Consider the following 72,089-nt stretch of genomic DNA (forward strand, 5'->3'; position numbering starts at 1 on the left):
CAGAACTTCTGTTTAAGGAGGGTATCCAAGCCAGCTGTCTCTTCATTTCCCATCAGGCTTCATTCCTCTGAACTTCTCAATCACACCCCTGCACTGGGTATCTTCTCTTACCCCTTTTCAGTTTCTTTTTTATGCATAATCTTCTCCATTAGAATGGAAGCCCCTTGAGGGCAGGGACTTTGCTTGGATTTGTATTCCCAGTGCTTAGAGCAGTGCTCTGCACATACTTATTATTTAATTAATAATATTTAATTAATGCTTGTTAACCGAATGACTTAATGTTAGAAGCAGCAGGGTAGAGTGGGGAGAAAAAGGGCTGGCCCTGGAGTCAGAGGACCTGAGTTCAAATCCTGCCTTTGCCTCATATTACTCGCTATCACTTTGAACATTTCATTTATCTCTCTGGATCTCACTTTTCTCATCTGTAAATTAAACGGGATTGATTAGATGCCCTTAAACATCCATTCCAACTCTAAATCTCTGATCTTCTTAGGGCATAATAATTAGTCCCTTAGTGGTTTAAATAATAAAAACAAAACTCTTATCTGGGGAAGGGGGAATGAATGAATAAAAAAAGAATGAAAAAGCATTAATTATGCACTTACTTTGTCCCAGGCATTGTGCTGTGAGCTGGGAATATAAATAGAAAGTTCAAGATTGATCCTTCTCTCAAGAAGCTTACATTCTAATAGGGAAAATGATGCATATACTGGAGTGATAGCTGAGGAGGGGTGTTTTGGTTAGGCAATTCCCAGGGATGGTGAGTAAAATTACAGAACAATTGATTGTTATGTCCTTCTGAGGAACTCTGGTGTTGATTTAAGCTACAGGTGGAAAGCAGGGGAGGCACCATATACACCACTTTAGCATGGCACATAGACAGGAACCATAGCGTAGGGGCCTGATAAAGAAATGATGAAGGCTCAGGGTGGTTCTGGGGAGGTGGCTTCAGGAGAACAGGAGCATGGTCTGAAAATGGCCAGGAGACAGTCACTTCCTTAGTCTTCCATACACCCATGTAACCAATTTGGGGGTTGCAGCCTAGGCAAACAGTTTTCTTTAGTAGCCCTCATTGATTTTTTATGGCAAGTCACTATTCTAAGCAGGAAGTGTATGTTTTCTAGGTACCTTAATCTCTGGTGAACTTTGGAATCAACTGTGTGACATGGGGGATACTAGCAAAGTACTGCCCAACATGGCTTGCCCCATCAAAGAAGGTGCTGTACTCTATGAGCAAAGCAAAATTATAGTAGCGCAAAAGAAGCATGAGATGAGCAAATTTCAAGACATCTCCAGTCCAAATCATCATGTGACCTATATGTGCCCAACCTGTTGTAGGCACTTCCGGGGCCATATTGATCTAATCTGCCACAGGTGGACACTCTGACTCCAACATGGTGATGCCATTTGGGTTCTTTTCGAGAATGAAAGACAGCAACCAACCAACTTTCTGGCCCTATTTATACTCTTCCTTAAGGTTTGTTTTCAGTGAATCTATATTAGAAATCATCTAATTCAAGGACTCTGAACCTTTTCTATCAACTAAAAACACAGCTCAGGGTGTGTTAGAACCAATAGACCACATCATTGTTAAATTTTCAGTGTGAGCATTTATACCTCAAAAATAAGCAAAGACTTAAAAGTCAGGGCTTTATTTATTATTTTGTTGATTGTCTAGACTTAGGAAAGTAATGGAGAAAATGTTAATAATGCAATTGAAACATTTACCAGCATATCACTATATGGACTCCTTTGGCAATCTGTGACTGGGGATCCTTTCTTAGAAGAATGTTTATAAATGCATAAAATTAAATCATGAGATTACAAAGGAAGCCAAGTACATTGAATGCAGTTATCTATATCTAGCAAAAGAAACACAAGTCCACAACTCTTGGTTAAGAACTCCCAATCTAGTCTAACCCCTTTGTTTTCTAGATGAGGAAACGTAGACTTGGAGAGATCACATGACTTACTTAAATCACACCATTAATTAATAGTTAAAAACAAGACTTAGATCTATAAAATCACAGAATATCACAGTTGAAGGGACTGTCAAAAGACATCCAGCCCAATGGCTGTACAATACTATCTCACCACCCTCCCCCCTCCCACACACACTTAATTAGGCAGTCCTAGGTCCCTTGACTCCCATTCAGTGCCCTTTCCATTGTAGAGGTCTAAGATAGGTGAAGAGTTCCTTGAAAATTGATTCCCACTCCCCACTCCCAGGCCAGCTTATAAATCTTAGAAGGGGAAAAGAAACAGAGATGAGCCTATAGCCTTCTATCCCTTTATAAAATGAGGAAGTTGTCCTGATGGATTTAGATATTGTCTAGCATAAGATTAGCTACACCCCTGGTGACCTTTGAAAAACTAAACCAGCCAGCCCTGGGTGGGGGCACTTTATCTCTTAATAATCCAGGAGAGCTATTTACCCAGAAGGAGGAGAGAGGGGGAGAGAGAGAGAGAGAGACAGAGAGAGACAGAGAGAAGGCAGAAATAGCTTTATAGAGTATGGCTTATGGCAGCAGAGCAGAGAGTCAACTCTGGATTTAAGAGAGAACTAGCTCTGGTAGTTGAGAGTTGAGATTTAGGAAGTAGTCCACCCAATAGAGGCATTTCACCTAAGGGAGAATAGAATGAGGACACCAAGAGAAGAGAAAGGACTTGAGGTGTTATTCTGGAAGCATGAATTTCTTTGGCCACATGTGTACCCTTTGTATATGTCTCACTACTAGTATACTCTAAATTGATGCCCATTTTCCCTACTGTATCTCTGCTCCTCTCCTTTCCCCTCCCTTGAAGGTGTTCTGCCCAAAGGAAGGTAAATTTTGATGGCTGAAAGCTGCCTAGTTAACTTGGGGTTCACTGGCTAGATTTCTTTCTGAAAGACCAAGACTTAAACCCAATTCACTTTGGAGTTCATAGACTGGACAACAATAGGTCCCTGCCCAAGCATCACTTAATGGATGGGTTTTTTTGTCCCTTCTGGCTCAGAGTGAGTGTAAATAGTAGCTGTTTCTCTTTTGGCCAGCAACCCTAAGGGTCTTCCTTTCCCAGTTTCATTTTTTTTTCTTTTTTGTTAAAGGGACCATCCCTTGACTCACTTCTTAAAGAGAACTATTCACTGAATGGGCATTGCCTCACTCAAAATGAGAACCTGAAAAGTCCTTAGCTTAAAAGGGTCTCCCACTGCATCCTGGGCCATCTCCAGTTGTCCTGATGAATATCTGACCACTGGACCCAGATGGCTCTGGAGGGGAGAGTGAGGTTGGTGACCTTGCACAGCCCTCCCTCACTTAAAACAAAGTCAATTGCAGGTCATGACATCAACTCCGTGATGTCACGGTCCTCTTGGAAAACGAAGGACAAACACAACAACAATGTGGGGAAGTATGAACGTCAGATTTATGGTGAAGGGGATATAGTATAGCTGTTGTTACTATTGCCATTTTAGTAAGCGCCTCTGCTTTGGGCTAATTGTGTCTACTTATTAATTATTAAAGTAAGCATACTGGTTGGAGCCAGTGAGCTACAGTTTTAGGAGTGCAGACCCAGAGTATCTTAGAATTTATGAGAGTAGTATCCCTAACAGGACAGAATCTGTAAACTTTTTGTGGCTGAGTAAGGAAAATAGCCAAGAGAGGGAGCCTTTCTTCTATTGGAAATGGTCTTGGCCAATCAGGGCTAGCTTCTAAAACTGATTGATATCCCTTGTAATCTACCAAATTTATTATTTTCGGGAAGTGGAATGAAGAAGATCATATATCCTAGATGTTAGAGCAGGAAGGGCGTCATCAAGTCCAATCATCTCATTTAATAGATGAGAATTACTGGGGCATTGAAAAATTAAATAATTTTCCCAAGGTCATATAGTTAGCATATGTTGGAGGCAGGATTCAGACCCAGATCTTCTTTACTCAAGTCTAGCACTCTGTCTTGAAAGAAGTATGCTTTGGGCATTGATCTTGAACCTAAAAGGAATTAGGGAAAAGCCTGATTTGTGTTAATACCCTACCTTTGTAACCCCATCTTCTCTTTGTTCCCTCTCAGATGCAACATTTTGGGTGTATTTTATTTTGCTTTTTAATCATTTATTAAACTAATCTCATAAATGAGTGCTGGGCAGGAAAAGCTAGGGAGATTATAAACAACTTGTTGGTTAACAAGTCCAGAGCTCTCATGCAGAGTAATAGCTAAGCATAATAACTTTAAAGTTGCTCAATCCCAGTTTGGAAAGACTGGCTTGTGCTTCTGATGAGAAAGAAGAACTTCTGAGGTCAGTTCCTCTTGTGTTTCAGCTTTTAGAGCTTTTGAGGTTTTTTCTTTACTTAGAGCAATATGGTCCGGAGGCCCTCTGGAACATGTTTAAAGTTTGGAGCTGAGGACTTGCGGAGAGACCATTGTGAGCTGTTTTAATGAACTCATCGGTAGCATGTAACACTCCCAAGTAGGCTAGAAACAGATTAAAATGTAATTGGGAAATATTTAGCAAAATAAATAAAAATGCACTGAAACATAGATAATGTTACAGTTTAAAACTAACTCAATATGCAATTTGCAGAGATCCTTATTAGGGATTAGTGGCCCTGTTTTTGTTTTGAGTTTGATACAAGGGCCTAGACCACTAAGGATTCCAGCAACTCACCCAGTCACACAGCTGGTATATGACAGATACAGGACTTGCACCCACATCTTGCCTAGCTCCTGGCCTAGCTCTTTATCTTCTAGGCCCTGCTGCCTCCTCTCCATGATAAAGATTGTATCAACGATCATCCCCTCTCACACCCAAGTTGCAGGTTTCTGTTGTATTTGTTTTCATTTAGTTCTACCAAACTCCCCCTCCCCCCACCCAGTTCCCTTTAAAGCAGGTACAGGGAATGTTTTTCCTGTTGATTTTCAGGTTCTGGTGTTTGACCTCATTCCATTTCTGCTATCATCTTTCTTTCAAAAAGTGAAAAGAGATTAAAGGAACGAGTAATAATATGATAAAAAAAAATCACATATGTTAAAATATATACATAACTGACATTTATAGAATGCTTTAAAATTTACAAAGTACTGTACTATGTATCATATCCTATATATTATTTAGGCATATAGAGTACATATGTGTGTGTATACACACACACAGACACACACATACACCCTATATGTATATAAATTTTGATTCTTACAACAACTCTGTGAAAAAAGTGATATAGCTTTTATCAGTCCCAGGTTACAAATGAGGAAACTGAGTGATATGCCCAAGGCCATATAGCTAACTAGTAGATATTCTGGGATCAACTCAAAGTCTTGGGTCTTCCTAACTACATAATATCCTTAATAGCTGGCATTTATGTAATGCTTTAAGGTTTGCTGAGCATTTTACAAGTATAAACTCATTTTTATCCTTACAACAAACCTGGGAGGTAGGTGCTATTATTATTATTCTCTCTTTACAGATAAAGAAACTGAGACAGAGGTTAAGTGGCTTGCCTGGGATCATACAGCTAGTAAGAGTCTGGATTTTAACTCAGGTCCTCCTGACTCCATGTCCAGCACTCTATCTTCTAACTGTATCTTTCAATACTATTTTTTTTTTGTTAAATTCAAAAAGAAAATAAGATGACACCAATGCCTACAGGTATACAGGAAAAATAATTATGCAAGTCACGATGTCTTCCCCCCACCCCCTTTCAATTCTAGTCACTTATATAGAGAAGGAAGGGGAATGTATAATCCATTAAACTGGACTGTTTAATCTGTAGATAACTGAAACTTTACTTGTTTGGTTAAGCCCTTCCCTAGGGTATAGTTCACTTGGCTATTAAGATATAGCCATCATGACAACAAAGCAGGGGTTGGGGCATAATTACACTGACACGTATCATGCCAAGGCAAACATTTTTCTAGCTCAAACCCTCCTGCCTCACAGCACGTCTTCAAATAATGGGCAATCAATAAATATTTGCTGATTAATTCATTATTGAAGAGACTGAGGAGTTTTCTTTCCCTTTTTTTCTTTCTCTCCTTTGCCTTTCTTGCTTTATTTTTAGAATTTTATTTTTTAAGTTATCTAGCATTTATTTTGTCTCCTTTCCACCACCCTCGACCAATGAAAGAAAAAAAAAGTAAATCCCAGTAACAAGTAAAACAGAAACCCTAGCTGGATGCCCCAAAATACATATGTCTCAATCTGCACCCTGAGTACAACACCTCTGTCAGGAGCCAGGTAACTTGCTGGGGAATATTGGTTGTTCAATGAATCCATGTTTTCTAATAGAAGATATGATTTAATAATAGCACACATTTATACAGTGCTTTAAGGTTTGCAAAGCACCTGGCAAATATTATCTCATTTGATCCTTACAACAGCCCTGGGAGGTGGATGCTATTATTGTCCCCAACTGTACAGATAAGGAAACTGAGGATAGTTTAAGTGACTTGCCCAGGGCTACTAAGTGTTTAAGGCTGTTTTGAGAACAGGTTAAGCTCCTCAGTCTACTGGGGAACCTACTTGATTAGTTTTTTAAAATCCCGGAAGGTATTACGCTGGGATTTAATACAGTTGCAGAACTTGGCATAAGAACAGTTTGGATTAAAATGTTGAAGCTTATGAAAAATTTATGGAAAAACAAACAAAAAAACCGAATCAGTAGCATCCTGAAACTTGACTTCCCCCTGCCAAATAGCACAGACATGCAATCGGTAAGCCCTACTCCTAAACCTAAAAGAGAGAGAGAGAGAGACACAGAGAGAGAGAGAGAGAGAGAGAGAGAGAGAGAGAGAGAGAGAGAGAGAGAGAGAGAGACAGAGACAGAGACAGACAGAGACAGAGACAGAGACAGAGAGAAGAAAAAACGAAAACACCACCAAGAAGAAACTTGAGCTCTGCCTAAGAGAATGCATCCGTCCCGCTCTTTTATGAAGGGGCCAGGGAGACTGCGTCCTCTACCACGCTGCCCTCTCGCCGTTCTTCAGCCAGGGGCGGGGTCTCCTGAGTCCGGGGGAGTGACTGTTGCCCAGTTTGGGGCGGGACCTGGTGACGTCCGGCGGAGTTTGGGTGGCCCAGTAAGAGGCGGGGCGGGGCGAGAGCGGATACTCCTTCCCGGAGTCCCAGTCTCGTCCACAGTCACTTATGCTCGCGCTCCAAAAAGTGGGTCCCTTCTACTCTCTACGCTGCACCCGTCCAGTGCTGGGTCGATGATCCCTGCGCAAACTCGTCTGGAGCGCGGACGGCGCTTAGTTAAGTGGACTCCACCCAAAGAGTTGTGAGCTGCTTACCCTGGGTCCCTCTCGCAGCTACTGGTGCGGCGTCGCCCCCCAGCCCCCGACCTCTAGGGGCTGGAACCCTGGCACCCCGGGGGCCTCACGCAGGGTGTCTGTCTGCAAAAGTCGCTCACACGCCGCCTCCAGTCACGCACGCTGGGGCCCCCGCGGCTCCTCTTTGCTCGGGAGTCGCGATGCCCCTGGGACACATCATGCACCTGGATCTGGAGAAGATCGCTGTGGAGTATATAGTGCCCTGCCTGCATGACATCGGCTTCTGCTACCTGGACAATTTCCTGGGCGAGGTGCTAGGCGACTGCGTCCTGGAGCGCGTAAAGCAAATGCACTGTAACGGGGACCTGCAGGACGGGCAATTGGCTGGACCCCGCTCCGGGATCTCCAAGAGGCACTTGCGGGGAGACCAGATAACCTGGATCGGGGGCAACGAAGAAGGCTGCGAAGCCATCAACTTCCTCCTGTCCCTGATCGACCGTCTGGTTTTGTACTGTGGAAGCCGCCTGGGCAAATACTATGTCAAAGAAAGGTCCAAGGTAAGGGCGCTGTTAATTTTAAGCACACCACTCACTGTTTGCAAGAAACTTTCCTCCCCCCAAAATTATAATACAAAGAAGACTAGTTTGGGTTAAAACAAAAAATAATACAAAAATACTGGTTTGGGTTAAAACCTTGGACCATGGCTACTTTATTTTAAATGAATTAAGCCCACGGATAGTGCGGTGCGGTGAAATGAACGCTGGGCTTGGGAACCTAATCCTGGCTTCTGCGATTTAGCACTTGTGTGATCTTGGGCGAGTCATTTCCCTTCCTCCTAGCCTCAATTTCTTTACACATAAAATGAAGGCATATTTCTAGGTATTCTCTGAGGTCCCTTCCTGTTGTAAACCTGTGATCAGCAGCACTGCCTTTAAATGAACGTCTTTGGTTGCTGGTAAAAGACTAAACAACTTTTGTTTCTGTGTATTTTGTTGATAATTTGATAATGAGAACCAGTGGATTGGATAGGAGAAGAGGTTAGCATTAGGGACGTTTTAATGATTTCGGAATAGGCGTAACTTCTGTTGTTGTTGGTTAGTAATCCCACAGCCCCATACCTGTTGCTCAGGTGTCCCTCCAAATATACTGTCCTTGAGGACCCGCAACTGTGATTTTTTTTTTAAGATGGCACTTTGCTGACTTTGTTTTGGACTCATTTCTAATGCAAGGTGTAAGCTCTTTCTCTCCCTCTGTTTCAGCCTGTGCGTTTTGGCCCTTTGACCCCAAGACCCAGTTGAGCTAATTTGTTGGTTGTCAAAATCCTTTCTTGCTATTTTCATCCGGGCTCTTCCCTAGCAGTAAGTAGATGGTGAAATCCACCCAAACAACTAATTAATTGTTCATGAGAGAGTAGTCAAGGACTTTTGGAAGGAAAAGAGGTTTCGGTTCACTTATCCCTCAAGAGACTCCCTTGACGGTAATTTCTTAGATATGATTTCAGTGTGTATTGGCAGGCTCTCTGCAAAGGTGGGAAGTTACCTTAACTCTAGTACCTACACTATTCATTTACAGATTCAGAGGGACTTGCATGCAATCTGTCTTCAGGTGTTTATTGGTCCAGCCCATGTTGTTTCTGGTAGCAGCTCCCAACGACTCTATTTTCTTTTGTCGTAAGTGAGGCTGAGGGATAGATGAGCTTAAGTAACATTTAAAAGCTTGAGGTGCACAGAGGAAAGCAAACTGGCCATCAGGTACAAGAACAGTCATCTATGTTTCATTTAGGGGGAAAAATAGAGTATTTCACAATTCAAGATTGGTTCTGTGATAAAAAACAAGCCACCGCCGTCCCATTTGGCCCATGAACCGAGATAAGTGCTGTTAAGACAAAAAATAAAAGGACAAGTGGCTTAGATGTGGAATTGAGTCCTTGGAGAAGTGAAGGACGGAGGAAGAAAGGGACAAGTATTAATTAATTAAATGCCTACCCTTCTTTTTGGTGAGGCAATCGGGTTAAGTGACTTGCCCAGGGTCACACAGCAAGCAAGTGTTGATCTGAGGCTAGATTTGAATTCAGAGTCTACTGAATCCAAGGCCAGAGCTCTATCCACTGCACCACCCAATGGCCCCGAGTATATACTTACAGGAGGAGTTCAAATTGTTTAAAGGTAAAAACAACCCCTAAACATCTGCTTTTAATGTAGAATTCTTCACAGAATTTTTGAAGTCTGTCAGCAGGCATTTATTTATTAAGCACTTGGTGAGTCATTTTAGTTAATTAAGATACTAGACTTTCTGGTGCTATTTTGAAGGATACTAAAGATGCTAAAGTTCTTTCAAACCAAGGTTGTACAAAGTTTGAAATACCTTGTTGCCCTTGCCCCTTTCCCTTGAGGTGGTGAAGAGTAAGTAACCACTAAGGAGACCCATCATCACATATAAACCTCTCCAGGTTCTAGCTTCTTACGAGTAGCAGCCTGGCCCACCAATAAACTTAGAGCTAGAAAGGATTGTAGATCATCCCTGACCAGCCCTTGCTTTTACAGAGAAGCTGAAGTGACTTGCCTGAGTTCTCATAGTTGCTACTTAAGTCAAGAAGCAATTATTAAGTGTGTGCTATGTACCAAGCACTATGCTAAGCACTGGGGGTATACCAAAACCAACCCACACCCCCAGCCCCCAAAAAAAGTAGCAAAACCCAGGTCCTGATTAAAATCAAGTGCCCTTTCCAGTGGACCACTCAGTTTTGCAAGGCCTGTCTTTCAACCCTAAAAGTTTAAGGGTAAGATTGTATTAGAAATTGGATTTGATGGTTTTTATCCTATATTGGTGTGATATCCTCCCACGATTAGAATAACTTTATTAAGTGTAACTCATCCAAAATATAAGTGTATTGTAAAGTCTTTACCAGGTGGCTCAAATACTTGTCTTATCTGACTTTTCACTCTCCCCTAGGTGGGGGTGGGGGGTGGGAGAGGCCAGAGGATAGCCCCCGCCCCATGCTTTCGTACTCACCCACCCTACCCCCACCAAGTGCTTCACTACTAGTAAAAGTAGGTGTTCCTTGAATGAATGCTTTTTGAAACTGAAGTAAGGAAATTTGGTACTGGTGTCCATTCTAAGAAGTGGGATTTAGCAGGTCTCTCACAAGGAAGCCTACATTTATCTAGAATCTAGATTCTCATCTGCTAACCTCATATATAGTTCTTCATTCTCTAAATGTACAATTAATAGAAAAAAGTAAGGCAAAATATTCCCAGACCAATTAAAATGTGTATATATGTATATTCACGCTTCCAATGAAAAGCTATATCAGAAGAAGAGGAAGTCTGACAGAGGGTCGTAAAAAGAAGCCTCTTTAGTTTTTTGGGGGTAGAAGAGTGGAGGTGGCTGTCCAGCTCCTTATTTAGTAAATTTTGGTAGAAAGAAATCCATTTTATTTCTAAGAATTTTCTTAACTTTGCCTATTTGTCTTCCTTTCCTGTCCTTTACTTATTTCCCTCAGTCTCCAGTATAGAGAGTACTCTACCCTAGGCATGTGTCTTGTGAAGGAGCAAAAGCCGTCAGATTGTAAGTTTGTCTCAGAAAACAAGTAAGTCACCAGGCTGCAAAGCAGAAATATCGGTCAGACTTAAGTTGCTGAAGAAATAAGGGGCCGTTGAGATTTTAAACCCTTCGTTAAGTTACTTGGGCAGAATTGACCTTGGCAGTTGAACTTGTTAGAAATGTATCTTTAGGGTCTTAATTAAGAAATCTTTGGGGAAACCTCTTTGCATTTTCTTTGCAATGTGCAGCAGCATGGCGCCCCCTAACTTCGAGTGTGGTCCCTGCTGAAGAGACCCTCCCTGTATTCATTTACACCACTGCTCCCTCCTTTTTCAGGAATGTAGGAAATCTCCAAGACAAATATTGGTCACCACTTTCTCCTTTTACTTTACTGCATAAATCTCAGGGAACAAGGATTTATTTTCCACCGGGATTGTAATTTATAGAACCAGGAGTTCTCTTGTTCCCCAACAGTCAAGAGCTAGTTAGATTTCTCACAATACCTCACCAGGTAAAAATGTCACTAACTCACAAGAATGGATGTATACATATATGTTCATATGTATATGTGTGCATATTTATATATAATATATATTTTTGAACTGTAGGCCCAATTCTAATCACATTTCACCGATTGCCAAACCTTTCCCTTAAACAACTGTAGAAGCTGATTCTAAGTTCTTGGAAAACTCAAAGGTAAGAGCTTTACTAGTGTTTCCCAATACTATTTTTAGAAAATCTACTTATTAACTGAGTTGATCACAAACAGTTTTAACTGGACTAGCTCCAGACCATCTTGTGTTTGAGGACACCGAGGAAGTAGCTTCCCTACCCCAAAGGGATTCTTGTATGACCCAGCCAAACCATCTTTCGCCTTGAATTACTCTTGTAGAACAATTAAATTAAAAAGGAGCATACATAAAGCTAAAAAGCCACAACCACGCCCACCAACCCAGGTGTAGATTTTTGTGGGTTTTGCTTCTGTGCTAATGAGCGACCTTTCCTATCTAGCCTTGACCAGCTTCTTGGTTGGCCTTGGAGAAAGACTGAAGCCAGATGTAATGGGGGAAGGGCAGGGAGAGAGCTGTTTGCTTTTATTCTTGGGATCTGTGAATGTAGGCTCTCCTAGGTGTGTTGATAAGACAATCTAGTGGTCCAAAACTCTTGTTTCTTAACTTGGATAAACAATCCAATTCACAAGCCGGGAATAGAGGCTTTAAAGAAAAAACTTTTGGTTAAAAACTTTTGTACTTTCTACAGATAGTATGTGTCACATCCTTATGCAAATACAGCCTTGGGGCTTCCAGTCTATGTTAAGTTTTTCTCAAGAAAGTGCTTTGATCTATATGAAGTCTGAAAAAGTCATGGCTTTAGTGTTTGGGAAGGCAACTTTTGGCATGGGGAGGCACTTGGGGAGAAAAGACACTTCATATTTGAGAACTCTCAGTTCCAGTTCTATTATAAGTTACAATGGACAAAGATTAGCAGAGATAGAAGTAATTTTGCATAAGCACTTCCTTTAGAGAAAACATGGCTTTTTTTTAATTTCTACAAACTTGATCAAATCTCTATTTGTTATCTTTGAAATTGGATTGAGCTCTACTGGATAAATAAATCTTAGATTACTTTAAAAGCCTTAGATAAAGGTTTTTAAGGTAATGCTCTGATATTAATGGCAATGTCTTGTGGTTAAATGTTGAGATCTTTTAATTAATAGGTATAAACCTTCCTCAAAAACCTTCAGTGGTTAACACCTTGGTAGTTTAAAACAAAACAAAACAAATTCTTGGCTTTTGGGTGGAACACGCCCAATTTGGAAGTTTCTGTCTAGGGAAGCAAAGCATCTCTAGAAACTGATTTCACAGCCCTCTTTGTTTTATCCATTGGAGGTGCTGAATTACCTTCCTAGGCTAGAAGTGTGTATATATTATTTATTTCACTCACTTGCCTAGCCATTTCTCTACATTCTGTGTTCAGTGAAGCTAGACCAGATGGCAGCAGTTTATAGCTGCCAACCCTTGTCTTTTCCCTAGACTTAAAGAAATCTAATTTTATTAATTTCTCATATATTCCTTAATCTTCTTTCCCCTCTGTACCTGAGTAAGTTTTAGGAAGAGAAAATCTGTAGGCTTAGAAAAATGATCTTAGAAATCCTGTGTTCTACCCATCTAGACTTAACTAAGCTTCTTTTGTTTAGAGAAAAATAAGTTTTAAGCAGGGCATTTAAGTAGCTGAAGGACATGAGGTTGATAAGAGGTCATTCCTTTCGGAAGGAAGCTGTACTGAGAAATCTTAGAAATGGGGAGGAACCCAAAATTGTCCAAATTGGTCATAAAGGATATAGAAAATGATTAGGCTAGGGTGGAGTAGTATGCTTGGAATATTTAAGTGCTATTTTAAAATTGTATTTATTTTTTAAAATTCATTTATAAATTCATTATTTTGGGTGAATGAAGCTTTTATTAAGCACTTCACTTTTTATTAAGCACATTGTTGAATATCACAAATAGAAAAATAAGATGGCTCTTGATTTAAGGAATTTATACTCTGATGGAGGAGACAATATAAAGGGAAGGTTTTAGCTACAACTCCCTTGGGAAAGTCCCATAGTCCTTATGGCATAGTGTCAAAACAGATGGCTAATGCCTCCTCTTTAATATCATTTTTGTTTGACATATTCGAAATAAAATTCTTATCCCTTTGTTCATACACATCCTAAAAATGGTAACAGCTCATGGATCATAGATTTAGAGCTTAGAGGGATCTTAAAGGCTATTAAGTCCAACTCCCTCATTTTGCAGATGAGGAAACTGAGGCAGAGAGGTTGTGACTCGCCCAGATCCAAACAGAGCTAGTAAAGTGGCAAAGACAGATTTGAACCTAACTCTTTGTGACTCCAAGGCCAGCCTTTAACCTTTTAATCACCTAGGTACTTCCAGCCATCTGGTCCCTTTAATCACCTGTACCCTGAACACCCTGTTTCTTATCTTATTTTTCACTCCTCCCATATTCTTCGCCTTTCCTCTGGTGAAGCAAAGCTTTTCAACTCTAACCCCTTTTTTTTGAATCAACAGTGGCCATTTCAAATCTGCTCTGCACTCTCCTTTATTTTCCCCATTTAAAGACCTTATCTTACACTGTTGACATAGAATGGCATTTGTATAATATGAATCCTTAAGCATTTTTAATCAGTCAACAAGCCTTTATTTAGGACACCATCTACGGGGAACCCTTTAGTCTTTTAACTTTTAAAAGCTTACTCAAGTCTGTCCTTTTGGAGGATTGGGGTAGATGGTGCTGTGTGAATAATCTTAAATTTTTACTTAAATTACACTGTTAAAGTGGTGTGGGTGGGGAGGGGAGTAAGGCATGATGCTGACTACTAGGAATACAAATAAGAAACCATTGCTGAATTCAAGAAGCATACTTTTTCATAATGGGGGGAGATTACATGCATATGACTTAAAATTTTAGGGACATCCTGGACTTTGAAAACTGTATTTTAGTGTATTTGGTTTCCTTTGTATTCTGTATTTTGTTTTATGTGTTGAAAAACATTCAGAGAGAAGAGATCCCAATCGATGGTCCAAAGGATCCATGACAAAAAAAAAAAAACAAAAAAATCCCTGATGTTGTTAGAAGGTGGTACTTGAGATGCCTGGAAAGAAATCTGGAATTCCAAGGGATACCAGACCCTGGAGGATTTCACCTTTTTCCTTCAGGGACCCCTGCTCTGGGGCCTCATAGTTCTGATCATGGAATTGGCTCCTTCTTTTGGCAGCTACACCTAGGCTGGTCCCAAGTACTTCATTCCCTGAGCATCTCCTCACCATTGACCTTGTACTTGTACCCCTGTCCGAGTTCTGGAACCATAATCAAATCAATACGGTCTTCTCTCCTAGAGAGGGTTTGTCAATCTCCTCTACAGGCCACCATCTCCATAACTTTCCAACAAAAGTCTTCTCCCTGCCACCTATTCCACCTTAAATGAAATATGTGTCATCGTCCCCTATTGGTACCTTAGCTCTTTGAGGAAAAAGGATTGTTTTTTTTTTCTTTTTGTTTTTGTTTCTCCAGTACTTAGCTTCTGTGCTTGGCTCCCTTCTTACTCCTGTTCAGTTGTGTCCGACTCTTCGTTGACCACCAGACCATAGCAGGCCAGGCCCTTCCACTATCTCTTAAGTCTGTCCAAGTTTACGTTCTATTTCATTATCTCTTTCATCCAAGTACTAAATAAATGCTTTTTCATTCATTCAAGGTAAGAGTGAATGGGGGGGGCGGGGGAAGGAAATCACCTGTAAATAGGCAAATGACTGGGGAGAGAGCTGGAGTGTCTCCTTAGTATCCATCTATGAGTTAGGCTGTATAAATAGATCTCATAGTCAATGGAAGGGAATACTTTGTAGGAAGAGGATAGGTTGTGAGGAGATTTAAATGCCAGAGCAGTTTATATTTGATTTCAGTGGTAGTAGAGAGCCGCTGAAGTTTATTGGGGTAGGGGGGAGGTGATATCATTAGAAGCTTGTAGTGCAAACAGTATGGCAATATATTTTACCAGTGATGGGTTGGTTTGGAGACCACCAGCTATTCAGCTCAATACCAGCTCTGACACTGACTCACCTTTGTGGTTCTAGATAAATCAATTAACTTTCTGATCTCAGCTACTGAAGATTAAAAAGGACCTTGTGTGGTAATTGTCTGCAAAGGCGGCTTTTGTTTCTATAGTCTTATGCATTCTTCCAAGGCCGCCAGCATTGCAATTAGCTGACAATGAGCTGTTACATATTCCTTCAGTAGGTACAGTAGCTATCGTTTTTCCTTCTCTAGCTCTAATCACATGGTGTATTTTGGCATAATAGTGGATTCAGATCTGTTTCCCTGGGCAACTGCCAGGGTGCCCAGTGTGGAGTTGAGTCTACAGCCCCTGGAATTGTAAATACCAAAGACAAGTCATTTTTATGATATCCAGCTAAGGAATTGAACTTTGGCACAGATCCAAAGAGCCAGCGATTTGGCGTAGATTCAGAGTTGATGTTTTTTATATGTGTGTTAGTCAAGCAAGATTAATTAACTTGGTTAATTTTACATAGAATTTGTTGGATTTTTTTTTACCTTGTCTTATCTTGTTATTTACATGGTTGAGAGTTTTTGGTGGTTCTTTCTGTAAATGTGTGATCTCATATAAATGTGTACTCACATCCTTCTCTTCCTGTTCCCCTCCCCAACTTTTTTTTGCAAGGTGTAGACTATAGTAAACTGTGGCTTTCTTGAATTCAGCAAACATTTATTGAACATACTTTTCATGTGAAGCAATGTGAATACAACTTTAATATCTTGTCTTAAAATGGAACCATTTAAAAGCTGTGATGTTTTGTTATTATTTTGGTCATGACTTATGATTTTATCTGTGTGGAGACCTCCCAGTGTGGAACTTATAGTCACAGTGATTTTCCTGGGTTATTGAGAACTTAAGTGACTTGGTCACAGCTGGTATGTGTCAGAGACTGAACTAGAAACCCAGTGTTTCTAGCCCGCTTTCTAAGGTGCTTTTTGGAATGTTTTATAGAGATATATATTTTAAATTTACAGTATAACTTTATTCTGTTTAAGAGGAATAGCGAGTTGTACATAATAAATTTGCAGTTTCATACACAATCATGTTTTTTACTATACTATGTTATGGAAATGCTTGTTTTATTTCATAAATCAAAAGTAAAATAAAAAAAAGCCTTCCCAGGAAGTAAGGATCTTCTTTGAATGCAGAGTGCTCAGTCGATTCTATAGCCCTATCTTGCTAGGAAAGGACCTAAATGCTCCCCTGAGCTCTGTTCCTTGAGCACAAAAGAGATTGGCTATTTTGTTGGGGGGGGAAGTGATTCGTATTTTGGGAATTCCTTCACTTTTACCCCATGCACCAATTGTACTCCATCTCTACATATCTTCCCATAAAAATTCCAGCCATAGCCGTCAGAGCCAGTGGAATGTTATATATTAAGGAAAATTCAAATTTAGTGATTAATATTTTTTAAGGTGTAGATAGGTGTTTCATTTGCAAAACCTTTCACATTTAATCAGAATGAGACTAAATAGAATACTGAACATGACTATAATACAATAAATATTTCTGTTTGCTATGAAAAAAATTATGCATAAAAATCCCTAGAATTAAAAAGGCCCATTTTTTACTTCTCACGGAGCATTCATATACGTGTATGTATATATACATACATGCACACACATTTTCTATATATATATATGTGTGTTAGAATGTAAGCTTCTTGAGGGAAAGAACTGTTTTTACTGCTTTTCAAATGAAGTAATATTTGTAAAGTGCTTAGCAACTATGTCTGGCAAATAGTAGGTACTTATTAAATGCTTGTTCCCCTCCCTTTGTATACCCAGCACTTGGGTGAAACGTCCATTCTAATAGTGACCCTGTTTGCCTCAGTTTCCTCATCTGTAAAATGGCAAACCACTCCAGTATCTTTTGCCAGAAAACCCCAGATGGGGTCATAAAGAGTCAGATCTGACTGAACGACAACAAATTACAAAAGAAGGGAAGAGAACAAACATTTATTGTGTGTGGGCCAGACACATTCCAGGTACTTCTGTGTGGTAGGCACAGTAGTAATCTTTGGCATATAAATACAAATAGAACCTTCCCCTCCAGGAGTTTACATTCTAAAGGGAAGAGACATCATGCAAAGAGGAGCTGAAAAGACAGAGAGGGATGCTTGTGAAAGAGGAAGTAAGTGGGGGTGTGTGTGTCTAGGATGGAGACTGACCATGATGAGAGGACAGCCGGTGAAGAGTTGGAGAAGAAATCTGCAGTGGAGAATTCTGGGTAATACGTTGATGCTAGGTGCTATTTTGAACGAACCCTTTTCTGAATTACTGTGCAGAGAATTGCTATGCAGGAAATTTTGCACGTCCTGATGAGAAGTAGAATCTGGTGTTTTAACTGAATAAACAAAGGTTATGCTGCTGGAACTCTCAATTTCCTCTTCCCATGACAAACATGATATACCTAATCATACCTGGTGTGATCAATATCCAGAAAATTGAATATGCATATGATTAAATTCCAGTTCATCTGTATTTTGATAGCTGCCTTTCCATAGCTTTCTTTTTTCTTTTAACGACTGTACTAAAACGCTTCCTTTGCAATTCCTTGGGAAATGGGGATTCATTGCCGGAAAGAGGGTGGGGAAAGACTAAATTTTATCTGCTCATCAGATTGTCAATGAAAAGCATTTCTTGAGTAATAACAACTAGTATTTGTATAATAGTGCTTTAAGCTTTGCAAAGTGCTTTGCAAATACCTCATTTTGTCATTATAACCACCCTGAGAGGTAGGTGCTGTTATTATCCCCATTTTGCACATAAGAAAACTGAGGCAGAGTTAACTCCTTCCCCCGTGTCACACTGCTAGTAAGTGTCTAAGGCAGAATTTGAACTCAAGTCTTCCAGATCCGAGATCTAGTAGTTCAGTCTACTTTACCCCCTAGCTCTCGACACCATTTACTTCTGTCTGGGGAATGTCTGGAAAGGGTGTACAGAAAAATAGCTAAAGGCTTGAGGCATTCAGGAAACTTAGAATTTTGGCAATATTTGTCTCCATGGCAGATAAAACTAGCACTTGGTGATGGCCCAACAGTTAACTCAGTCCAGAAAATCAAATTAGCAACTTTTCGTAGCAGCTCATTTTTGATCATAAAATGATTCTTGGTGTGTGTTGAATAAAAGAGATCTTTTCACAAGCCTCTTCCATGGCAAATAATCCCAAATAAATTTTTTATGTGTAATGGTATCGAAAACCCCACTATTTGGGATGGCAGTTGTCATCATTGTTTCAGTATATAATTGACAATTCTCTAAGTTTGATGGAATTTTACAGGATCTAATTGGAGCCTCCCAACAACCTTGTGGGTCTAAGCAATGTAGGTATTATCCCCATTTTATAGATAAAGAAACTGAAACTCAGAGTTCGTGAAGTGACTTGCTTATGGTCTCAGAGATGCAAACTCAAGTCTCTCTTGTCTCCAAATCCAGAGATCTTTCTGCTACCTATATCCAAACAGAAGACTAGCAGAGAACTGGTATTAGAGGGTCTTAGAGACCCTTGGAGGGCCAGCAAGGGTAGTATGGTGGAGATAGGATATAGAATTAATAAATTTTACATCTGCTTCAGGTTCTGGAAGAGCTGGGTTCAGGCCCTGCCTGTGAAGCATACTGGCTGTATGACCCTGGGCACAACACTTGGCCACTCTGTAAAGACTCAAAATTGCAGAGCAGTTTCTAGTCTGCGCTGGTGGAGGGAGTGTCCTCATAGGAAGTTCCTCACATCTGTAGAATCACAGATCTGGTTTGAAAAACAAAGCAATATTTGCTAGCTGTGTGTCCCTGGGTAAGTCACTTAACCTCAATGCCTAGCCAAAAAAAAAAAGAAAAAAAGGCAAAAGAAAACTCAAGTTTCTTTGGATTTTATTTTTTTTAATTAAATATGAGCTGCCTAAAAAAAGAAAAGGCAAATTAAGTGTCTAAAATGTCCATGCCCTTTGAACTAGAGACTTCATTACTTGGCTCATACCCTAAGGGAAGCCATTGATAAGAACAAAGTCCCAATAAAATGCCACAGTTTTGTAGTAGCATTTTTTGTGATGGCAAAGAATTGGAAGCAAAGTAGATTCCCATTCATTGGGGAATGGCTAAACAAATTGTGGTACATGAATGGAAGGGAATATATCACTGTGCTGTAAGAAATGTGTGATGAATACAGAGAATCATGGAAAGATCCATTTGAACTGATGCAGTGTAGCAGAGCCAAGAAAACAATATTCACAATAACCAGAACAATGTAAATGGGAAGAGCAATCACACACCAAAAAAAATCAGAAGTGAATAATAAAATTATAAAGGTCAAGCAGGATTTAAGTGAAGATAGATGAGAAGATATTCCCAATCTACCCTTTCATGGAGATGGGCGGTCCACAGGTGTTATACATTGCATACGTTTTCAGACTTTTTCAGTATATCATCATGAACATCCATTTTTTTCCTCTCCAAAAAAAATATTCTGTTTGTTCTGTGGGATGGCTCTCTGGAAGGGGTAGAAGGAGGGAAACTTGGGATAATATGATGATATAAGAAAAAAAGATCAATAAAATCTTATTTAAAAAAACTAAAGCAAAAAATTATATCTTGAAAAATGAAGTTGGTAAATTTTAGATGCATTCCTTCATCTGTTAAATGAGGTGGTTAGACTACATTGTCTTCTAAATCAAAGATTATAGAATTCTCTCCTGTGTTATGTTTATAAATCAAGCCTTTTGGATCCAGCTCCTGCAGGTCTGTTAAGGATAATCAATAGGACTGGAGTGCTAACTTCAGTTAGATTCCTGGAACAAATGTACATAGCAATCTTCCGGAGTTTCAGACTATATTAGCGTTGACATACATGACAGTAATCCTCAGCGGTAAAACTCAAGACTTAAAACAACAGTACTAGAAAAGTTACACTTGGAAAGTTCCTGCCAGGTTTATAGTATAGAGATGTGAGGAGAGCCAAAAAAGCTCCTTTTTTATAGCAATTCTCTAACTTTTTTATACTTTTAAAAGTAATTGAGGATCCCAAAGAGCTTTTGTTGTCTGTCTGTATTTACCATATCTGGAATTAAAAGTCTCAATATTATTATGAAAATAATATTGACTTCACAGAGCCCCCTTTGAGAACCTCATTCTTTAGATGATTTAGAACCCTCTTTAACAACCCCCCCAATATTTAACTGAGTTAGATAATTGTCCTTTCTCCTCCCTGTTGTGAGATGAGATATTTAGACGAATGAATGCTTCAATTAAAATGGATGCATTTGTTTAATGGTGAAAAAGATGCTGAGAAATAAGAGGCTGAAGAACAATTTTGTGGTCAGTTCTTAGAGTCCACTAGCTAGCAGGACAAACAATTCAAACCTCTTTAATCTCCTTGATCATATCCTGTTTAACAATCTGTCATGATTAAAGTACTAATATTCTTTTGAGTGGAAATTGTCAGCATTAAACACACAACTGGTCCTTGATCTCAGTATTAGCTGTACCGATAAAACTGAATTAACCAGAGGAATGGTGTTACCAAGGCCAAGAGTCCAGGATTGATTTCTCCCTGTGTTATTCCATAGAGAAAACCAGTTTTACTCGACAGCCTTAGCCAACCCTGACCAGCAACTTTGATCATAGCCCCAGTCCTGGTCATTTTTATTGTTGCTCTTCAGGCTTTTCAATCACGTCCAACCCTTTGTGACCCCATTTTGGAGTTTTCTTGGCAAAGATACTGGAGTGGTTTACCATGTTCTTCTCCAGCTCATTTTTACAGGTAAGAGGAACTGAGGCAAACAGGGTTAAGTGGCTTGCCCAGGGTTTGAGGTCAGATTTAAACTCAGGAAGACGAGTCTCCCTGATTCCAAGCCCAGTGAGCTGTCAACTGTGCCACTTAGCTGCCCTATAATTGTGGCTAACAACCTGGCAATTATGTGTTGATAGTCACGAAGGAGAGTGGTTGAAAGTGGAGACTTAGCTCAGTTCAGGTCAGCAGACGTTTATTTTGTGCCAGTGTGTTCAGAGCATTGTGCTATGCACTGGAGATATAAATGGGGGAACAAAAACAACGTTGCCGCTGCCCTACCGAACACTTATAGCCTACGAAAGTGGTACCCTTGGTACACAGGTCAGTATAATCCCAGGCTAAACTATGATAGGACTAAAGAGGGATACCGATGTAAATGTTCTTGGAAAATTTCAAGCATGACAGAACCTTATATTAGAGCAGAGATGTCAGGTGGAAAAGAGACCATGGAGCAGGTGGTACTTGGACCGGCCAGAGGGAAGTCAAATAGTTTATTGGGTGAAGAGAAACGACTGTATTCCAGGCATAGGGTTGGTGGTCAAGAACAAACCCGAAACCTGAAAAAAGGTTTTCAGAAAGACTTTCATTAAGTTGGTTTGGGAGATGAAAGAGCTGGAAAAAATTATGGCTGGCCTTTCTGCTCCTCCCCCCTCTCCAAGTCTCTGTAAGTTTTACATTATATGGAGCTCAAACCAAGGGTACAAGGAATGACCTATATGTGGGTAGTATCTGAAAGGAATAAGAACACATAATTGCTGCACAAGGTAGGCAGTTTCCAGATAATGCACTATTTGAGATGTATACCAACAGGTAAGTATTAACCTAAAATTTGGCTTACCTCAAAACATAAACTTTGGGAGAGGTCCTAACCATTCCCTGAAGCAATCCCTGGCTTCCCCTGGAGCATCTCAGGGATGAGCATGACCTTCATGTACTCTGTTAAATAATTTCTAGCTACATTAGGCCAGGTCCAAAGGATATAATAAATACTGTTTCTGAAACAATATTATATTGTAAAGGTTTTATAATATTATGAAGTCTTAATAAATACTTAATAAAGTTTTATTATATTATAATTATTATAATAAAGACTTAATGTAACACATTAACAATTGATAAAGTAATGTTTATGTATAATACTATGTTAATAATATACTTTTATAATGAAGACTTAATAAGGTTTTATCATAATTATTATAGTAAGGTTTTATTTATTATAAATATTATTATGAAGATTTTCACACGGGGTATAGTCGGTGCAAATGTGGAGAAGTGGGAGATGGCATTTTGAGTTCAAGGAACAGTTAGACTACATTTGGCTGCAATATAGAGTAGAGGGAGGGAAGTGATATAAAATAAAGCTAATAAGGCAGATTGGAACCAGCTTAAGGAAGATGCTGAATGCCAGCCTAAGGAGTTTGCATCTTTTTAGGCTTTAGGATAAAATATACGGAAAGTTCTTAAGCAGAGGAATATCATGGCTAGATTTTTGTATTAGGATTATTCTTGACAGTTATGTGAAAGCTGGACTGGAGACAGAAGGGATTGGGGGTTGAGAGATCACTTAATATTCTTACTTAACAATATTCTTACTCACAATTATTCTTAAAATATTCTAGGGGAAAAAAAAGGTGTTTGAGGACCTGTACAGGGGTGTTGGCATTATAAAAAAAAAAGGTTATGGAAGTGGAATGCATAGGATTTGTTCTTGGAATATATGTGTAATGAGGAGAGGGACAGGGAGGAAAGATATCTCTAAGTAGATAATTCATTTAACAAACATTTGAGTAGCTAATATTATATATGTACTAAGGTCTGAAGAGTCTGTCTGGTATAGAGAAAACTTAATTTTGCTTTTATTTGCTAGCTGTATGACTTTAGGAACCTTTCTGAGCCTCAGTCTCTTCATCTTTCAAATGGGGACACTCAGTTATCGCCCACTTTCTTTGGCATCAATTGAGACTTGAATACCTATGTTGATAGCTTTTTTTTAAAAAACACCTTTATCATTCCCTAAGTTCTTTAAAAGTCCTTCACTCATGGTGCAGTTGGATATACCTGTTAGAAGGAAGCCACCTCAAGTTCGGATTCTGCCTTATGTATTTAATTGCTGTGAAACCCTAGACAAGCCACTTAACCTGTCAGAGCCTCATCCACAAAATGATGACTTGATAAGGTTCTTTCCAGCTTTATATCTGTGATACTATGATCTCCTGTTTCTTCTCCCATCTCCACTCTTGTGGGCAGCCAGGTGCCCATCTTGGTGGTTTAGATCGGACAACAAAAGGTCCCTGCCCAAGCACCACTTAATGGCTATTTTGGGTGCTGGATGCATGTAAATAGTAGCTTGTTTGTCTTTTGGCCAGCAACCCTGAGGGTCTTCCCCTCCCAGTTTTTGTGTTTTTTTTTTTTTAATGAAAGGGGCCATCCCTTGACTCACTTCTTAAAGAGGCTTATTCACTGAATGGGTGTTGCCTCACTCAAAATGAGAACCTGAAAAGTCCTTAGCTTAAAAGGGTCTCCCACTGCATCCTGGGCCATCTCCAGTTGTCCTGATGAATATCTGGCCACTGGACCCAGATGGCTCTGGAGGAGAAAGTGAGGTTGGTGACCTTGCACAGCCCTCCCTCACTCAAACCAAAGTCAATTGCAAGTCATGTCATCAACTCCTTGATGTCATGGTCCTCTTGGAGAATGAAGGACAAATACACCAACCTTGGCTCTCAACATTGTCATCATCAAAGAAAAGTGTCCTACCTTAAAGACTCTAAACTCTGGTCCTACTGGTTCTCCCTTTCCCAATCCCTTAGTTCTCCCACATGCCTGTCTTTTACTATCAAGCTGTTTGTCGACCCTCCTTTGGCTTTATTTCCTTCTCAATTCTAAGTAAAGTCAGTAATTTCTTATAATCTCTACCCTTGAAAACTTAGATGCCCTAGTCCTTCTTCTACCCTCTCTGATCCTTCTTCTGAGCGGCAGGACACTACTAAAGGCAGTGTAGATACTAGATGTCTAATCTCAACGGGACTTTCATGAAAGCCTTTTTGTGCAGCTCCTTTGAACTCTTATCACTTTCCTTGTTCCAAGAGTTCTTTTCTGTAATCCTAAATCTCTTCCTTTTTGCATTCTGGCGTATAACCTCTTCTGCTGCATTATTGAGGGGGCATTTGGATGGCTTAGTGGATAGAACTCTGGGCTTGGAATAAGGAAGTCTCATATTCATGAGTTCGAAGACAACCTCAGGCACTTACTAGCTGTGTGACCCTGGTAAATCACTTTACCCTGTTTGCCTCAGTTTCCTCATCTGTAAAATGAGCTGGAGAAAGAAATGGCAAATCACTCCAGTATCTTTGCCAAGAAAACCCCGAGTGGGATCACAGTCAGACACAACTGAAATATGACTAAACACTAAACATTATTGAGGTCATCTGATATGAACTTCTTCAACTTTTCTTTGGCTTCTTTGAAGAGGCAGTTATTAAGTCAGTAAGTATTTGTTAAGTGTCTACTACATGATTGATAGACTTCAAACCTTAGAATGGTTTCACCTCCCCATTCCTATTCCTCTTTGCTTTTTATGAAGGCTAGCGTTTCTGACAAATCCTACATCATCTCCTAAGATGATGTTGCTGCATCCATGATAGCCCCCCACTGTGTGTTTGAATCTTTCTCTCTCTATTCGCTCACTTCTCTTCTGTCTGCAATCATGCTGCTCTTTTACTGCCCTTTAAAAAGAAATAAATCAAAAAAAGGGGCAAACTCTTACCTTGCCTATTAAGTCTCCAAGCTATCATACTGACCTTCTCTGTTTTCACCGCCAAGTTGCTAGAAACAGTAATCTGTCACTGCTTTCACTTCTTAACCACCTATTTCTAACTTTACTGAAATACTTTCTTCGAGGTTAACTAGGGACCTTATCAATAAAACACAAGAACCTTTTTTGGAGGGGATCATCATCCATCATATTTGTGTTGCTTTTGACATTGTTGTCTATTTTCCTTCTTGATACACTCTCCTGTCCTTGATTTCTGTGACACTTTATTCCTATAGTTCTTTTACCTGTTTGACCAGTCTTTGGAACATAGATGCTAGAGTTGGAAGAGGCCGTGGGCAGCTAGGGGACACAGTGCCATGCCTGGAGTTAGGAAAGGCTTCAGACACTTACTAGCTGTGTGACTCTGGGCAAGTCACTAAGCCCTTTTTGCCTCAGTTTCCCCATCTGTAAAATGAGCTGGAGAAGGACATGGCAAACCACTCCAGTATCTCTGCCAAGAAAACCTCAAATGGGGTCATGAAGAGTCAGACATGACTGAAAAATCAACTAAACAACAAAAGAGGCCTTGGAGGTCATCTAAGACAATCCGAGAATTTTATACATAAGAAAAACTGAGGCCTAGGTAGAAGTAGTTTGCTCCAGGTCATATAGCAGCAAGGAGTTGAACCCAGTTTCTCTAAATATAAGGCTTTTTCTAAACCCATGAGGTTTTCTCATTCTCTTCCTGCTCCTTGAGCAGTTCCTGTCCTCCCACAATTCTGTCTTTGGGCCTTTTCTCTCCCCCTCTTTTTTTTTTTTTTTGGTCTCCAATTCTCTTGGCTTTAGGTGTCATTTCTATGCAGATTGATGACTCCTAAATCAATAGTTCTACTCTGAATCTTTCCCCCTGGGCTTCCAGTATCTTACTTCCAACCGCCTTCTTTTCCACATTTGCAAACCAAAGCCCTTATTGCCTCCCCAAACTGGCTCATCACCACCACCCCCTTCTCTATTTATGTTGGTGGCATCACTTTCCCTGTTCATAAACTCTTCGTTTCAACTTTGTGACTCATTGGTTGACAATTTTCCCCCCAAGCAAAAGTATTTAATGAAATAGAATATTGAGGAAAATAGATCATTGGCTTTGAAGTCTGAGTACCTGGATTCAAATCCTTCCTTTGATGCTCTTTACTACCTCTGTGACCTTGGACAAATAACGTCTCTGTGCCTCAGTTTCCTTATCTTAAATGAAGGGGTTGGACTAGATGATCTCTGAGGACCCTTCCTGCTCTGCATCAGTAATCCTGTCGTTCAGATACTCTGTGCACACTCTGTCATAAACACGTGATGCCCAAATGGAGCGAACCAGGACACATATAGAAAGGCAGCTCATAACATCGATGCAGTGCTGCTGCCGGTCTCATCTGGCTATTCTTTGACTTCCTGTCTAATTGAGTTTTCTCTCTCTTCTCTCAAATCCAACGAATTGCCAAGATGTTCCGATTCTAATGTAATATTTCACCCACTGAGTCCCTTCTACTTAAAAATACCCTCTATTTGTTTTTTCTGTTTGGTTTCACTTAGGTTTTCACTTCAACTATTGTAATAAATAGCTGCCTAATCTTCCTATCTTTGGCCTGATCTTTGTTTCCCTTTTTGCATACTACTTTCCAGCCCAAGTCAGACTATATCCCTCCTCCCTTTCCCTCTTTTCTCTCCTATTCATTCTCTTGCTATTCCCTATGCTTAGAATGTCTCCCTTCCTGCCTCCTCCACCTCCCTGACATCTTTTATCTGTTGAAATCCCTCATTGTAAGACCATTTCAGCTTGAATCCTCTGACTTTAATGTTTCAGTTTAAATTTTAGTCTTTTATTTCAGGCAATTCAGGTACGTGTCCTTCCCCCCTTGCCTCTCCACATAACGCCTCATTTTGTTACATGTCCAACAGGTAGAGTTTGAACTCTCTTTATATAAGTCACAAGTGTCTTTTCCTTGAAGTACTTCATTAGCCCAGGAAAAACTGAAATTATAAGTAAGATTTTTTTTTCCAAGCTGTTTTTGTTGTTTCATCCTTAGAATGTGTTACATATGTTCTGTGTCAAATTAGACATGCACCATATACTACGCGTCTAGTTTCTCACCCTTAATGCTCTAAAGGAAAGAAAATTAGCTTTTCTTTTTGAATGAATGAATGGGACTAGTTTATTAGACGTTTCTGTAAGTAGCCCCTTATTTTAAATTCCCAGAGTTTTGTTCCTTATTTGTTTGGTAGCTCAAATCAACAATAACATACATTCCTTTATTATTTTTAAAGGTATTTTTGCTCTTTCTTTCAGTAATAAGTTTGGTATTGGTTCAAATTTCACTTATGAAATTGTTTTTAATAAGTTGACCTGAAGAAAGATGTGGCATAAAGAAAGCGGTCCTCAGAGTTCCAAAGACTGTAGGTTCAAGTTGAATCTGTGACAGCTTGGTGGCTTAACTTCTCAGTGCCCTGACACAGTTCTCTAGAATTGCAAGATTCTGAACAGTTTCTCATCTGCATCAGCAAAGTTTCCTCAGAGGGAGCTAAGTCCAGACCAGAAAAAATGGTAATTTGAAGGACCCTCTAGGCAACCTGAGAGGGACATCAGAAAATAGTCTTGTGCTGGGTAAATTTCTTGGGTTTTCTGATTTCTCTATAACTAGGGGAGGAACCCAGAAGGATATGGTGAAATCCCTAATCTCAATGTTAACTCCAAGCTGGGTAAACCCAGAGGTGACTGGTTTTAGAATATAAAGAATCCTGGATGAAGTCAATGACGCGTTAATGGATTGTTGACTGTGAGGGGCAGGTGAAAACTGAACCGAGGAGTATGTGGGGACTGCCTCAGTCCTCCCCATCCCCCAACAGTTTCTGCTGTGTTCTCTGGAACGAAGTTGGGTGTTTGATTGCCGATACCCTCACGCACTGCACGTTAGCCCTGTCATTAAGCCGTCATCCAGCTGGCGGGGAGCCAGGCCTCCGTGGTGAAGGGGCTGACTTCCTAAACCAAAACAGCTTTTATTGATAAATCGATATTGCAGTGGCTGTTTACAGTTGCTAATTGGCGGGCTGTAGCTGAAACTCCTCCTAGGAAAGTAATTAACCGGAATCTGAAACTAATGACAATGGCCTCTTAAATTCCTGGTCTCCCGTGGTTTCTTTGGAGGGGTTGGGGGGTGGGGTAGAGTGAGGAAGAGTTAAGGAGGGGGGAGGGCTTTGGGGGCCTAATGGAAGGGAATCCCCCTGAGCCTCCTCTTAAACTTGGAAAAACTGAATGCTAAGTCCTGTCGCCCTCAGGCTTAGGATGCTACTGAACCCCAGACCAAAAAGTTCACGGTAGAGTCAAGGTCCTGAACAATGTCAACTCCCAGAGACAAGTGTTAGAATAAATTGGGAGGAGGTCATGGGAGCAGTGGTGGCTTAGCCAAGACATTCCTCTGTCTTCCCAACACATCCAGCTCTGATGCCAAGAAAAGGCAGGCATTTCCAATACTTTCAGAGCATTTGGGAGTCCCATTTGTCTAGTGTCTTGCTGATTTTCATTTTGATTTTTCTCACTTGCCTTTATACTTTATACCGAAACCTAATTATTGTTGTTGTTGATGATGATGATGATGTTGCTGTTTTTAAGGAGGATGTTGTTGATCTGGTTTCTGGAGGGAAAAGCCCTGACCCCTCCCTCATTTTGCCCTCTGGATATACTGGAAGAAAATGAACTTTTGGGGGGGGGAGTGTCTGGATTAGGGTAAAAGAGTGAGGTGGAAATAGAACTGGGTTTGGTTCAATGTCTATGTATCAGGAATCGCTCCTAGAAAGTCTTTCCTTAAAGATTTGAAAGAAAAAAAAAGGTGGTTTTAATGCTCAGTTTAGGAGTGGAGGAAGGATGATGTAGGAGTATCACTGGGTGATTCTAGTGAATGTGACTCACCTGAAAGACATTTGGACCAAATGGGGGTGGATCTGCCCATGTACTGGACTTGAATAATAATATTAGGGTAACTTTTTTCTTTCAGTGTTCACTAGAAGAGTAAGTAATTTACTTAAAAAACACACACAAATTAAAAGAGGGTGGTGGTGGGATTTAAATATTTTATATCCCAATCAAAAAAGACTTTCTGTTTTGAGGGTAGGTTTTTTTTCCCTCATTTGATTTGTTATATCACTCTTCAATAGGAGCTATAATGAAAGTTTAAGCATCGTATATGCTTTTCTTCTGAGCCTATATACTTTCTAAGAAACATCGGTTTTTGGTTTTCCTAACCTAGATGGGGTCAGGCGTGTAGTGGGAAGAAAAATATTGGATTTATGCAAGGTTTAGATGGAGTTAATATTTACCACCCTCTTAACTGAGGAGTACCTAAACACCCCTGGAGTAGTAATAAAAACCACATATCTAAAAGCATTTTAAAGGCTTACAAAGTACTTTTTAAAACCACCATTTGGAGTGTTACAGTAAGGCAGTTAAGTTGCTCCCCAGAGGGGGTGAAGAGATACCAAGGTGACATTGCTAACTGTTGATGTTCAGTCACTTCAGTTAGCATTCAACTCTTTGTAACCCCTTTTGGGGTTTTCTTGGCAAAGATACTGGAGTGATATGCCATTTCCTTCTCCAGCTCATTTTATAGTTGAGGAAACTGAGGCCAACAGAGTTAAGTGACTTGCCTAGGGTCACACAGCTAGGACGTGTCTGAGGCCAGATTTGAACTCAGGAAAATGAGTCTTCCTGAGTCCAAGCACAGCACTCAATCCCTTGTACCACCAAGCTGCCCTGACATTGCTAACTAGTGGTGCTCTTTTGTATTTGTCTTCTGGGTACTTCTATCCTTATTTAAACAATCAGAATTGACTAACAGAGCAGTGGGTTTTTATAAGCCCATACTCAGTGATTCTTCACTTTTCCTCCGTTGCATCCCATCTAGCTTGTAATAACAATAATAGAGCTACATAATCACCACCTGGTTCAACTCAGTAAACGTTTATCAAGTTGTCTACCACACCCAGTGCTAGGCACTAGTGATATAAAGGCTATAACAATCTCTAATCTTTAGGATCTTTAGGAATTTTGTTCTTGGGGGAAAGGAGTGGAAGAAAGGAGGGTAGAGATATAGTGGGGGAGGGTGGATGAAGCTGGTATTCACAAAAAAGTAAATACTAAATAATTAGTAAATGCTGAGAGACAGGACTAACAAAGGTGGTTTGCAGGAGAGGAAGGGCAAAGAGAATGAGAGTCAGACACTCAGTCACGAAACAGAGAAGAGATGCAGAAAGAAAGAAACAAGACACACAGAGATGTATGAGCCTCCGAACTGAGCCTTGAAGGGAAATTCAATGGCAGAGATGAGGAGGGAGATATACTCTTAGTTAAGCCTCACTCTTTTCAAAAGTAAGCATTAAAATGTCTGACCTAAAGCAGCTGTTTAGAGTTATGAGTAATCTTCATTAATTATCATGTTTATATTTTGGTTTTTCTATTTCACTATGCATTGATTATGTATGGGAAGGAATGATCAGATGCCAGACAGTTTTTGTGGCAATTGCCTGCTATGTGAAACCTAAGAAACAATAATACCTTCCCCACTATCCCCCCCTCCACCAAATACTTGTATGAGTTACTAGCCTCTCTTAGCGTCTGTTTTGAAGGTGCTGAAGAGAAGATATTGAATTCATAAAAGGATGGTGATGGAACCCGGACCCCTAAAAGGAAAAAGACTATGTCTTCGAAAGCTACCCCAAGCCTAATCAGTACCACCCTTTTCAACGGGAGCCTAAGGCCAAGAAGAAACGTATACATCTTATTTCCTTTCATTTTCCCTCTTAGATCTAAGTTGCTTGTCCTTGCAAAGGATTTCCAGAGGTTACTTTTCATCCTTTTCCTCCTTCCCTTGACATTAGTCAAATAGAAAATAACTGACATGAATATTTTGGTTTTATTTGCCATTAAAAGACCTTGCCTCTTTCAGGCTTTCTCATATTACACAGGGCAGTTTGGTTACTTAATTAAGTTTTTCTTTTAAAAGAGCCTCAGCACCTGGGCTAGTTAAAAGCCAAATTATATGGGAAAAGAGGCATTGTAAACATCTTAAGCATGGTGATGGAAGAGAGGCTTAATTTGCTTTTCTTCCAAAATTGTTGTGCCCCAATCTCTCCCTTTTTATTCCAGAGTCATTCCGGATGTTCCCAAACACCTTGGAATCAGTACATTTCAAAGACAATAGTTTTGTCTCCATTTGTATGTCCTTGACATTGCACACGGTGCCCTCCGTGCCTGAAATGCTTCTGCTCCTTACTTCACCTTAGAAATCCCTGGTTTCCTTCAAGATTTAGCCTCAAGAGCCACCTTCTTCTGAGTCCTTTCCTGACCATCCCCAGCAACTAATACACTTTCTCAGTAAGGTTATCTTGTATCTCTTTCGCGTGACCCTTACAGCTGGGACTGGGGGAAGGCCCTCCCACTTGTTCCACAAACAACACGTCCATCCCTCAGCTCCAGGCATTCTCCCTGGTTGTCCCACGTGCCTGGAATACTCTTCCTCCTCCACTCAGAATACTGACCAGGACTGACCTCCCTGGCTTCCTTTAAGTCCCGGCTAAAATCCCAACTTCCACAGGAAGTCTTCCCCAACCCTTCTTAATTCCAGTGCCTTCTCTCTGTTAATTATTTTCTATTTATCTCGTATATACTTTGTCTGTGCTGGTTTGCATGTTGTCTCTCTCCCCCGCTCAGTTGTATGCCCCTTGAAGGCTCCTTCTTTTGCCTCTGATTCCCCATCTCTTAGCACAGTACCTGGCACGTAGTAGGCATTTAATAAATGTTTATTGATTGATGAATTGCTTGATTGACGATGAGGCACCTCGAGGGATCTAGTATCCTTGTGTAAAAGGTCAAAACCAGGGGGTAGAACAAATGTTGGCTGACAAGTTTGAGGGGAGTCCAATAAAAGAGCAGACCTTCCAAAAGGGCCCGGTTAAATGGGCTACGTGTTGGGTGAATTGGTTTGAACTTGGGGCTAGGAGGAGTAGGATTCAGGAGATAATATGGGCTTGTGGTTTATACGTATAGCTTTGAGACTTGATGAGTAAGCGTTTGGGATACAGTGCATTAAGAAATAGATTGAGGTGGTGTGTTCCTCCAGTGGAGAGCTTAACAAAATTAATGTTTGTGTTTTGGTGGTGTGCCTCACCTCTGGTTACTTCCTTTCAATTATCCTTTGTTCTTTGATTGAAGGAACTTGGTTTCTGGGTTGGGAATGCAGAGGGTGACCTCCAAGACATTTCTTCTTCAGCCATTCGAGAAAATGTTCTCTCCATTCTGTCACGTCAGTTTGGGAATGGTTGCCTTTTCTGATGTTTGACTTCCTGAACTGGGGACCTTAAGAGAAGGCTTTGGTGCAGCCCTGACCCTGACTCTGAATTGGACAGCCTCTTGTTTCCTCATCTAGCAAATGAAGCTGTTGGACCAGACGGTTTCTGAAGCCCCTTTCAACTGTACACCTATATGGTCCTGTGGTATTTTGCTCTCTTTAGGGTTCTTGGGGCTTATCGTTGGTGTGTTGGTTTGGCAGGACCCGGTGGCAATGGAATGCAGCCTTGGAGCTGCATTCCAAGAGGCTTGGTCAAACGTCTGTAGCAGTTATAGGCAGGAAGCATATTGTGTCACAGAGAAGTAGTCCCACAACTTATACTCGTGATTGTGGTCACCGTCTCCTAATTAAATGATTTATTAGAAAGGCCATCTGGCATAGTCGTAGAAAGCTAGTCTGGGAGTAAGGAAGACCTTACCTCTGAGTAAGGAAGTCTCACCTCTGGCACATAAACGGACACATAAAGCATTTATTAAGTACCTACTGAAGATACAAATTTAAAAGCAAACATAACAATCCCTACATTAAAGAGATAAACTTCTAATGGGGGAAGAAAACACATAAAGGTGAGCTGGGGGAAAAAAAGGGAGGTGGAGTACTGTATAGTGCGGAAATGACTAGGAACAGACTAGGAGACTTGGTTCTGGGCAAGATAAGGCAAAAGCTTACTTATCAGAGCCAACTTTTTCCTGGCTGGTATTTGGGGTCCCAGTAGGAGGGAGATGAGGATGGTGGGAATAGTGTAGATGACGTGATGTAGCGATGTCTAGGAAGTATAGGGGAAGTCTATTTGGAACAAGATGGAAATGAAAACGTCACACCCCGGTGTCATAGGGTGAGAGTCCAGGGTTCCAGTTGAGGAAGCAGATGGTGATGATGCTCAAAGTTGAGAAAATATGGTAGGGAGACACATTAACTGAACTCTGGGCAAATCATTTACCTCTCAGTACCCCAGGAAACTTGTTAAAACTATATGTTTCAGGGAGGAGTTTCATATTGAAAGTGCTTTTGCCAATAAAATTAAAGATATGGTTAAAATAGTGTGAAAATTTTATAACCTAAGTCCATTTCAAGAGATGTAACCTAGGATTCGGGGAAATTAAAAAGTCAGTAGCATCCTTTCAAGTATTGCTTTGCGTGTTTGTCTCACTGTAATCCAGACACTTTGGAAAGACTCATTGTCTTGAAGCTGTCTTCTTCCCTCCTTCCTGTGACCCAGTATCCCCACACCCAGCTCAGGGAGGCGGAGGTAGCAACTCAGTTGACCTACTCAGCTTCCGGTGTTTGTAGTGGCCCCGTGCAGCATATTGGCACCCACCATGGCCGGTTATAAAAATAACATTCAGGCTGCTTGTTTAGATTTCTCAGGTTACTTTGGAACATGTTGGGAATTCCAGGCAAATAGCTGGGAATCCAGACCTATGTCTTCTGTGGCACTGGGCCAGGCAACACTGATAAAATTGGATATAGTTTCAACAGGCTCTAGGAGGCTCACAATGATTTCCTTTCATTGTTTCAGGCTTTAGTCAAATGACATCAGGTGCAAGCCAGAAAGGATGAATATTTTACCTTTGCAATTACTGGTCCCAGGAACTTCCTCTCTCTTCCCATAATGCCCATGGAAATTTAGCCAAAATTTTAAGTTCTGTAGCATGCCAGTTCTTTGTAGTCTGAAAACTATGAGCTTCCCATTTGGACTGCACATGTATAACCTGTATCAGATTGGCCAGCCGGCTTGGGGAAGGGGGAAGGGAGAGGACCAGGGGGAAGAAAAATGTGCAACTCAATATCTTATAAAAAATGAATGTTGAAAACTATCTTTATATGTAATTGGAAAAAATAAAATACTATTTATGAGAAAAAGAAGAAAAGACAAAGAAATCTTATACTTCTGCTTCCTCACACATTGGCATTGGGCAATTGCAAAGTCTTGGGTGGTGGTAGGGATGTTCTGACCATACAAATTTCTCCAAAAGATTTGTAAACAAGGCAAAACTTCATTAAAACTAGAGTTTTCAGCTCAATTCTAATTAACCATAGCAAATAAAAAATTTGAAATAAAAAAAGGAGCTTCCCATTTGATGGTAGGGTTTCTAGATGTTCTGTTCTGTTTCTCAGCCTAGATTAGGTCTTACAGCATAGTAAAAGATATATATAATGATGTCCTGAAAATGTTGGCTCACATACAAAAAAGCAGAATGTTATAACTGGAAGGGACCTCAGGTCCTGCCATCTAACCCTGTTATTTTTCTAGAGGGAAAACTAGTGCAGGTTCCTGCAGCTGGTGGTAGAGTTAAGGCTAGACACAGAGGTGGACAACCTGCAGCCTGGAGGCCACATGTGGCCCTCTAGGTCCTCAAGTGCAGCCCTTTGACTGAATCCAAACTTTTTATCTTTTGTCCTGTCCCAGCTACATATAATTATGATTATGATTTGTGAAGTTTGCATTCAAAGGGCCACACTTGAGGACCTAGAGGGCCACATGTGGCCTCCAGGCCGAAGGTTCCGCACCCCTGGCTCAGAGCCTGTGTTTCCTGACTCTTTCATTGAGTGTTTGCCTCTCTACATTTTGTTTTTTTATTTTTTTTCCCCTTTCTTTTATCCTGTCCCAATTACATATAATTATGATGGGTAATTATGATTTGTGGTCATTATTTGGCTAAAGCAACTCCTGAAATGATTTATTAAGATAGGTTTTTTTTTAAAACCTTTTTTTGTGTTATGATTTGTTTGGCAGAAGCCTATGGGTGCTTTCTCAGGATAATGTTTTTAATTACATAAAATAAGATGCATAGGATTACATGGGGAACTAATGATCCAATCATATTAAATTATAGTTACTAAAAAAAAAAAGGTCACAGACCCTAGCTTAAGAATTTCTACAATTAAGGGGTGAAGGGGTTGAAGAGGTAGTGTCTACATCAGTGAAATGTAAGAGCTCTTAAAATAGTGAAATCTATCACCAACATTGTTGAAAGTTTTTAAAATAATGGCTGTCTTCCAGAGGTAATTAGGAGCTGTTCAGTATTCTCTCTTTCCCTTATTAGACATATTCAATAGGGTTGCCCCTCCTTCTCCTCTCCTCCTCCTCACCCCAAAACACAAAAGAGCAGGTCGTTGAGGCATTTAAAAAAAATGAGAACAGTAAGACAGAGAGACAATACTCTGTGGCCTTTTACAAACCTCAAACTGTCTTGCAAAGCGTTCATTTGAATAGATTGTAAATTGTTATCTATTGAAAGAGGTACCAAATTTCCATGATGCCTACTACTCTACAGGTAACTCCACGCGTTTCATTTCTTTTTTGTGTTCAAAGATACTGACAGAACTCCAAGGTACAATCTTCCCTCTTCTCTTATTTGATCATAGGGTGACCCTAAGACTTAGAGCTGATCTGTGGTCCTCAGGAATCATCTGGTCCAGTCGTTTCACTAAACACTAAAGCCCAGAGGTCACACTGCTAGTAATTAGAGCCTGGGAGCTCTCCCTCAGCAGAGCTTGACAAGCAACTATTGAACACACGAATTGCAATTGCTAGCTGTGTGCATGTAGAGTGAATGAGAGAGATCAAAGGGTTCTCTAAGTTGTGGGCCATTCCTGTAATTTGCAAGGAATTGCTTTTGGACAGTAGTTTATTCTTATACTACTATCTAAATATACTACTAACTAAGGCTGGGAGTCTTCATGGGAGATAATGACTTTATTCTTCATTGAGGCAAGGAGGGGGCTCCTGTTTTGAAACCTGCACAAGGATTTTCTGAAAGGGCTGGAAGTTTAAACCTCTTCTGTTAACTGGGGGTTTTGTTTTTGCTTTGCAAAAGCTAACTCCTCCCACACAGTGCAAAGAGCTTTGAATTTGGTGTCAGAGGGCCTGGGTTCAGATTCTGCCTATGTTACATCACTTTTGGTTGTAGAGTTGTTTTTCAGTCATGTCTGACTCTTTGTGATCCCATTTGGGGTTTTCTCACCGCAGATACTGGAGTGATTTACTGTTTCCTATGAGGAACTGAAGCAAAAAAGGCTGAGTAATTTACCTGGGGTCACATGGATAGGAAGTGTCTGCAGCTGGATTTGAACCCAGGAAGAAGAATCTTCCTGACTCTAGGCATGGTATTCTATCCACCACGCAACCTAGCTGTGTCTTGTATAGGGACAAGGGAGGTGGGACCAGAAACCAGGGTCTCAGAGGTCCCATACTAGCCCCAAGTCTGATTCTAGGACCTTTTTTTACGGCTTCTAGCATCCTTCACGGCTTATTAGCTCAAGCAAGTACTACTACCACCTACTTAAAAGTCTTTCTTATCCTTTCTTGCTTCCAAATATCTTGTATTTCTCTAAGTGTGTATCTCTCCTCTCCCTGTGCCCCCTCCCACCCCCAGTAGAATGTAAGCTCTCTGAACGTGTGGTTTGACTCATTTTTAACTTTGTATGTCTATTGCCTAAGCACTGTTCCTTGTACACATTTTGTCAGAGAACAGAAGGAAAAAAATCCTACTCAAGCCGTATCTGTTCTTCATAATAAATACTTTAAAATTAATTTTTAAATGCTAAATATAACAAACAGCAACCAGATGTTTGCTGGACTGACCGAATTAAAAGGGCACTAAAAAATTAAAAAATAAAAATAAAAGGGCATTAAAGCCTGATGATGCAGTAGGTAGAGTGCCTGTTCTGGAATCTAACCTCAGACTCTTGCTAACTCTGTGAACCTGGGCAAGTCACTTCACCTCTATTTGCCTCAGTTTCCAAATCTGTAAAATGCAGATAATAATTATCACTTACCTCCTAGAGTTGTTATGAGGATCAAACTAAATAATAATTGTAAGGATCTTAGTAAAAGTTATATAAATGTTAGCTATTATTAGATCCCTTTACCCTTTTTAAAATGAGGTGATACTGTGAAATAATGCATTTAATTCTTTGTATTAATTATAGTTTACATCCAAGCCAAAATTACCATTACTTCCTTTTACCCTAGGAGAAATAGAGTAGCAGGAAGTTGAGAGCATTCTAAAGGGCCAGCCCAAGCTTTCCAAGTACTCTTAGTAGAAATGATTGGGCAGACTCTGCTGGTGTCCCTTCTGTGCCGTGAGCATAATGTTGGCTGTTGTCCCAGTGATGGTGAGATTTTGTCAGGAAATGTGACCTGAAGATCCTGCTAGATGTGTGTGCGCAATGTTTTAAAATGGTTGAAAGCACTACTGATCCCGCTGTATATGAACTGAATTAGGAGAAAAAGAACTCCAGTCTGTGTTGCTGATCTATTTCCCTAACTCAGGATGTACAACTTCTTAATGAGATATGCTTTAGGAAAAAGGAAAAAAAAGTACCCTGAGCATTTTCATAAACAGCTAATGTGGGAAAGTTGTGTTGACTATGCCAATTTGTTACAAGGGTTTTCTTTTCTTTTTCATTGAGGGTGAAGGGCAGTATTGATAGGTTTGCTGAAAGAAAGAAAGAATGGAAGAAAGAGAAAGAGAGGAAGGAGAGAAAAAAAGAAAGGAAGGAAGGAGAGATAGAAAAAGAAAGAAGGAAAAGGAAGGAAGGAAAAGAGAGTCATGGAAACACTTTTTTTAAATGTACAGAAGAAGAAAGCAGATGAAAATGACCAAGAATAAAACTTTGAAAGTTACAGGTTGAATTTGTACTGTAATGTGCTTAAAAGGAAATTTATTAAGCTAGTAATAGAGATTCACAGTTTCATGTACAATCCCCCTTTTTCCATTCTCTATATTTGGAAATGCTCCTTTTGCTTGTTGTGTTCAGAATAAAAAATTAATTTTAAAATACTTACTGTAAAGAACATACATGATACTTAGCAGTATCTTTTTGCCCCTGTCTTCTACAAAAGTGTCCATGACACCATCAAGTTTGTGTTATCTAGTAATTCACACTGGGTTTGATGCTTGGCTTCTGGTGCTCTTCCAGTAGAACCATACGCCTTTTGACTATCTGAAAAGAATTAGCCAGAAAAAAATAGCAAGGTTTCAGAAATGTTTGCTTATGTGGCTGGTCCTATGACCTACATACTGCTAAGAGCAAGTGGAGTACTTGGGAGGCATTGTGGAAGGAATGAGGAAAGTGCCTAACACAGAATCACAGAATCTGAGCTGAGTCCCCACTGTGCCTATCACTTAATCTTCCTGGTCTGTTTCCCTTAAAACCAAGGTGGGGTTGACTGGATTACCTCTGAGATCGCACTCTGGATCTGTGAGCCTATGATATATTTATGTGTCTTTACTGCCAATTTAAGGAATTGCCCCTCCCTGACTTTCTTACTCTCCTCCTATCTTGAGCCCTATTCAGTGTTTTGTTTAGTCATTATTTCAGTCATGTCCAACTCTTCATGACCCCATTTGGAGTTTTCTTGGCAAAGATACTGAATTGGTTTGCCATTTCCTTCTCCAGCTCATTATACAGGTGAGGAAACTAAGGCATACAGGGTTAAGTGACGTCCCAGATCAAGCAGCTACTAAGTGTTCAAGGCCAGATTTGAACTCAGGAAGAGGAGTCTTCCTGATTCCAGGCACAGTACTCCATCCACTGTGCCACCTAGCTGCCCTAAAGGCTTTTACTCATTGCATAGTGCTTTTAAGGGGAAAAAAAATTAATAGAAAAAGACAACAACTAACAAGGATTTACTTTTCTCTCTCTCCTACCTCCTTTCCGTCCTCCTCTCAAGTGTTTTATGTGTGTTGATCTTCAATCCTGGGAGCCAGTAAATAGTACCACTATTATTGTCTTCCATTTTACAGGTGAGGAAACTGAAGTTCAATCCTTACCCTTCAGACTAGGAAATTCCACAGAAAACACTTGAATGATTTCAGAGGTGCATAAAGCAGTTTCCAGAATCACCCTTGCTGATACGCAGAAGGTTCCTATGACTTCAGGATGATGCTTTCTCTTTGTTTTGTCCTGCCTGTGACTGTATCTCAAACATAATATTCTTACCACCTGAACTTCTTAGAATGCCAAAGACCTTGACCTCTGCAGGCCTAGTACAGTATTCTTTGCTCACCTGGGTACTTCAGTCTTTGGCTTTCTTCTGAAATTGCTGACCAAAAAGATGTTAACTGTTGATTATGAGTTTAGGAAATAGTGTTCAGCAAAGTGGGTACAAGAATGAGTTGAATTTTTTTTTTAATGATGAAAATTCTAGATCAAAGGAGAATTAATTTAGAAGAACATTAAGCCACCACATGCCAAAGACTGCATAGAAACCAAAGTTTAAATGGTGATATAAAGGATGTCCCAAAAATCTGAATTGGAATACCCTATATTAATAGGATTCTGTTTGGAGAACATTAGGTAGTATCAATAGCTATTTATCTATCTCTAGATTTCTCATTGTCACTGTATTTACTCTACCACCTCACCACCCCCAACAACCTCCCCCACCTCACCTTTATATGTTGTCTTTCCTTCTTTTGAAGGTAAGCTCCTTGAGGGCAAGACTGTCTTGCTCGATTTTTTTGTTTGTTTATTTATTTTGGCTAAGCAATGGGGTTAAGTGACTTCTCCAGGGTCACACAGATGGTAAGTATGTGTCTGAGGCTGGATTTGAACTCAGGTCCTCCTGAATCCAGGGCCAGTGCTCTATCCACTGCACCACCTAGCTCCCTGTCTTGCTCAATTTTCATTTATATCCTTAGTGATTAGATCACCATTAGGCATAGAGAAAACCCCTGATAAATGCTCCTTTATCTGTCTAATCTATGTGTTAGGCAATGGTGGCTTGCTATCCTGGGAATGGGACCGGTTATGTTCGACACGTAGACAACCCCAATGGAGATGGGCGCTGTATCACCTGCATCTACTATCTGAACAAGAACTGGGATTCCAAGGTATGTTGGGAACTTTTTGGACTATGTATAAATGTACATTGAGTACAGGGCACAGGAAGAGGATTATGCTAAGAATTAGCTTTCGGGGGAGAATTTATATAATTTAGAAGTAGAGAAAACTTTGAAATATTAAGATGTTCATTATCTTCCAACGAGGAGCCTTTTCATAGTATTTTGGGGAAAATTGTCTCTTTTTTTCCACCGTCTAGAAAATCTGGATGAAAGGAGCTAAGGTGAAAATAATGGTTGTAAAGCTGAATTAGTAACTCCCCCCCCCAAAAAAAAAGCTCCACTCCCAATTACTTGTCTTTCAGAGCAGAGGGATCAGACTATGAGCCCAGCCAGAGCTGACGTGACTTAGACTGCTGAAACCTAATTAGTAGCAGCAAAATACACTTTTCCTCCCAGCAGCAATATTGAGAGAATTTCACAAAACTGATACTCCAGGATATAAAAGCATCCCCAAGAGAGAATTTCCCACAGCCTCTCTCACACAGAATAAAATATCTCATCAGTGGCCACTTGCTATGGTTTACTACATGGGTATGAACTCCAAGGGAGTCTTGGCTCATGCTATATATTCTCCAATGTGTGTAACCTGTGTGTATGCTTATCCAGATTTAAAAACTGATGCATGTGGGTTGAGGTATTTTTGAAAATTCGGGAATGATTTAGTAGTTTGGGAAGTGAGGGAATTATTCCAACTTACTTGGCTTCTGAATCTTCAGCATCCCTGCTTCCTGTCAGTTGGGGTCAGACACAGGCTGCCTCAGAGAAGTTCTAAGGTTTTTGTTTGGGGGCCAGAGAAACCATTAAACCAGCAAGAAAAACAGTGAGTGAATGAAAACACTAGGGGAAAGTTCATCTTTTCCCTCTTCCCTTTCCTTCCCCCAACGTGATGAAGCTAAAATGTGTCCCTTAAATCACATCAGATTTCAAAAGAATAATAATTTTAAAAAATATATTAATTGTCCAGTATGTTGCAGTGCCACCATGGCATTGTGGAAAGAGAACTGGCAATGAATACACCTACTGACTTTGTTTACCCCCAAAAGTCACTTAAGCTCTCCCTGTTCTAGGCCACTCATAAAGACTCTTTCAATTGCAGAGAAGTGTCAACCTGCATTTGTGGGAAGAGTTTCCTCACCCAGCCATTGCCCTATGCTAATAAAACCACAGTTCTTTTCCCTTTCTCTATCAAATATATTATCTTATGTCCCCCAAATTATCTTGTGATTGTCCCAGAGGCCTTCAAATAGCACTACATTTTGAGGTCAAAGAGCCTCAAAAATATTTACCTCTGTTTACTCGTGTATAATGTTGCCAACTCAGTGTCTGATACAGTCAGATGAAAAGATTTAGCTAAGGTCACAAATAGGTAGATGGTGTGGCATTTCAATGATGAATGTGTATGTGTACACATGCACCCACATGTATGGGGACTCCAGTTTGGAAGAGAGAGCAGGGGAATCAGACTCCCTTTTCCTATCAGTAGTAGGCTAATATGTTCATCCTAGCTGCGGAATTATATCTGTGCTCAGGAAATAACCTTTATTGTATTTTTCAGCTACATGGTGGGATTCTTCGGATATTCCCAGAAGGAAAGTCCTTTATAGCAGATGTGGAACCTATTTTTGACAGGCTACTCTTCTTCTGGTCAGATCGTAGGAACCCACATGAAGTACAGCCTTCCTACGCTATGAGGTAAAACCTTAAGAATGACATATACCCCCAAGGACAGATTTTCTTTTGGAATAACCAAATCATCATTTTCAAACTGAATCACATCTTTTTTTGGGTTTGTTTATTTTTTTTTAAGGACAGGAAAGGACCTTAGATAAGCAGTTCAATCTTTTCCCCCACCCCCAACTCTCATTTTTACAGATGAAGAAACTGAGGTCCAGACTTGGCTTCCTGTGTGACCTTGAGCAGTTGATTACACTATAGTTATTTTCTTGTACTGAATGTATTTAAAGGGAAAATCTTGGATATATAGGTTTGAGGAAACCAGAGCTTTCAATTTGAAATATTCATTAACTCTATTAACTAACTTTAGGTTAGCTAGAATTAGTTTCCCTCTAATTTCCTGCCCCCTACCTCCCACCCTCTTGTTTTGGGGGAGCACATTAGCCTGAAAGGAATATCACATGTAAACTTTAAAAAATTTATTTTATTTCATTTTTAATTTTATGTTTTATTACATTTTTATTTATTTAAACAACACAATCCCCCAACTCTGACTTGTACCAAAGATAAACATTTAAGCAAAAGACATGGTTTATTGGCTCCATTTTCATCTGATCTTATCCAATTCACCCTTAAAAAATAGAGCCCATATATCCCAAAGAGATCAAAAAAATGGGAAAAGGACCCACATGTACAAAAATATTCATAGCAGCTCTTTTTGTGGTGGCAAAGAATTGGAAATTGAGAGGATGCCCATCAATTGGGGAATGGCTGAGCAAGTTGTGGTATATGAATGTAATGGAATACTATTGTTCTATAAGAAATGATGAACAGGCTGACTTCAGAAAAACCTGGGAAGACTTATATGGTCTGATGCTGAGTGAAGTGAGCAGAACCCAGAGGACTTTGTATACAATAGCAGCCCATTATGCAATGACTAAGAATGTTAAACTGAACCCTTCTCAGCGTTACGAGGATCTAAGACATCTCCAGAGGCCTCGGGATGGAAAATGCTGTCCACATCCAAAGAAAGAACTACGGAAGTCGAATCGCTCTCACTTATTTTTACCTTAAGTTGAATTTTGTTTCATCTTTCTGATGGTTCCTCCTATTAGTTTTAATTTTTACTTACAACTTCACTAATGTGAAAATATGTTTAATGGGTATGTAAATGTAAAGCCTATGTCAGATTGTGCACCATCTTGGGGAAGGTGGGGGGGGAGAAAAAGGGAGAAAAAATTTTCAACTCAAAAGCATATGGAAAAAAAAATTTAAAAAAAAATGAAAAAAAAATAAAGCCCCAAGAAAGTTATATGATGGTGGTGTACTTGGGCTTCAGCTTGGAATAGAGAGTAGGAGAATCAGACTCCCTGTTCCTTGTTAGCGATAGGTTGATATGTTCGTGTTTTACAGAATTTGTTATGGCAGAACCAAGGGTAAAAACACAGATCTCCTGGCTGTCTAATGTGCTTTTTTTTTTAAATGAGGCAATTGGGGTTAAGTGACTTGCCCAGGATCACGCAGCTAGTAAGCGTCTGAGGTGAGATTTGAACTCAGGTCCTCCTCACTTCAGGGCTGGTGCACCTCTTAGCTGCCTCTCTAATGTGCTTTCTACAAATAGCTAGTAAATACCTCAGACTACTACTAGCTTAGTAACAAACTAATTAAAATAATTTGTAAGTCCTTTTGGAAAAATGATGATGTAAAAAGTGATAGGAAAATGGTTCTTAAACTATTCTCTCAGAAATTGGAAGCACTTTTGGTCATAGTAGGCTTTCCATTATGGGTTGGGAGAAATGACAGGGCAGACTTGCCTTTTGTCAGTGCTAAGGCAGAAAGCAGGATTGAGAATTTTAAATCTCTGATAGTAAATAAATACAAGTAAGCCTAAAAAACCTTTTTTTAAAATAAAATTAGAACAGTTCTTTTGTACTGGAGAGAAACATTTTAGTGTTTGGTTTTCGAAGCTTGTGAATATTGTTACCTTATTTTCCCCCCAGTATTTCCCCCAACTTATTTCCCTTGTCTTTCACAGATACGCTATGACTGTTTGGTACTTTGATGCAGAGGAAAGAGCAGAAGCCAAAAAGAAATTCAGAAATTTAATTGGTAGGTCTCCTTCCAAATTTCTCTAAAGAAAAGTTGTCTTGGGTCTTTTTAGATTAAAAAAAATCATTATTTTTGCTTATACAATGTCAGAAGCAATCATCACTCTCCTCCCACTCAACATAGTTTATAATGACATTTTTTATAATAATGTCATATATTCTTATCCTGTTTTATGAATTATAAAGCAGCCACTCATCAGATCCTCAGAACAGACCTGTAGAAAACAGCTCTAATGAAAAATGATGGCAACACTTTTTCTAAGGCTTTTCTATCATCGGTCAAGGCAGAGCTAAGCTTCTGATTTTTTCTCCTAGGAATCTAGCATCCCTACCTAAAGAAAATGGAAGTATTTCCCACTCTTCCTTCTTCACTGTATGGGTAGGAAAATTAGAAAGAACAGAAAAGGTGTCCTAGAGAAGGGTAAAGAAAGGCCACAGGGATAGGGGAAATGGAGGCTTAGGATGAGGGAAAGTGTCCCCTCTTATAGTCATTGTTTGTCCTTCATTCCTGAAGAGGATCGTGACATCAGGAAGATGATGCCATGACTTGCAAGTGAATTGGATTTAAGTGAGGGAGGGCTGTGCAAGGCCACCAGCCTCACTTTCTCCTCTGGAGCCATCTGAGTTCCATGGTGAGATACAGGTCGGGATGACTGGAGATCCCCTGCCCCCCATACAGTCGTAAAGAAATTTCATAATTAAAGCTGGGGGTAAACGTTTGATGTCTGTAACAAGGGCAACAGGAGCGAGACTGGGGTAGTAAGGTCTGACCAAAATGCTGGTTGTAGGAATGAAGGGGGAGATGATGATAATTCACATTCATTATGTAGTCCTGAGCTTGGCCTTATTTTATATGTTACTTCAGAGTAGGACTTGTTTTTAATCTCTGTATTTATTTCCCCCATACCTGGCATAGTGCCAGGTATATAATAAATGCTTGTTGATTTAGATGTCATTTCAGGAAAGAAAAAAAAAGGTCAAAGTACCCTCTGATTAAAAAATTGGCTGGAAAAAAAACTTAATTTCATAAGACTAAGTGACCCCGCTTCTCTCTCACTATGACCTTTCAATTTATTGTCAAGGATTCTGTATTATTTAATTAGTGATCACTTAGTCTTATGAAGATCTAGTAAGATCTAGTAAGAATGACCCTATCACAAGTACTTGTGGGGTTTTTTTTTAAGCTTAAGATGAGAAAGCTTGAACACAGGTTATATAGGTTAATCTTTACACTTCTATTCCCTTCTTCCATATAACTGTGTCAGAATCCAGTTTCCTAACCCCCAGTTCTTGTTTCTGTCACCAACACAGGGAAAACGGAAACCTCCCGGAGTGAGGACTGATCTGGAGATCGTTTGGCACTGTTCTTTTCAGAAACACTGTTCCTGATTTCTCTGCAAGTGACAAGATCCAAAGATGACCTCTTCATTGACTCGGGAAGGATATTCTTTCCCACATGCTAGAAATGCACTGTTCATGTCTCTTATCTTGCCTGTGGTACTCAGCATTTCTTCTGCCAGGACTCTGTTCATCTCCAGACACTCTCTGTGACTTTGGAAGGACCTGAAGACTTGCCTACTCTAGAAATACCGTTGAGCAACGACTCATTGAGCAAGTTTACCAGATGACTTTTTGGCTACACCAGTTGTAAAGATGATGAACGTGGAAACATAAGGGAGGGAACAAATCTTATTTGCACTTTATGTAAACTTTTCAGATTGAAAGAAAGCTTTGCCAAGAAATACTTCCTCTGGAAGCAACTTGAGGAGTTGGCCTAAGGAAAGAGTTCCTATTGCACCACTCAGCTAGATGTCATTGGATGAGCTTTCTGTAGCGTTAGCTCAAGTGTATGTTTTCTCTGTCTCTACAAAGGGCTGTCCTTGTCATTGTAATATCTTCACACATGCCTTGTTGACTGAACACTTCTTATTTTGTTCTTTCTTCCTAGTCTTGGAAGTAAGGCTTCTTGCCTCTGCTCAAGATGAGTGAAAATATGAACCTCATATGAGATAGAAATACCATTTACTTCCCTTTTTATTTTCCTCCCTCAAGAGGTTGGCTCCCCAGAAGTCTAGCCAAGGTTGGAAGTTCAGCATTGTCTTACTGGCTCCTTTAATAATAAGGTAGAGTTGTGGATCCAAGACTAAACATCTTATCTGGACCTTAGAACCAATCTATAATTATGTTAAAACAAAATTAGATCTCTGGTTAACAGTATTTTTTTTTAATTAACAAAAGTTTTCTTTGCCCATCTTCCCCCCTATTCATTTAAAAAAAAAAAGAAAAACAAGTACTTATATAACATATGCTTTGTCAAACAAAACACATTGCTGCATTGGTTATATCCCAAGTTATACTTCTTAATCCTTGAGCCATCATTTCTCTCTTAAGGTTAGATAGTAGCATGGTTCCATTGGGCCTCAGAGTTTATATGTGTCTTCACTGGTTCTGGTGGGAAAGAGGGCTCAGGAAAATTAGTGATGTCTTCCCCTTTAAAAAAAAATGAAGACACTCTTCTTTGAGAAAGTAGGGTAAAAATAAAGTCTCCATTTTTAAAAGAAAAAAGAAATAAAAAATTCATGGAAGAAAAAACCTATGTTGAGTCACTGGACTCTGTCTATCCCCACCAGCTTTCACTCCCACAACCAGCATTTTGGTTAGACCTTGGTACCTCAGTCTCACTTCTGTTGTCAGTGTTACAGAGGTCATGTATTTACTGAGGTGTAATTGTGAAATTGTGAAAAAAAATTGTTTTCTATGACTGTATGAGGGAACACTTTGCCTCATCCTCATAATCCATTTCCCATATCATTGTGGCCTTTCCTCACCTTCCTTTGGGACACCTTCTTGTATTCCCTTTTGTATCTTACTTGGAATTGTCTCATTTCCCTACTTATACAGTGAAGAAGGAAAATGGGAAACCTTTCATTTTCTTTAGGTAGAGATGTTGGATTTCTTGGGAGAAATCCCAAGTTTAGCTTTGCCTTAACTGGTGGTTGAAAAGCTTCAGACAAGTGTTGTCATTTCCACCTGGCTCCACATCGAGCCTTTTTCTACATATATCTTTGGAGATGTACAAAATGTGTCCATTGCTTTCTTCCCCATTTTGTCACCATGAAAAGACTCCCTGGTCTTTGTGTGTGTGTGTGCGCGCAACTTTCTACCATCATACATTTGTGAACCCGGGAGATTAATTCTAGAATTCTTTTGGTGTCATGATTGGTTTGGTGAATGAAACTGAGCTGATTATTTACCAAATGGCAGAGTATTGTAAAACATGCTGTGAACCACTATTAGTTGGAAGATTGGCAGGATTTCTCTTCTTCTCTGCCTTGGACCATTAAGAATATAAACTTAACCCTGATGAATGTAGCTTCAGTTGCACTAATACAGAATCCTTGACAATAAACTGAAAGGTCATAGTGAGAGAGAAGAGGGGTTTACTGGCTACTCTGGTAAGAAGCAGTCACTATGTATTTTTGAAGTTGTCTATTTTGCTTTAGGGTTTTTTTTCCTTCCTTTTCTTTTTTTGGGGACTCAACCTGTGATTTCATCAGTCTAGAATACTAGTGAGGGATTTCCTTTACCAACACATCAGCATTATCTCTTGCATTATCTTTACAACCTTGGCTACCTGGTGCACCAACAGGTTAAGCTGCTTTCCAGTGGTCACAAGCCCCTCCATTGCCTATTCCAGAGGTAGCAGATAAGACTACAAAATTCACTTAAAGCTTTTGACCAGTCTTCCTCATGTATACTAATGGGTATCTGATTGCTGGGAGTAGATGCAGATTCATTGATTGAGTAACAGGCTATTAAAACAGTATAGCCCTGGTACTTCGAGTTGACTTTTTTTTGGCAAGTTATTTCTTTTTTTAAACTTGTCCAAGGTCTGACTTTTCTTCTATCTTACCTAAACTATTGGGAGAAAGGTACTATACAATAAATGTTTAAAATAATCTATTTTATCTTTGGCTGATTTGTGTGGCTGAATTATCCCACTAGAAATCAAGTCCAGAACAGGTTGAAGATGAAACCATATAGCCAGGGACTGTTTTTTATATTCCCTTAGACCCTGTTGTTTGGGAAGGACTGAAAACTGCCAAGGGAAAGTCATTTGGTGAATAATCAGATCAATTTCATTTGTATTCCTGGCAATGGAAATGTTAAGAGCCTTCTAAGCATTACATCATCGAAATAGTGCAGGGTCCTTAGCAGTAGATTGAATTTTGATCCAAAGATCCAATTTCATGAGGGTAAAAGTCTTACCTCAGTTCAGTAAATAGATCTACAGTAGAGTAGTTAATACCAATTAAATGCAGAGCTGTCTAAATTATGGATCATCTGTTTGAACCTGATATCTTTTCCTTTTTAAATTACTCTGGCTTCTTAGTAGCAGAATTGTCCTTATGTCTGATCATTTAGTCCTAATATTTCCTTTAAAAGAAGTCTTGATGGGAAATGCCCCACATAGGGTCGGTAGTCCTTATAAAATAGCTTGCAAAATAGAGAGGCTTAAGGTGTTTTCTTTTTAAAGATTTGCTTGCCCACTGAAATGGTTAGCTGTGGTGAGTGCAGAGACTCCAAAAATGGCCCTGTCTTTTTTTAGTGTTAGAACTCTTGAGCTGACAGAATGATGGGCTGTGTGACTCTAGAGAATATCAGAATTAAAGAATGACAAGTTGGGGCAGCTAGGTGGCGCAGTGGATAGAGCACTGGCCCTGGAGTCAGGACGACCTGAGTTGAAATCTGGCCTCAGACATATAACACTAACTGGCTGTGAGACTCTGGGCAAGTCACTTAACCCCAATTGTGTCACCAGAAAAAAAAAATGACAAGTCTTAAGTAATTACTTTAAAGACAGGAATTGCCTAGTGTTTTCCCTTATCCCATGCCCTTCTCAGTTTAAAAAGCAGCTGACACATTTAAAGAATTCATAAAAGAATCTTTTAAATTCATTCTACCATCTCCAAATGTGCTATTCCTCAAATGTGAAAGTCTGTAGCTGGTGTGAGCAGGGCAAATGATTCATTTTTCCAGTAGTGGGAACAGATTTAGGGTTATCCATCCATCAATCCTTACCTGATAAATGGCCAGGATTAGGGGAGTGCAGTATTTTGCCGTAGGGGCCACTCTAGTGGAGAGAAGGTGAAAGTGTTGTCTGAGTCCTCAAGTCTTAGAACTGGAAGGGGGTACTCTTGACATAATATAGCTCCACACACTAATCTTCAAGACAAAAATGAATACCTACAGGAAGTTTAAAAGGGTCCTATTGACCCTTTGATCTATCTCTAGACAACTTTAGAATGACTATTTTCAGTCATTATGAAATAGCAACAAACGTATTTCATGCCTTTTCCTGGAAATTATCTTTTTAAGGTTGACTCTGGAACACAGGTCCATAAATTTTTAAAAAGTATTTTGATAGCTATTTCAATAGAATTGCTTTCCTTGATAATCCTAGGTGTTTATATTTTATACATATAAAGACATTCTCAGACAAGTTACATAGGCATTGCCTGTTTACCAAAAGGGTCCACAAAGAAGAACAAGGTCATGTGCATCGGTGTAGTAAATATTTCTACATTTTGCATGAACACCAACAAAAAAACCTGCAAAATGTTTTTGTTTGTTTCCTGGGAGTCTCTAGTGCTACTGGGGAATCAGAGAAAATATTGTCTGAAAAAAAATCGTAGTTTTAGAGTTTGAAAGAAAACTTGGACGTTACCTAGGTCACCCTTGCCATTTGACCTATGAGGAAACTGAGCGTCAGAGAGGTTGTCTTCCCCACAGTCACACAGGCAGAGCTTGGGGTTCAAATCCAGGTTCAGTGCCTCCAAACCTAGCAGACTTTTTTTTTTTAATTCAGCATTTTAGAGTGCTTTCTCCATGGCAGCCTTTGGAGGGAAGTAGATGTGTTTACATTCTATATTACTATAAGGCTAAGAGGGGTTGTGATTTTTTTGCCCAAGCTCACACACTCCCAAGTAAGTGACCCCAGTGTCTGGAACATAGCAGGCACTAAATTTCTGTTGATTGATGCCAATCCAGTGAACTTTTAACTATACTTCATGCCATCCTGTTCCCTAAGTTAATTTATAAAGCTGTAAGATGCAATGGAGGGAGCACTGGGCCTGGAGTCAGGAAGATTCAGCTTCCTGAAGTTCCCGAGTTCAAATTCAGCCTCAGACGCTTACTAGCTGTGTGACCCTGGTCAAGTCACTTCACCCTGTTTGCCTCAGTTTCCTCATCTCTAAAATGAGCTAGAGAAGGAAACGGCAAAGGATTCCAGGATCTTTGCCAAGAAAACCTCAAATGGGGCCACAAAGGGTCAGACACGGGACTGAAACACAACCATAAAACTTCCAATAAGGGACTAAATGAATGGGCTGACATGAGACCCCAGGGGAATGGGAGGAAGAAATGTTCGGTGGAAAGGAGATGATCCCCCAAGAGATAGAACATCTCCTGGCTGGTGCTGAACATTATTAGCCCTGTTCTCTGTTGGGTTCTGGGTATTAGCTGTTAGGTGTGAACAGACACACATCATAGCTAAGTAGCCCTTGCCATCTGGAGTGAAAACACTTGTAGTTTCCCTGCTGCATTGAATTTAGTCCCTCCCTTAGGCACTGCGATGAGTTTAAACATTGGTTCTGGCATCTTGCTATTCTGTGTAAAAATATGCCTCATATGAGAAAAGGCTTTATTCCTCCCCTCCCCGCCATTTTTAAACACATGCCTTTCCAGCTAGGATTTACCTACACCTAAGTTAGGAAGAGAGATCTATAGAGCTTAGTTGCCCTCAGGCATTATTTCCCCTTCAGATGGATCCTACAAGGAGGCAGAGCCTCGGTCCTTCTGACCCTTTGTTTCCATCACTCCAGGGATCGTTTTGGGAGGATTGAGTTCAAGTGAGGATGGAAAGCTGCAAACACTTGTTTTCCAAAGGCTGCCTTTTCCTTGCAATTTTGTAAGGCTGACTTTAGAGCAAAGGTTGTTAACTTGGGGTCCACATATTCCCAAAGGGTCCCTGGATAGATTTCAGTGGGTCTGTGAACATGTATGAGAAAAATTTACAACTTTATTTTCACTAACCACTAAACTTTAGCATTTCCTTCAATTATGAATTTTAAAAACAATTCTGAGGAAGGGTCCATAGCCTTTTTCACCAGACTACCATTGGTGGCCATGACACAAAAAAAGATTAAGAACCTCTGGATTAGAAGAATGTTTAAATGTCCCAGTAAGTTATTTGAATTTTGATTTTTTTTTTGAGACCATCTGTACATTCTGAAAGTTGAAATATGGCCTCCAGTTGCCTTTTTTTTTCTTGTAGTAATTTTCCTGACCTTGCTGTAGTAGAATGCTTTGGAAAATAGCTGGGGTTTTTTTTGTATCCCTCACAGGTAAATAATCTTCCATTCTTTTCAGCGCTTGAGCATTTTCAGAAAAATCTAATGAAGACCTCTTTGTGATTTCAAAAGGGACAAAGCCTGCCCGAAGCTGTGTGTGTGCTGGTCACCACCAGCTTTGGATTGTGGCTGATTAAATGTGTGTATGTTGTCCTTACCAACCCTACAGGTTAACTTAAATTGTGAAATGAAATCACTTCAGTACTGCAAGAATCAATAAACACTGGGTTATGTTCAAATCTGTGTTTAAGCCCTTTATTTTTAATGCTTATTTCTTGAGGGAGAAATTGGACCTCTTTTTTTTCCCTTAATTTTTATTTTCAGCTCCAAATTCTTTCCCTCTCTCCATCTGCTACCCCGCCTGCTGAGAAGGCCAGAAATGATGCCCATCATAAATATAAATCATGCAAAATGTTTCCATGTTAGCCATGTTGCAAAGATAAAAACAAAGAAAGAAGGAAAAAAGGAAGGAAGAAAAATGAAACAAATATGCTTCAATCTACACTTAGAATTCATCAATTCTTTCTCTGGCAATGAATAGCATTTTTCAACATGAGTCCTTTGGAATTGTCTTGGATCATTGTCTTGATCACAGTAGATAAGTCTTTCACAGTTGATCATTGTTACAATATTGCTGTTACCGTTTTCAATGTTCTCCTAGTTTTGCTCACTTCACTTTGCATCAGTTCATCTAAGACTTCCCAAGGTTTTTCTGAAATATCCTCTTTGTCATTTCTTATAGCGTAATAGGATTCCATCACAACCACATACAACTTGTTCAGCCATTCCTCAATTGATTGGTATCTTTCAGTTTCCAATTCTTTGGCACTGTAAATATTTTTGTACATATTTTCTTTTATCTCTTTGGGATACAGACCTAGTAGGGGTACTGCTGGGTCAAAGATGACCTTTTATATCTAAATCACACACCCATTTAGAGCTTATCTTGTTGGGCTTCCCTTTTAAAGGTGGACCTAATGGTGGCAAAGCCAAGGAAAGGGGAGACCAGCTGTTAATAGAACTGATGGAATGTGGATTGTCAGCTGACATTTATTAAGTGCTTACCATGCACTAAGCACTGGGAGTACAAGTTCCTGCCCTCAAGGAGCTCCCCTTCAGAATGGGAAAGGACAACATGAGAAAAGAAGCTGAAAAGGAGTGGGGAGGGCCAGGGTTTCCAGCTTGAGAGCACAGTAAAGTCCAAAGTGCAGCCTGAAGAACTATTAGCCAAGGCTGACCTGCAGAACTTCTTTAAGTGGAGATTCTGGGAGGAGCCCTCCAATCAGAGGGAGAGGCTGCAGGGACAAGGTACTTCCAGTGTGTGAATTCCAGTGAAACTTCTGGAGGAAGAGCTGAGTCATGGTGAGGTTTCAGGATGGTAGAGGAAGTCTAGAGTATAGCCTAGAGAAGATGGACTACCTTCTTAAAATGGAAAAGGAAAAGATTTATTGAATTGTCAAGATCAAAGATTAAAACTGGGACCTTAGAGGTCGTCTAGTTTGGAAATATCAAACATGGGACACAGCACTCCAGAGTACTGCCCAAACCAGATTAAAATGCAATTTGAAAATGTTTAACAAAATAAAAATACAATAAAAATGTTATTTTATGTTTTTTTTTCTGTCTATGCATTACAGAGATTCATTTCTATTTGAGTTTGATACCAGTCATCTAGTTCACTGCCCTTCCCCCCCATTTTACAGATGAGGAAACTGAGGCCCAAAGAAGTTAGTTAAGTGACCTGCTTCCAAAGTCACACAGGTAGAAGTGGCAACATTAGGTTTCGAACCAGAGTTATCTGACTCCATGTCTCATAAATATTTTATTTTTGAGTTCTCCTGGAAAATGTGGGTCAGATGAGCATAGATTCTACTGGTCGTGACACATGTACATTACCTGGCATATAGTAAGTACTTTATAAATGTGTACTTGGTGAAAGAGGTCAATAGTACTATGGGGAGAGTATACCTGAAAGTGGGAAAACTGGGGTGCATTTCCCAGCTCTTCCATGAACAGCTATATGACCACCTGTAAGACACCTCTGTACGATGTTTCAAAATCTACACGGAAGTCATGCTTGTTCTAAACTAGATGCTCTCTTAATCTCCTTCCTGGTCCCACTGTCTGGATTTGAGAGGTCCTTGCCCTAGCTAGAACACTGAAATCGGAATCTCAAAGGGATCTTTCCCACAATCCATATTTCAATTTCAATATCTAAATTGTTTATTGAATAATCAAGATCAAACGATCAGAGATTTGACCTGGAAGAGACCTTAGAACATCCTTCCTCTCTTCCTCCATCCCCCTTAATTTTTCAGATGAGGAAAGAAGACCAGAGAGGTTATTCTAATTGTCTAAGACCCACCCAGACACAAGTGGTCGTTGTTCAGTCACGTCTGACTTTTTGTGACCCTATCTAGGGTTTTCTTGGCAAAGATACTGGAGTAGTTTGTCATTTCCATCTCCAGCTCATTTTACAGGTAAGGAAACTAAGGCAAACAGGGTGAAGTGACTTGCCCAGGGTCACACAGCTAGTAAGTATCTGAGTCCAGATTTGAACTTATAAAGATGAGACTTCCTGACTCCAGACTCACACTCTATCCACCGAGCTACCAAGAAGTGGTCGAGTCAGGATTTGAACCTAGATCTTCTGATTCCCCAAGCCATCAACAATCCTAGCTGGAGGAATCCTGAAAAGGCAGCACCTTGAGAAAAGCAGTCGTGACTCCACTTTGCAGGTTTGGCACCTACTTTTGGTCATTTCCGCCTATTTTTACAGTAATTCAGCCTGTGGACTAGGCTCTCCTTGAAGTGCCTATTTTTTTTTTTATCACTCTTCTGTTGGGCAAGATAACATTTTCAGAATTTAATCCTCATCTGATAAGTTTATTTTTAACCAACCCTACATCCTTTCCTCCTTGCTTTTTATTTTCTTTAACCCCCCATCTCGTTCTTTACTGACTTTCTCAGGAGGTGTGAGCGCTAAGAGGCTTCTCTATGGTTACAATAACATTTGTAGCATTGAATGGGAGCCAGGGTTTTCCCATACAGTAGCAGCTCCCTAAGAATGCTGGGAAAATCCACCGAAGGTTCACAGCAGCTTTCTCCTCTGCACGTGTTCCTGTTTTCAACTGAGAAGCTATAGTCATCCTCTACCCCTCCTCTGGGTATGTATGTGGAGTCCAGAGTTTGGCCATCAGAAAGTTTGTGTCATCCCCAGAGAGGAAGCTTGCATTAAAAAAAAAAAATAAACCCGTGTGAAACAAAGGTTTATTACCTTGACCAAAGTCACGCAGCTAGTTAATGGCTTTACAGGGCAAACACACTTTGTCTATGCCTGCATGATTGAGAGATAACACATCTATTAAGCTCTTATAGTGTGCTGGACACTCTGCATAAAAACTGGGCTGCCTCCTTAGGCTATAAATGTTTCTCAGTTTCAGGCTAACGAAACTGGCTGCTTTCCATTTAAATGAAGGGAAGGTTTGTGTTTTTCACGTGACCTCTGACTGAAGTTTTCCCCAGATAAGCTTGTCAGGGGTAAATGATTATCTTGCAGCTTTGGGGTCCGATTTTTTTCTCCCATATTTTTTACCCTTTCCCTTACTTCCCTTTTCCCCAAAGGAATGCAGATAAATAGGGTTATGAGAATTCCTATGACTGAGGAAACTTTTCCAGCTACCAGTAGGGTGAAGTGAAAATTGAAAACCTGTGCAAAGAAATGATCTTTGAGTGGAGAGATCAATTCCCCAGAGTTTGTTATATGTGGGAACAGTTCTTCAGGACTTACTTCCGACTGCATTTTAAACTATATATACGTTTTGACATTTCCTCAGTGGGTCAAGTGTCACTAAATTATGCCTCATTGTTCTATGACACATGGGGTCACAGATTTAGAACTAGAAGAGATTTTAAAGCTCATCTAGTCCAACCCCTTATTTCATACCTAAAGTAACGAGGCTTAAAGAGGTTGTGACTTACCCATGGTCTCAGAGGTTGTAGATGCCAAAGTTGGGCTATGAAATAAATAAATAAATATTTTTTAAAAACAAGAAAAAAATTTAAAAAATAAAGTTGGGATTTAAACCCAAGTCCCCTGATGCCTCATCCATTATTCTTTTGATGGCATTAAGTTAGTCAACCAGCACTTATTAAACATCTGCTGTATGCCAGGCACTGTGTGCTAAGCACTTTGCATATGTTGTCTCATTTGAATCTTACAACAACCCTGAGAGGATTGTGCTAAGATAGTCCCTGCTCTCAAGGAGCTCTCCACTTAAGGGGAGGATAACATGCAAACAATTATGTACAAACGAGTCACATACAGGATAAATTGGGGGGCAGGGTCTTGGAGAGAAGGCACTAAGATTAAAGAAGACTGGGAAAGGCTTTCTGCAGAAGGTGGGACTTTCACTAAGACTTGAGGGCCATCAGAGAAGCTAGGAGGCAGAGATGAGGAGAAACAGAGTTCCAGACATGGGGTTCAGTTAACGAAAATGCCCAGAGCTGGGAGATGGGGCATCTTGTTTGAGGGAAAACAAAGAGACCTGTGTCACTGGATCACAAAGTGTGTTGTGGGGTTGTTGTTTAGCCATGCTGGACTCTTTGTGACCCCTTTTGGGGATTTTCTTGGCAAAGATACTGGAGTGGTTTGCCATTTCCTTCTCCAGCTCATTTTACAGATGAGGAAAGTGAGGCAAACAGGATTAAGTGACTTGCCCATGGTCACACAGCACGTAAGTGCCTGAGGATAGATTTGAACCTCCTGACTCCAGGCCCAGTGCTCTCTCCACTGTGCCAGCCAGTCGCCCATGTAAGTAGACAATGGCCCTCATAGATGCTTACACCTGGTAGGCCTATTCTATGATTCCTTTGCTAGTCAAAAGACCTTCACTCCCAGTCACATAACCTCCTTATTCCCTTATTCCTTCCCCTCACAGCTTCCCTTATCCACCCATAAGAAGTCAGGTAAAATGTTTTGCCTGCAAAATTCCATCACCTTCCGTGCAATTTTTATCAACACCTATAACTGCTCTCAGAAGCTCCTTGGGAATTTAAATCATAAAATCATGCTGACTTCATCATCTATAAATGTATAGTGCATAACCTTCGTTGGACTCTGCTAGACAATCCTTCTATTCTGCTATGACTAACTTATTTTATCATTCTCCACAGGAACTGTTCCAAATAATTTTCTCTGTCCTTTAGACCCTAGCCTTCTTCTGAAACCTAACACATATACCTTCTCCATTATGCACCTTTACTCTCTACTAGCTCCTCCCCATCTGCTTCAAACTCCTTAGTTGTAGAAAAAGCTTTCCTCTGACCTACCCACCCCATCTGGATACCATTCCAACTCTCTCTTCTACTTTACCTCTAAATTTCTATTAAAAATATTTATTTTTAACATCCTTTTTCTTTTAAATTTTGAGCTCCAGATCACCTCCCTCCCTGTCACCCTCTCCCCACCCATTGAGAAGGCAAAAAAAATGATATTGATTATACATGTGAAATCATGCAAAACATATTTCCATATTAACCATGTCACAAAAAAGGCAAATTAAAAAAAGAAAGCAAGAAAATTATGCTTCAATTTGCACTCAGAGTTCATTATTTGTTTCTCTGGAGGTAGATAGTATTTTTTTTCATTATCAGTCCTTTGAAGTTGTCCTGGATCGGTACCTGTCTTGATCACAGTAGCCAAGTCTTTTACAGTTGATCATCATTACCACATTGATGTTACTGTGTGAAATGATCTCTCAGTCCTCACTTCACATTGCATCAGTTCACATACATCTTGCAATGTTTTTTTTTTCCTGAAACCACCCCCCTTTGCCATTTCTTATAGCACAATAGTATTCCATCACAATCATATACCACAACTTGTTCAGCCATTCCCCAATTGATGATCATCCCCTCAATTTCTGATTCTTTGCAACCACAAAAAGAGAAGCTATAAATATTTTTGAACAGAGAGGTCCTTTTCCTTTTTCTTTGATCTCTTTGGGTTATACACCTAGTGGTGATATTGCTGGATCAAAGGTATGCACAGTTTAAAGCCCTTTGGGTATAGTTCCAGATAGTTGTCCAGAATGGTTGGACTAGTTCACTACTCCACCAACAGTTTATTAATATATCCATTTTCCCTTATCTCCTCCAGAATCTGTTATTTCTGATAGGTGTGAGGTGGCACCACAGAGTTGTTTTAATTTTCCTTTTTCTAATCAATAGTGATTTAGAGCATTTTTTTCATATTATAGATAGTTTTGATTTCTTCTTCTGAAAACTACCTGTTCATATTCTTTGACCACTTTTCAATTGGGGAATGGCCCTTATTTTATAAGTTTCCACTCAGTTCACTGTATATTTGAAAAAAGGGGTTTTAGAAGAAACTTTGCTAAAACTTTTTAATATTATTTCATAGTACATTATTTCATTTTAATATTATTTCATTGCCTTTTCACAAAATGTAGTTCCCCTGATTAGCTCTTTTCAATTAGGTCTAATTTTGCTTTTGCTTTGTCTAAGGTCATGATTGCCATTCCTATCATGTTCACTTCTACTGAAGCATAATAGTTTCTGCTCTAGCCCTTCCTTTCAATTGTGTGTGTCTTTCTGTCCCAATTGTGTATCTTGTACACAATATATTTTCTTTTCATTATTTTTTTGCATCACTCATTTCTTTTCCCAGTTTTTTCTCTACCATCCTTATCTTTAATTTTTAAATTAAATTAATTTTTCCAGGAATTCTTGCTGGCCTTAGCTGGTTTAGCATTTTTCTTTGAGGCTTTGCCTATAGCTAGTTTCCACAGAGTTGTCCTCTTCTAAGTTTATGTCTTGGACTTGTACCTCAGTCCTCTAATGCCAAATCCAATACTTTTTTTCTGGATCTGAAGTCAGGAAGACAGGTTCAAATCCAGTCTGAGATACTTACTGGCTATGTGACTGTGGGCAAGTCACTTAACATCTCTGTGCCTCAGTTTCCTCATCTATGAAGTGGAGATAATAATAATACCTAACTCCCAGGGCTATTGTGAAGATTTTTTTTCTTTTTTTCATTTTTATTGTGAAGATTAAAATAGGATTGGACTTATAAAACACTTTGTAAACCTTAGAGGGCTATGTAAATGCTACTATTATTATCTTTTTTTGGGGGGAGTGAGGCAATTGGGGTTAAATGACTTGTCCAGGGTCACACAGCTAGTGTCTGGTCTGAGGTGGGATTTGAACTCAGGTCCTCCTGACTCTAGGTCCAGTGCTCTTTCCACTGTGCCACCTAGTTGCCCCATATTATTATCATCTTAATGGCCATCTAACTCAACCAATATCTTGAAAAGGATCCCATTATATTATAAAGCAATCTTGTAGAAGCAGACAGCGCAATGGATAAAAAAATCAGAATCCTGCAATATGTTGCTTACAAAAAACACACTTGAAGTAGGGAGACACACACAGAATAAAGGTAAGGGGCTGGAGCAGAATCTATTATGCTTCAGCTGAAGTGAAAAAAAAAAGCAGGGGTAGCAATCTTGATCTTAGAGAAAGTAAAAGCAAAAATAGCCCTAATTAAAAGAGATAAGGAAGGACACTATATCTTGCTAAAAGGTACAGTAGAGAGCGAAGCAATCAAATTAGAAGAGCAAGAAACAGTCTGTCTGTCAGATCGATGGGAAAGGGAAGAATTCATGACCAGACAAGAGATAAAGAACATTATGAAATGTAGAATAGATAATTTTGATCTTGTTAAATTAAAAAGCTTTTGTACAAACAAAACCAATGCAACCAAGATTAGAAGGAAAGCAGAAACAATTTTTGCAGCAAGTGTCCCTGATGAAGGCCTCCTTTATCAAATATATAGAGAACTGAGTCAACTTTATAAGAATGCAAGCCGTTCCCCAATTGATAAACGATCAAAGGATATGAATAGGCCGTTTTCAGATGAAAAAAATCAAAGCTATCTATAGGCATATAAAGAAATGCTCTACATCACTTTTGATTAGAGAAATGCAAATTAAAACAACTCTGAAATGCCACTTCACACCAACTTAGGTAATATGACAACAAAAGGAAAATGATAAATGTTGGAGAAGATGTGGGAAAATTGGGACACTAATGTCCTATTGGTGGAGTTGAGAACAGATCCAACCATTCTAGAGAGCAATTTGGAACTATGCCCAAAGGGCAGCCAAACTGTGCATGTCCATTGATCCAGCAATACCACTGCTAGCTCTGCATCCCAAAGAGATTATTAAAAAAGGAAAAGGACCTACATGTGCAAAGATATTTATAGCAGCCCTATTTGTGGTGGCAAAATATTGGAAGCTGAGGGGATGCCCATCAGTTGAGGAATGGCTGAACAAGCTGTGGTATATGAATGTAATGGAATGCTATTGTGCAATAAGAAATGATGAACAGGCAGATTTCAGGAAAACCTGGAAAGACCCGTACAAACTGTTTCAGAGTAAAATGAGCAGAGTCAGGAAAACACTGTACACAGTATCAGCAATATTGTGCGATGATCAACTATGAATGACTCTTTTCTCAGCAACACAACGATCCAAGACAAGTACAAAGGACTCATGAAGGACAATGTTATCTATATCCAGATTAAGAACTGATGGACTCTGAATACAGATTGAAGCATACTTTTTTTTTCACTTTCTTTATTCTTTCTTGTGTTTTTTTTCCCCTTTTGATCTGTTTCTTCTTCCACCACTGTGATGGATATGGAAATATGTTTTACATGATCATATATATAAACTATATCAAACTACCTCCCATTTCCAGAAGAGGGGAGAGAAGGTGGGAGAAAAATTTGGAATTCAAAATCTTGTAAAAATGAATGCTAAAAATTTTCTTGATATGTAATTGTGGGGAAAATATTATTTAAAGCAAACAAAAAACCCCCAAGCTCATATAACATACAATATTTATATGGCACATAAACGAATGGTAATACAATCTTTGTTTGAAAATGTCCAATGAGGAAGAACTCTCTGCTTTCTAAGACAGTCTATCCAACTTTTGGATAACTGATTCTGAAGAAGTTTTTCTTTACATCAAATAAAATTGCTTTTTTGTAATTTTTGCCCTCTGGGGCCAACAATAGACTTTACATTTATCGCTAGTGAATTTCATCTTATTAGATTTAGTCCAGTGCTTTAGCTTGTCAGAATCTTTTTGGCTTCTGACTTTGTCTTCCAGTGTGTTAGTTATCTCACCTGGCTTGGTGCCATATACTAATTTGATTTGATTCAAGTTCTAAATTGTACTACCATCTTGCCCACATTATTCCATATTGTTCTCAAGACTAACACAAGAGACTATTATTAATTGCTGTTGTTCAGTCATTTAAATTGTGTCTGACCCTTCGTGGCCCCATTTGGGGCTTTTGTGGCAAAGACACTAGAGTGGTTTGCCATTTCCTTCTTCAGCTCATTTTATAGATAAGGAAACAGACAAATAGGGTTAAGTGCCTTGTCCAGGATCACACAGCTATTAAGTGTCTGAAGCTGAATTTGAACTCAGGGAGATGAGTCTTCCTGACTCCAGGTTCAGCAACCTATTCACTGGGCCACCTAGCTGTCCCAATTAAAGGCTTTGCTAAAATCCAGGCAAATCATACCTATAATATAGAAGTTCCCTGACCTATCAGTTTACTAGCCGAGTAAGAAAAGGAAAAGAAATTAGTCTGGCACGACCTATTCATTAATAAATGACAGATGGTAGAGTTGCTTAATTCTTTTTTTGCTCTTTTTTTCTCTGCCAAAGAGAATGACCTTGGGGCAGGAAAAGACAGACCAAAGAATGACTCAAGATACAAAGGGCTCAACATTAAAAACTCGTCACTTGGCTGCGATGAGTTTGTATCTTCAAAGAAATCCATCTCAGAGCACTGAAATAACCGGTGGGTAGAATGGCTGGCCAGCGATCTGTGAAAGATAATGTAGAACAGAAGTGCTGATGGACCAGAGAAAGGCAAGTGTCCCAGTCTTCAAAACAGGAAAGAGTTTGGAGTCTGAAACCCAGAGGCATTTGAGCTTGACTTTGATTATTGGTTCCAAATTCCAAAGGTATTTTCCACATAGAGATAAGGTTTATGTCTTACAGCAAGATGGCTTCATCTTATCCATTAAAAGGATATTTTTAGGTATTTTTAGGTATTGGACAGAAATAGGAGCCAAGAAGGGAAATGTTGATCGAGTGGTGGCATGTTTGGGGTTGGGAAAGAAGCAAAGAAGAAAGAAACAAAGAGCTGCCTGCTTCCATTCATCTCCAATTTAATTTAATTCAATTCCACAAGTATTTATTACATCCTGTAATAACAATAAAGCAAGGCACCAAGCAGCCCAGTGTCTAGGACAGTAAAAGGAATTCAATAAATAAATATCTCTGGAATTTATTGTAAGTTCTTTATGGGTACAGACAATATTTTATGATTATTTGTATCCTCCAAGTGGTTAGCTCACAACCACTTGGAGTGGAATGAATGAATCAATGGAAGGATGGATGGATGGATGGATGGATGAGAAATAATTCATTTGAATCCCTACTCTATTCCGGTCAGTATTGAACAGCTTGACATTCTACATAAATCATAGAGGGATGGATAGGTTGTTATAGTGGGACTCAAACTTTAACGTAATGTTCGCTACTTGTTTACCAGGTCATGAAGCTCACTTGCGCAACCACAAGAATGCTGACAAAGATATATCCATCCTGTTTTACTCAAATTCCACGTCCAACCCCAGCATGGATGGGATACCTGGATGCTTTCGAAAGTCCACCAACTTAGTACCTCTGGACCATTCTCTCTCGTCCAACGTGAGCAAGTGACCATCTTATGACCACGTAGTCAGTGGAGATGTTCCATGCTTCACTCAACCTGTGACTTCCCTGCTGATATGTCATTTTTGGCCCTCAAGAGCGAGGTCTATCAACCAATGAGATTCTGTATTTCACCACGCCTGTTTTGCATATTTGGAAACGCTATAAAAACAAGGTCCTGGAAGAAGGGAGCATCTCAGATCGTGAGGAAGATCTGAGGTCTATTTCATTAGAGGACACCATGAAACCTTTAATAATGTGCCATTAGCTCAGAGCTCTGCCTCAGTCTCTTTTATTGTAGATTGGACAATTTTAACCCCCACTGATGGATGGATAAAAAGATTAGAGAGATCCTCAGATCACATTTGATTTTCAATACCTTCCCTTTGGCTTTGATTTGAAGATTGATTTTTTTTTCTTGTACCAAGCTTTGTTCCTAATTGGTTGTATGACTTTGGTCAAATCATTAAACCTTTTTGTAGAGCTGCCCTACAAAAAAATGATCTCTGTGACCTCTTCTCTATTTTTTTTTTTTTTAGGCAACTGGGGTTAAGTGCCTTGTCCAGGGTCACATGGCTAGTAAGTGTCAAGTGTTTAGTTTGAGGCCAGATTTTAACTCAGGCCCTCCTGACTTCAGGGAGGGTGCTCTATACACTGCACCACCTAGCTACCCCTCTTCTCTATTTTTTCGAGGTGATATTGCCAAACTCCCATAAGTTCAATGAACAGCTTTATAAAAATGACTCCCAAGTCTATATATAGAGTTCATCTCTCTTCTCAACCCTAGTTCCACCACATTAATTATTCATCTTTCCCCAGATCTTCTGTTGGCTCTTCAAACTCAACATATTCAAAAGAGAATTTATGATTTGTTCCTTCTAAACCTACCACCCCCCCTAATTCTCCTTTTTCTTCCAGGGGTCCCATCCTCATTTCATTCAACTGGCTATCTTCTATGGAGTCATCCTCGAGTCTTTCTTCAGGAAGATGAGGTAAGTTGTTCAATACAAAGCAAATGTGTAGTATTAGAAATTGGACTCAGTAACAGGCCACCTGACTCCCCATCTTGGGGTCTTTCCACTAATAGCAGTTCTTTCCATTGATAGAGCACTTTAAATTTTACCATGTGCTTTCCTAAAAACAATCCTTTGAAGTAGGAGTATATTATCTCTATTTAATGAATGAACAGACTAAGGCTCAGGAGAAGTTCAATGACTTGGGATTGTAGATTTCGAGTCAGAAAAGATCATCCAATACACCTAACTCGTTTTACAGATGTGGAAAATGAGGCCCAGAGAGGTTCAGTCATTTGCTCAAGGTCACAGACGTAGTAAGTAGGTCACCCAGCAGTTAAACGTAGATCCACTGACTTCCAGTTTAGTCTTCTACATTTTGCTGCTGACTGTTTTACAGAGGAGGAGTTCACCTGCATTGGTGGAGAGAGTTTCCCACACCTAAAAACAAACAAACAAACAAACATAGGACTGGAATAAAATTACACATAGGTAGCAAATGTTGGAATTGGCACTTAATACATTATTACGTGTTGATGTAGTATAGTATAATATATGATATAGCAATATAATATGGTATGATATAATTATATTAATAACGATAACTAGTATTTGTATAGCGCTTTAAGGTTTGCAAAATGCTTTATTTACATTATTACATTTGATCCTCACAACAATACTGCATATAGGTGCTATTATTATCCCCATTTTACAGATGAAGAAACTGAGGCTTAAAAAAAAGGTGAGTAAAAGCAATAGAGACTCTCTTGCTTGCTTATATTTGTATTTGTATCCCTAGCTCTTGGTTAGCACAGTGCTTGGCTCATAGGAAGCCATAAAGGATGGCACAGTGAATAGAGCACCAGGCTTGGAGTCAGAAAGATCCTTGTTCAAATCTGGCTTCAGACTCTTACTAGCTGTATGACCCTGGGCAAGTCATTTAACCACTGTTTGTCTCAACCTGCCAAGTTGTTACGAAGACAAAATGAGATAATATTTGTAAAGCACTTGGCACAGTGCTTTATAGCACATTGTAGGCACCATATAAATGGTAGCTATTATTAATTAATATTATTAATTAGCTACCTACTATTTAATAATAACGATGGTGATGATGACAACGACTTTCATTTGTATTTCACCATCTGCAAAGCACTTTAATATGAATTACCTTATTTGGTCCCTGAGGCAACCCCTTAGAGGTTAATGGGGCAAAGGCTGTTGCCTTCTCTTCGGTGAAAAGGCTGTGAGACTCCACAGTAGCTGGCTGACTTGCTTAGGGTGCTACAGCAAGGAGCTGAGTTGGGCCTTGAAACATGTCTTCAGGTTCTAACAGAAGGATTCTTTATCAGTGTTTCTTAACCTAGGGTCTATGAACTGAAAAAAACCAAACAAACAAAGTACTACCTTCTATTATAATTGGATGTTTGGTTTCCTTCGTAATGCTTTAATTTTATTTTATTCATTTAAAACCTTATCCTGAGAAGGGATCCCTAGGTTTTACCATGACACAGAAAAGGGTAAGAACCCCAGCTTTACACTCTACCATGCTTTTTACTTATGTTTCCTAATATATAATTTACTTAATACAAATATTCTCAAATCATTAAAAAAGTTTTGGAATAAAGTATGTCTTACATTTAGTTAATCAATTTTCAGGACATGTAAAACAATAAAACTTTGTAAAATGTGTCAATTTTTTTTTAAGGACAATGACTTTTTTTTCAACATTTACTTCTATAAGATTTTGAGTTCAAAATTTTTTCTCCCATCCTCTCCTCCTTCCTCCCCCCTCCTCCCCCCCATGTGTTACTATTTTAAAAATACATCACCTTTAATACACACTTTTATTGTTATTTTATTTTTTATGAAAAAAAATGTTGGAGCTGGGCCTTTTGAGTGTCGTCTTAAAATAGATTTGGACAAAGAACGATTAAAGGAAAGAAAATCAGTTTCATGAAATAAAAGAAGGATATACTTAAATGGAAAAAAAAGGAAATGGAAATTTGGAAAGAGCAACTATCTAAATAGTGATCCCTATCCTTCTAGGACTTACACAGAATTATAGGATCACAGCATCTCAGAGTTGGAAAGGACCCCAGAGATGTCAATGGAAAATTTATTCTTATCAATAGCTTCCTTAAGATTTAAAGCCTAGTACTGGAATCTCAGGATCAAAAAGTAGAGACATTTTAGTCCCTTAATTTGCATAATTCCAAATTGCTTAACAAAATAATTGCACTGATTTATAGCCTCATCGACAATTTCTTTAGTGTGCCTCTCTCCCCACAAGTCTTACAATATTGGAGATCCACAACTTCTGTCATATTTTAGCAATTTGCAGGGTGTGAGGTAAAGCCTTGGGGTTATTTTGACTTTCATTTCTTTCGTGATTAATAATCTGGAGCATTCTTTCACACGGCAGTTGACAGTTAGCAATTCTGAGGACTGTTTGTTATTATCATTTAACCAAGGAAATTATTTCTTACATTAAACTAAAATCTCTTTACAACTTTGCAACTTTCATCCTTTGCTCCTAGTTCTGATGTCTGGGACCAAGCAGGGGGGAAAAAAACCCCAAACTGTAAACAAACCAACCTAATCGTTGTTCCAAATTAATAGCCCTTCATATACTTAAAGACGGCTAGCACTTGCTCCCTGAATCTTTTTCTCTCCACACTAACTATCCCTAGCTCCTACACATAGTCTTTATATGGCATGATCTCACCTTCTTGTTTAACTTCTTTTGGAGGCAAGTCACGTGACCTTCTCAAGCATCAGTTTTCTCATCTTAGGGTATTGGAGTAGATGATATTTGAGATCCTTTCCAGCTTTGGGTCTATGATCTTACAATATCTTCCAGTTTATCAATGCCTTTCTTTAAATGGAGCATGTAGGAACTCTACACAGTATTGCAAATGTGGCAAGATACAGTGGAACTGTAATCTCCCTCATTCTTTTCTTAGTCCTTGAGATCATCATTTTTTTTTTGGGGGGGGGAGGTTGGCTGTTGATTCAAATCAAGCTTATAACACACTTCACAATACCCAGATTGTTTTCAGACAAACTGCTATCTAGCCAAGGCTTCCCAATCTTTTAATTTTTAAGCCCAAGTGTAGGATTTTATATTTATCCCTATTGTGGTCCATCTTATGTGATTCAGCCCAATAATTTAGCTTATCATTATGGAGCCTGGATCCTGACTCTTTGGATCCAACGTGTTATCTCTTTCCCCACCAACAACATAAGCATTGGCATTTGAGCTGCCCAGTAGTGGTAGGCTAAGGAAAAGTTTTGCCTACTTTATAATTTTCCCCATGATGGACCTGACTCTCCCTTCCTTAGTTTACTAATCTGTAAGATGAAGAGACAGGTGACACAGTGGATAGAGTACTGGACTGGGAATCAGGTTTAAATCTGTCCTCAGATATTAGCTATGTGACCTGGGCAAATCACTTGACTCTGTTTGCCTCAGTTTTCTCATCTGTAAAATGAGCTGGAAAAGGAAATGGCAAACCACTCCAGCATCTCTGCCAAGAAAACCCCAAATGGGGTCATGAAGAGTCAGACAAGACTGAAATGACTCAACAACAATCACAAGAAGATGAAAAGAGCAGAGGAGTAATATCTGACTTTGACTGACTTCCTAGAGCTTTGTGCATTAGGTTAATATCTCTTAAAATCTTTACTCCCATTCCCCTAGGATCCTGGTTTGGGTAGTGATCTATATAAATGAAAGGTAATATTATTATGAAGTTATGTCTTCAAGTAAAGTAATTAAATCATGGCCATTTCTTCCCATATTAGATTATGGTTGGCTGCCTCTTTATAGTCTTTATAAAAAATTACTCTGCATTTACTGTAGTTCCTAGTTAATGCTGCTGTAAAATTACAGCCACTTCCCCTCCTTCATTACTGTGTCATGGAGGTCATCATAAACCAAAGACCTTTGAAAGCTATACCATCACCTTTTGAGGAATACACATCTGAAGTATTAATAATATGTATCACTCAAGCTACCTTGGCAGAGGCTGCTCCTTTCCCATTATGAAACCTGCATTGGTCCATTTGGACTTTTCCACAAGGACCAACATTATCATCATTAGTTTAGAATTTATTATTCACACAAATCAGAGTTTCCTTGGAACCAAGATACATTTTTTTAAAATTCAATTTTATTTTATTATTAGTTTTGAATTCTTTCCCTCCCACCTCACCCTACTCCCCATTAAGAAAACAAGAGAAACAAAACTCATTACAAACATGTATAGTCAAGCAAAATAAATTCACTCATTAGCCATATTAAAAAAAAAGCCTCTATCTGCAGTTTGTACATCACCTCTCTATTTGGAGATGGGTAGCATGTTTCATCACAAGTCCTCTGGAAGTATGAACCCGGATATACATGCATACATACATACATACATACATGCACACATGTATATGTATGTATAGATAGATAGTCTGGAACCAAATTTACTATGCATTAAATGAATCTGGAAAAGTAAGAGTTATAATCATAGTATTAAATAAAGCAAAAATAATAATTAATTATATCAATAAATGTAAAAGAAATTCCATTAGGCATAAAGAACCATAGACAATGAATCAATATCCATATAAAACACATATGCACCAAATGGCATAGTCTCTAAATTCAAAAAGGAAAAATTAACTGAATTGTAAAAAAAAAAGATAGAAACACAATAATAGTAGGAGACTTTAATGTTCTTCTTTCAGAGGTAGCAAATCTAACAGAAAGATAAACAAAGGGAAAATATAGACCTGAATAAACTCTTGGAGAATTTAGAGTTAAAAGATTTATAGCATCTTCTGAACAGGACTGCTAAATTATATAATATTTTTCTGCACCACATGAAATATTTACCAAATAGAACCAAGTATTAGAGTTCAATAAGTCACAAATAAATACAAAAAGCTAAAAATCTTAAACTCATACTTTACAGACTATAATAAAATACAAATAATCATTAATGAAGGGAACAAAAGACATAGAACTAAAGACATAATGACATCCTTTAGGATGAGTGGATCAAAGACTAAATCATAACACAAAAAATAAATAATTATGCAAATTATGTGAAAGACTATGACAAGATAATTCAAAATTTCTGAAATGAAGCTAAAGCAATCCTCTGAGGGAAAAAATATATCCCTAAAAACATACATACACACATAGATGCATATATGCATGTATACATACACATATGTGCATATGTATATGTATATATAATGTATTATATTAACACAGGTAATATATATTATATATAATGTGACATGTTAACTCATACTGACATAAGTGTGTAAGTATATGCATATGTATGTGCATATATGATGTAATATACATATGTATATGGACACATATATGTATACATATATAAATAATGTAATATATATTAACAAAGAAAAAGAAAAGACTACTAAATTGAATATGCAACTTAAAATTAGAAAGCCAACAACTAAACAAACTGCAAATAAGCTTAAATGGGGAAACATTGGAAATTAGAGGAGGAATAATAACAACAACAACAATAATTATAGCCAACAGTTTTATAGTACCTACTATGTGTCAGGCATTGTGCTAAGAACTTTACAAATATTGTCTCCTTTGCTCTTCACCACAATTCTGGTAGGTAGGCACTATTAGTATCCTCATGTTATAGATCAGAAAACTGAGACAAACAGAGGTTAAGTGACTTGTCCAGGGTCACATAATTAGGATGTCTGAGATCAGATCTGAATTCAGGTCTTCCTGATTCTAGGCCAAGCACTTTACTTACTGTGCTGAAACCTCAAACTATGATCTAGATGGGTTTTGGGAGGATTATTTGTGGCTGTTAAAGAACAATTATACCTATACCACACAAATTATTCTCAAAAATTGGGACAGAGAGTAATATATTAACCTCATTTTATGAGACAAATACAGTTCTGTTATTTACATGGGGGAAGAATAAAGCAAAGAGAACATCTCCAGTGAATCATATGACCAATATTGTTTGTGGTTGTCAATGAAAATTATAGAATAAAATATTGGCAAAACAAGATTTTAGTCATTTATCCAAGAAATCATTCATTATGATCAAGTTGGATTTATACCAGGGATCAATGAATGGTTCAACATTAGGAAAATAATTAACATCTATAAAGGAGGGAGTTTCCCTCCCCACCTCAATTGATGTGCATATAAATGATATGATCTTAATATGTAAATAATATGCGCTATCTCAGCTGATCTCTTTAAGAAGTGTGAACCTCTGTGATTGATCAAGAAGAGAACAGGCTAATTGGCTGTGCAACCAAGCTAACCATGTCCCTGGGAACTTTAAACAGCTAGCAGAACTTGAATTCAAGAATTCAAGAGTTAGATACAAAAGTGGAGGAACATCTAAGCTCTTGAGAAGAAGATATTCTTTAAGAAGGGGGTGATCTTCTCTTTTCCCCTCCCCCCAACCTTATTGGCCAAGTTGTTGGAGCAACTGAACTAGTAGGAGACAATGAATCCAATCAGGAGCAGAAATACATACCTAAGGACAGACTTGGATACAGAGAGAAGAAGAAACTTCGGGAATTGTGACCCCTTGCAGCAGAGGACTGCTTCGGCTGAGATGCTGTATCTGAGGGGATCTCTGTGAGGACTCTACAAAGAGAGAATAAATGTCCACATCCTGCCATAGCAGGACTTGAGAGTTCATCGTCAGCGGAATAAACACATATCCTACATCCATCCAACTGCTAATGCTCTGTTTGAATCTCCTCTTCTCATTAACACTAAGTGTATTTGTAGCAAAGATCAGCCTAGTGACTCTTTTGGTGATGATGTTTTGTACCAATTATTCTTACTTACCATCTTAGATTATGCTTTTACTGAAAGCTAATTAAGTCTATAGGCTGACTGTTGATAGGAAGCACACCAGTGGGTACTCGTTAGCGGAACTAACCATCCACAGGGTTATCCTAGAACCCAAGGTATCAACAACCCTCTGGGGAAACTGTGAGTGCAAGTACAAAGTAAAGGAGTACCCTAGAGGGGGTGTTCTACATAATTAAGCAAAATAAAAACAAAAAACATGCCAAAACACACGGTTATATCAAAAAGATGCAGAAAAGATCTTTGACAAAGTACAATACCTATTTTTTTAAGCTAAAAAGTATAATTACAGAAGAATTTTTAAAACAGGAAGAAAAAGTATACATCTAAAACCCAAAACTAGCATTACATGCAATGGGGAAACACTGGAAGCTCTCTCAATAAATACAGGAATAAAGTAAAGATGTATCTTTTCTTCTCTATTATTTGACATAGTTCTAGAAATCTTAGCAATAGTAATATGACAAAAGAAAAATTAGCTGCAAAAAGATAGGCAAAGAGGAAGCATTGGCTGATATCACGATGCTTTTCCTTTAAAATCCTAGGGAATCAGCACAGAAATTGAGAAAATTAATAACTTCAGTAAAGTTTCAGGCTACAAAATAAAACCATAAAAGTGAACAGGATTTCTATATAAAATAGCAAAATCCAGGATGCAATAATACAAGTGGAAGTCCCATTCAAAATAACTACAAAACACAATAAATATCTGTTAGTCAATTTGCCAAAGTATACTTAATTCTTGTGTAGATATAACTATAAAATGCTCCTTAAAGAAACAAAGTACAACTTAAAAAATTGGAAGGTTTTTCAGTTCTTATGGTTGGATAATATAACACATAATAAAAACATTTATATAGAGCTTACTATAGGCCAGGTACTGTGCTAAAAACTTTATAATTATCATCTCATTTGATCCTCACAACAACCCTGGGAGGTAGGTGCTATTATTATTCTAGTTTTACAGATGAGGAAACTGAGGTAAATAAATGTTAAGTGACTTGCTCAGGGTCACACAGCTAGTAAGTATCTGAAGCCAGATTTGAACTCAGGTCTTCCTGACTCCAAGCCCAGAGCTCTATCCACTGTGAAACCCAGGGGTTATAAAAATTTCCACCACTCAAAAATGGCCCACACTTTTTTCACAGCTGTCTTATGTATCTTTATGGAAAAAGACATTGCCCATCCTGATGGAGCCTTGTTTCATTCAATACCAACCAACTGAACCAATTCATTGGCCACTTGCCTTTAATGTACTTCCCCAGCATCTACCTCCTCTTCCCTTCTCTCTCTTGAATCAGATGCACAGTGTTTTCTCCCAACCCTAGCTTCCTGTGCAAATCTCTATGGAAGTCTCATACTGTCTCGGGATGGGAAGAACAACTAACACTTACTCTTGGAGACTATATTTCCCAGAGACTCATACAGTTAGGCTCTGAGAACCTTCTTTTTCTGCTTGAAGAGGGATTATTATTTTTTATATAAACCTCATTACAGAAAGAACAACAAGACAATTAATACTGAATGTTATACTCTTAATGACCAATATCGGCCCCAAAGAAGACTCACGAGAAAATATTTTCCCCTTCTCTTCTACAGAGGTAGGAGATTATGGGTGTGGAACATTGTACAATGTCAAAATTTTTCAGTATCTTAGCTAATTTTGCTGAATTTTTGCCTTCTTTATTATAAAGAATTTTTTTTGCATATTATGGGAAATGTAGATGATGTAAAAATATCAATAACATTTATGTGGAAATAATTAAATCATGGCCATTTTTGTCTACATTAGATTACTTTAAAAAATGACTCTGCAGTTACTCCAATGTTTCTTTGGAATTCCATGTACTTTCTATTCCCTTCCTACCCCCACCCACAGTAATGCTGTAGCAATTACTCTGCTAACAAATGGTCACGTCATCTTAAAATTTATAATATTGGAACAGTAGCAATCAGCGTAGTCAGACATGTGCCC

At 39.2% G+C, this 72,089-nt stretch overlaps 1 protein-coding gene across 1 annotated transcript; it reads left to right on the forward strand.

Annotated features, from left to right (window-relative positions):
• Window positions 1-7,082: 7,082 nt before the first annotated feature.
• EGLN3 (egl-9 family hypoxia inducible factor 3) lies at window positions 7,083-51,621 on the forward strand. Its single transcript, XM_021009363.2, has 5 exons — window positions 7,083-7,805; window positions 40,057-40,176; window positions 41,744-41,880; window positions 43,898-43,971; window positions 45,282-51,621. Exons 1-5 carry the CDS (start codon window positions 7,449-7,451, stop codon window positions 45,311-45,313), a joined length of 720 nt encoding a protein of 239 aa, XP_020865022.1. The 5' UTR covers window positions 7,083-7,448; the 3' UTR covers window positions 45,314-51,621.
• The last annotated feature ends 20,468 nt before the right edge of the window (window positions 51,622-72,089 follow it).

The sequence above is a fragment of the Phascolarctos cinereus genome, unplaced genomic scaffold (genome assembly GCF_003287225.1).
Source record: "Phascolarctos cinereus isolate Bilbo 61053 unplaced genomic scaffold, phaCin_HiC Scaffold_3;HRSCAF=262, whole genome shotgun sequence".
In the NCBI taxonomy this organism is placed as follows: Eukaryota; Metazoa; Chordata; class Mammalia; order Diprotodontia; family Phascolarctidae; genus Phascolarctos; species Phascolarctos cinereus.

Bases quoted from the DNA above. Each gene is read 5' to 3' on its own strand.
- EGLN3 (XM_021009363.2), top strand. From the start codon at position 7,449: ATGCCCCTGGGACACATCATGCACCTGGATCTGGAGAAGATCGCTGTG. The intron at 7,806-40,056 runs GTAAGGGCGCTG...TCTATGTGTTAG, and splicing joins ATGTCAAAGAAAGGTCCAAG to GCAATGGTGGCTTGCTATCC. The intron at 43,972-45,281 runs GTAGGTCTCCTT...TCACCAACACAG, and splicing joins GAAATTCAGAAATTTAATTG to GGAAAACGGAAACCTCCCGG.